General features: G+C 35.0%; 1 protein-coding gene across 1 annotated transcript; it reads left to right on the top strand.

Annotated features, from left to right (window-relative positions):
• The first annotated feature begins 33,014 nt into the window (after positions 1-33,014).
• On the top strand, positions 33,015-67,927 carry LOC145690918 (uncharacterized). Its single transcript, XM_081766357.1, has 2 exons — positions 33,015-33,720; positions 63,714-67,927. Exons 1-2 carry the CDS (start codon positions 33,356-33,358, stop codon positions 64,768-64,770), a joined length of 1,422 nt encoding a protein of 473 aa, XP_081622483.1. The 5' UTR covers positions 33,015-33,355; the 3' UTR covers positions 64,771-67,927.
• The last annotated feature ends 4,162 nt before the right edge of the window (positions 67,928-72,089 follow it).

The raw sequence follows: 72,089 nt of genomic DNA, 5'->3' as shown, positions 1-72,089 counted from the left end.
AAGACTTTGCATTTGGTTATTATTATATTTATAGTATATACAATGAAGTTTTAAGAATGCAACATGTTGTGGTACATAAGGAGGAAGGCCATAGCTGTCAAAATATTCTCCAACACCGCGATGATCAATATAAATTGCAATCCAATGACTTCCTAGTTTTGTGGATGGATCTGTATTTACAATCATTGCCAGAGGAAGAGAAATCCGTGAGGGTAACTCATCGCTTGCAAATACCCCGGTAAAATGATTTCTGAATAATGGACTCCCGTTTAAAGCACTAGCTAATTGTAATGTATTCAACATCGTGAATGGAAATGATACATAACGTATACGTACCTTGTAATTTAAAAGTCCAGGATAATGTTGCGCTGGTGGTCTATCTCTAGGAGTGATGAAAACTCTCCATACACAATACAGTTTGCAGGTGCTGCTAATTTCTCTTGGAAATGAACTTCCAATCGGATGGCTCCATGTCGTTGTAAGTTCCAATAGTGACAATCTCCAGCAGAAGAATCGGGAGTTAGGTCAAATACAAACAGTGTATATCCATTCTTGTAGTCGGCTCTTGAAATTGTATTTCCAGTATTGGTAAAATGTATGCCAGAGCCTGAGAACAATGTGTGGTACGATGAAATGTAGAGATTTTCTTCAAAGTTGGGTTGCAATGGTTTTGAAGGTACAGCTTTTCCATCCACGTACAATGTAAAGAAATTAATGTTTAGATGTTGAAATTCAAATGGATTGGTGGTAATAGTTCCACTGGATGCTTCATTCGATGTAAATCCTACAATAATACGATTTGGCAATGTTCCCATAAACAGGTTATCAATAGTTTTGGATTGTATATCCTTCGGGATGGTAAATGATTTCATTTGAACCCTTGTCAGAGGATACTTTGCCAGTGTAGATTGTAAAATTTTATTGTGTGCCAATTTGACACTAGGGCTGATGCTGACTTTTTTCACCTGTAACGATGCATCTAGAATATTGATTTTTGCATTGACACCACTTTCACCGGCCATGAGACAAAAGTTTGGTTTTGCAGGAATAAGTTTCACACGTAATTCCACTCCATGAATTAAAAATTTATCTTGATTAAAAATGTCACAATGAAGATGTCCAATCATATCGAATTTCATACTTTGTTTTGTCAGTTCATAGCGTTGTTGAAATCCTTTGTTCTCACTTGTGGTTGCGTTCATATGACCAGCCGTATCTTGAAACCACATTGCTGTTTGTAAATGTGTATTTTTAGCTCCATCACTATAATTGAGCAGTTTTTCCATGTACGAACGATATGGATGATTATGTGACGGAAATGAAATCAGTTTATTGTTCAAGTAGATTTGTACTTCACTGAACATAGCATTTAGAAAATCATTGACAGGTGCAATTGCTTTATCCGTATTGATGAAGGAGGAACCATCTGGTTTCACAATTTGTGCTTGGATGTACAATAAGGTTTGTGGTAAATCAATGTATTCATCACTGCTACCACTCACTACAAATTCTATTGGTGAATTTTCAGCTATTGAACTAATTGGTTTGTAGCCAATAATACGATTGTCCAGAACACTGGTTTGCGTGGGCAACGTTGAAAAAATGTCCAATTCACTTTTTACACATTCACAGGATTGATGATGTAAGAAAGCCATCGTTGAATTAATCAAAAATATCTGGTGACGATGCCAATGATCTCTTCTTCTTCTTATGTGATAATTTACGTCTCTTTGTAGGATTGATGGTGTTGTTGATCGTTGGAAGGTCAACCTCAAACTGAGAGCAGTCATCCCATTTTCGTTTATGATATCCACTTCCCAGCATAGTTTTCAACTTGTTTTTAGCTTTTTCTTGTAAATTTGATTTTGCCTCTTGCATCCGTTGATGAAACGATTCTTCCAGCGGTTGATTCGAGATCACAACATCATTAATCATATTGGCACCTGATTTTAATAATTCTTTTCCCACAGTTTTAGCTCCTTGCTTCACAAGTGGTAACACTGAACGAAATAAGCCACCAAGGAAACTTCCAATGCCATGTCCTGCTTGATAGGGACTTCCCACATAGACGTTGCCGATACCGGATAACGCTTGTTTTTGGTAGTATTGCAAATACGGATCAGTCATGACGACGACGACGGAAATGTAGTTTTGTACACACCGTTCCAAAGGTGAATGGCATACGATGACCTGTGCTATCCCTTATATCGATTTGTATTTGCTCAAAATTCATTTTTTCCACCGGAACATAATGTGCAGGATTAAAGATTTGTACTGCATGACTTCCAAAAGTATGATTCACAGGATCCATGTTGACAATTCGTAGCAAGGGTACCATTGTATCTCCAACAATGACAGATTCAATAATGTCACAGTAGACGTACATTTGTGATGGTAAGCCTAATCGTACATCCGGTGTATATTGTCCCTTTTCCATATCTTTTAAATCACTTTTCGGGTCAAATCCAAGCATTAAACTAACACTTGGTGACAATTGTACAGAAGTATGGATTTCCTTTTTGGGATGTCTTATGAGGCATATATTATTAGCTGCGTCATGAGATATAAATAAATTGGTTTCTTTATGATGTATATTAATTGCATGAATAAGATCCCGTATATTGTTATAATAGCGTACAGGGATCGTTACAACCTTCCACGGTTCCTGATCATTACTACTTGATATATTTTATTGTTTTTACTGTTAATGTTCAGCAAAGAATGTGGATAATGAATCTCTACAATTGCCACATCCCACTTCTGGCGAAACTCTACACGTCGTTGTAATTTCGTAACATATGAAGTCAATGTATTTTCTGGAAAATAATCCATGGAACTATTACTGGGAAGTGTAACGTAAAAATCTTGATCAGGTTCCATTCTTCTTCTTCTTCTTCAATGAAGTTGCAGGGATCCACGAATTGAATGAGGAAGGATATCCTTTCCACTGGACGAGATACTCCTTTCTGCGACCTTTTGTTCTTGTACGTAATATTTTATCGATGAGGAACGTCGAAGGGAGCGGTACTGGTTGTAATTCTTCTCTGTAGAAAACACCATCGATAAGTTGATGATTTAAATCCTCTAGTCGATACACTGGTGGGTTTCTTGGTACAATGGCTTTTACTCTGAATATTTCCCAAGTCCAGTTCTCGAGGTAACCCTTGTCAAAGATACGTTTTGTTTTACTTATACGAACAGTATCACCAACAGATAAATCCGTATCTTGTTTTGAACGTTGTAGCTTTTTGTCGTATAAGTTATGCCACACCTCCAGTAAATTGTCCTGAGAAACGTTTGCAGGTGCCATTTTAATACTGGAATGCCGACTTTCATTGTATGCTTTTACAAGTAAAGGCAATACTTTGATGTAATTGTATGTTTGATATTTGGTAAAGTATTTCCACATACGATGTTTCAATGTCTGATTAAATCTTTCTGCGATGCTGGCTTTAATATCTGGATCCGTTGTTGTAACATGTTGCACGTTGTGTTTTCTGAAAAACTTTTGTACTGTCTTGTTGGTAAATTCAGTTCCTTGATCACTACGTAGTACAATTGGTTTCCTGTCCTGGAAAATCATTTCAAATGCATTCACTATATCCTCGGCACTTTTTGATTTTAGTGGTACAGCCCACCCGTACCGACTAAACACATCAATCACTGTAAGAATATAGCGGTAATTGTCATTATAGTTTTGAAGTGCTTGTAAATCATTTAAATCACATTCCCATTGATCATCAATATTGTTGACAAGATAAAAATCTCTACGGAAACGACGACGTACAGGACGATGTAACGTGTAGGTAGGTTGTTTGTTTAACCAAAGTTTTATTTTGGTTAGAGGTATAGATTTTCCTGTGGCTTGCCATAATTTCTTTGCAGTAGAAAACGATGCAGGATGTGCTGGATTGTAATAAATGGATTTCAACTTTTTGTTCATGGTTTGTACGTTGACCATTGTGGAATGATACGTTTTCTTTTTGGTCGGACTTCTAAAACATCATCATCTTCTTCTTCTTCTTCTTCTTCTCCGGAAGAAAATAATTCAGGTGCCGGTTTTGGTGGTGCAGATCCTTCAGATGCTGATGTACTATTATGCTTGACAATATAGTTTAATCTTCGTGGATTACCAATCAATTCTTGAGGTGTGTTTGACGATGCAAGGTAGTTGCAAAACAATTCCCAGCCTTGAGGATTAGAATGTTTCCTCGGTCGAGTCACATCGCACATTAAATCTACAATATTGGGTCCATGTAGTTTATTATCGTTGATGTACACTGTTCCTTTATGATCCCACGTAATTGCGTCATCTTGTTTTAAACGACGGAATAGTAGTTCGGCTTTCTTACGATACATTTGTGGTATTGCGGCTAAAATTTCTTGTTTCGTGCTATCGTCAACATTCGGGACGTCACCATTAGGTTTCATTGATGTAATTGTAAGTGGTATTGGTTCTTCTTGTTTACGTATCACATAAAGATATTTCTGTAATATTCTATTGTACTGATTCCATTTTTCTTCATCACTTGGATACGATGTATTCAATATAGATTGCATTTCACGATCGAGATTAGATTCTCGATTTTCACTCACACGGGATGATGATGCATGCATTCGTTGAAGCATTTCTGGTGGGACTAAAACCATCTTCTTGCTATGTTCCATGATGTTTATTGTTTAAACAAAATACTGGATAACACACTTCCTACAATAGGTGCAAGTAATGCAGGTAAGAATCCTCCTTGTTGTACGGCTAAATGTTTCTTCTTTTTATCCAATGATTTTGTATTGTCTACGAGATAGCGGAGCGTGTTCTTGTAACGCTTTAATCTTGACTTCTGCGCACTTGTCAGTGGAACATTGCCTTTTAAGACATTATAACAACATTCACAAATACTATGAATTAATGAAGCGGCTGCATTGGCAATAATAGCTTTACGCAATCTTGGTTTAGCTTTGTGCAGAGCACGTAGCAGATCAGCGTGTTTCACTGTAGGAGACATCGTGACAGACTAAGTCATTCTTTTCACATGCACAATAATTTAAACATGTTTTGTTGGTACGTAAACATAATGATGCAAATCGTCGGGAAAAATATTTGTACGAAATCGCATTTCATCGGGTGTATCTTGTTTAAGATCCAGCAGTAAATAGCCATGTGGATTTCTTGTTGCGTCTGCATAACTTTCTTGTAGAAACAGTGGATGCTCAGGCATGATTTGATAACTCATATGCTTGATTTGTGACTTGTCACGTGGATTTTTAAACAACACCAAATACGAACAATTTAAACTCATATTTCTATTTGCTTTACTTTGATGAAATACATTTTGTGTTATAAAAATCACACTAATATTTCGATGATGTGATCCTTTTGTGAGCATATCAACAATATCACTATTCACTTCTCGCATATGGTCATCAATAATAATCAAATGTGGTCCATCTTGAGGCTGAAAATCTTTCATTCGTGGAAGTCCTTCGTGAAATTCTACTGGAACTGGCATTGTTGCATACACGTCTTGCCATTCTGCATAATACCAATATATCTTACGAAATTTTGCATTGATCATGGTTGGGAGATGTGACAGTAATCGCTTCACAAAATACGTTTTTCCACACCCACTAGGCCCTGCGAGAATACAGGTAAATGGATGTTTCCACTGTGTATCCATGATGAACACTAACACCTTGTTTCAAAAATGATGCGTATTTAAAGCGAGTACAACAATTCTTGCACTCACTGGTGTGAAAAGGAAAGAAACAGTTCATCTGTTTATCGAGTAGTTGAAAACCGTTTATTTGTTAATCGAATAGTTGAAAACCGTTTATTTGTTAATCGAATAGTTGAAAACCGTTTATTTGTTAATCGAATAGTTAAAAACCGGATAAAGTTTAACGGTTAACCGTGAAAGCTGATCACTGTTTGATTTAAATTCTATTTACAAAATTTTGTTTGAAAATTGTTTGTTTAAAATTTTTTGTTCGAAATTTTTGTTTTGAAGTTTTTCGTTTCCAAATATTTTTTGTTTAAAATTTGTTTTGAAATTTTTGTTTGTAAATTTATTGTTACAAAATTTTTTGTTTGAAAATTTTTCGTTTCAAATTTTTTTGGGTTGAAAATTTTTTGTTTCAAAATTTTTGTTTCAACTTTTTTCGTTTCAAAATTTTTCGTTTCAAATTTTTGTTTTGAAAAATTTTTTAGTTTCAAGATTTTTGTTTAAAAGTTTTCGTTTCAATTTTTGTTTTGATTTTTTTAGTTTGAAAAGTTGAAAAAAAAAGTTTTAAATGCCAAGAATCATGTACAAAGTTTCCACCTAATTCCTAGAGAACATTGACCAGGGACCTCGTCGCACATTAAAACCAAATCATCGATCACGTGACTGTACTACACCCGAATGGTCCTACCAAATTGAAAGGGGATACCCGTCCATACCTTATCAAATAGGATACATTGAGTCAATAACCGAACACGTGGTTGTACTTAAAAATTTAACAATAGAAACACCGAAACATATTGAGGTCCTGTACTATAATACCAAATGTTTAAATTGGGCAATTTCCAAAATTTAAGGGGTGGGCCAAGGTACCCCTCCTGGGGTGCACCAATGTACCTATGTCTTATGATAGATAATGAACCCCTATACATGACCATATAACCATATAAGGTAATAGGACCTCATCAAAGGGGGATAAAATGTACCAAATACCAAACACGTGGTTGTACTAAAATTTTGGCAATTTTGTACCCCTAAAAGGGAACAAGGTGGACCACCCAAATTTATCATAATACATGTTAGGGTCCAGTACTATAATACCAAATATATAAAATGAGCAATTTCTAAAATTTAAGGGGTGGGCCAAAGTACCCCTCCGAAATTTTTAAAGGAGTGCACAAATGTACCTATGTCTTATGGTAGGAAATAGACCCCTATAATAACCATATAACCATATAAGGTAATAGAACCTCATCCAAGAGGATAAATTGGGTCAAAAGACCAAACACGTGGTACAACGTATTGCTTACGTTTATATTTTGGCAATTTGTACCCCTAAAAGGGAACGAGGTGGACCACCCAAATTTATCATAATACATGTTAGGGTCCAGTACTATAATACCAAATATATAAAATGAGCAATTTCCAAAATTTAAGGGGTGGGCCAAAGTACCCCTCCCGGGGTGCACAAATATACCCATGTCTTATGAAAGGAAATGGACCTCTGTATACGCCCATATAACCATATAGGGTAATAATACCTCATCAAAGGGGATAAATTGAGCCAAAAACCAAACACGTGGTATAACGTATTGCTTACGTTTATATTTTTGGCAATTTTGTACCCCTAGAAGGAAATGAGGTGGACCACCCAAATTTATTATAATACATATTAGGGTCCTGTACTATAATACCCAATGTTGAAATTGGTCAATTTCCAAAATTAAAGGGGTGGGCCATGGTACCCCTCCCAAATTTTTGAATGGGTGCATTAATATACCCATGTCTTATGAAAGGGAATGGACCCCTGTATACGCCCATATAACTATATAAGGTAATAATACCTCATCAAAGGGGATAAATTAGGTCAAAAACCTCCGAAATTTGAATTTTTGGCAATTTTTTACCCATGAAAGGGAACGACATAGACCCCGAATACTGCTAGAGGTACATACTATGGTCCTAGGCTACCATACCCAATTTTTAGATTTGGCAATTTCCAAAATTTAAGGGGGGTGGTCCTAGGTACCCCTGCCAAAATTTAGGGGGTGGGCCAAGGTACCCCTGCCAAAATTTAGAGGGGGTGGTCCTAGGTACCCCTAGGTCATTGACCCTGGGCCAAGGTCATTGACCTTTGACCTATGACGTCACAAAGGTCGGGGTCAAAGTCCAAAGTGAGACCAAGTGGGGCAATTACTACTCTAGCTCTTAGACAGCTCCCCTTTGTTTTCGTTCTGTCGACGTCACTCATAGCGTAGAAACAAAACTTTCGCCTGCGCATTACTGTACAAACGATTTACAAACGATTGAGTTATATTTTTTTTTCAATCGGACGTGGGAAGGGTCTACCAATTAAGCAGGCTATACTTCGTTATCGTTTCGGCGCGCCCCTAATTGTGTACTAACGAAAATTTCGCCTGCACATTTCTGTACAAAAATGTACAAACAAGCGCGACAGTTTGTGGTTGAATTCAATATTGTGCGAGTACTACCATTTAGACATCCCCCATTTTTTTTCTGGCGGCGCCCCTAATTGTGTACAAAGGAACATTTCGCCTGCACATTTTTGTACAAATGATGTACAAAACATTGCGACAATTTGTGATTGAATTGCACATGGTGAGGGCTATCACTTAGACAGCCCCCACTTTGTTTTCGGTCTGGCGGCGTCCTTAATTGTGTACAAACAAAAATTTCGCCTGCACATTTATGTACAAACGATGTACAAACAATTGAGGCCATTTCCGAATGAGTCTGAAAAGGTGGGGGGTTGTCTAAATGGACGTGTCCATCTCCTGAATTCACCTCCGCCTCCTCAAAAGAAGTGTACGAACTCTGATTCCAATCAGCTAGTGCGGACTTGTTGACTGTACTAAACTACAACTGCAGCTACAATATCTCTTGCCCTTCAGCTCGTCACATGTATTTCCTTTTTCCTTTCATTATTTTGTTCATAACGATAAAGTTCAATGATTAATAAAGAATTACTTTCAACAATTAAAAGGTCAATTTATATCATTAATATACTAGTTTACACTATGCTTTATGCTCATTGTATATCAGATTCCACTACATGGTCTAAATTATTAATGCCGATATACTGTTCAGTTCATTTACTGCATCCACTACAGCAAGCCTTATCAAAAAAATGGAGACTTTTCGAAACCTGCCCTGCAGGTTAGCATAGTATTTGACATCGTGTTTCTCTATCTGACATTGAAGGCCGTCTTCGTTATCTTCAAGCAAATCCGTAGTTGTCGTAACTACATAATAAAACCTATAAACGTAAGTGGGATGGGGTCACTTGGATCTGTTTTTTTCCTACTGCGCATGCGCAAACCCTTGACGCTGATTGGCTGGCGCAGGTCACGTGACCCCGCCCCCTTGACCACACCCCTTAACATTGATTGGCTGGCCACGCCCCCGACCACGCTGACGGTCATGCCCCCTGCCACGCCCACGGTGTTTTATGACCTCCATTTTAGGAGTATCTACTGCGCTGATTGGCTGGCACCGCACCCCGCCACGCCCCTTCATGCTGATTGGCTGGCCCCGGATTACGCCCCCTTGACGCTGATTGACTGGCCCCGCCCCCGGCTATGCCCACTGTCACACCCCCGGCCAACCACGGTCTTTTACGACCTCCGTTTTAGAAGTATCTACTGCGCTGATTGGCTGGCGCCAGACCCGTCCCCTTTACGCCGATTGGCTGGCGCCGGACCCTGGTTTTCGGGATGCGGCGCTGATTGGCCGGCGCGGGACCCGTCCCTTAACGCTGATTGACCGGCCATGCCCCCCGGCCCCGCTTACCGTCAAGCCGCGCTCTTTTAGGAGTGCCGCCCTGATTGGCTGGCGTCGGACCCCCGCCCGCGCACCTTGGGATATGGGAGTTTTCGAACAGGCCACATAAGATTTGTTGACTTTTATTAGCACTTTACGAACACATAGCAGATCTATACCACGTTCTCCATCCGCCTATTTAACATAGCATATATTACATAAGACTATATAGCATAGAAGGGGTGCACTCATTCCCTCTTATGAGCACTTTTAACGTAGCAGATATTATACAGAGACTCATTCCCTTTTATGAGCATAGTTTCAACCCCTTATTTAAACATAGCAGGAATTACATATGACTATGTAACATAGCAGAGCTAATAAAAGACTGTGGCTTATTTAACATAACAGCAAAGATTCGTTCCCTTTTATGAGCACTTTTCTCAACATAGCAGAGAATATTGGCGGTGTATTCGCAATCCATTTTGTATTCAAGATGGAGACCAATTTTTGACCTACTGCGCATATGCGCAAGACTGTTCCGATTCTCTTTTACGAGACTATGGCAACATAATAGAGCAGAGATTTAAAAATAACAAATCCCACAGATTCACACACACACACCTACACAAACTTGATGCACAGTTCCAACGCAGAAAAAGTACAGTAGACTACAGACTAAGAAATATAACAGACTGTTCCAGTTGCTGTACCAGTTCCGGTTCAGGAGCCGATTACGCAAACTGTTCCGGTTCCCTCGGAGCAGACTACGTGCAACAAGTAGGTCGTAAAAGACTATGGACTATTTTTCATTCCCTAAATAACATAGTATTCCGGTTCTGATTAAACTCTCACACACTCACACACACACTTGGTTGCGTATGCCAAATCCAATTCGTAGAAATAACACGCATGCGCAGAAACATTTACATTTCCGATTCGATACGCCCTTTGTACCGATTTGGATAAATTTCGGCATATGGGGGGTTTTCGGACATGCTGATTACGAAAACCATCTCTATTTCTACCTGGGGCTTATAGTTTATGTGGGATATGCCCTTTGTATGACACTTAAAACCCAATCACTCGTAAAAGGCACCACATATTGAGATGGTGTTTCCACATTTAGCAATTGGTCATCAACTACTACAAGTTCCAAATAATGATCATCGAGGTCAAAGGTCAATATAGTTAAAACCTAATAATTCGAAAACTGAGCCAAATATTGAGGTGCTGTTTCCACATTTAGTAATTGGTCATCAACTACTACAAGTTCCAAATAATGATCATCGAGGTCAAAGGTCAATATACTTAAAACCTAATAATTCGAAAACTGAGCCAAATATTGAGGTGCTGTTTCCACATTTAGTAATCGGCCACCAACTACTACAAGTTCCAAAATAATGACCATCGAAGTCAAAAGTCAAAATACTTAAAACCTAATAACTCGATAACGGATCCTCATATTGAGGTGCTGTTTCCAAATCTAGTAATTGGTCATCAACCACTGCAAGTTCCAAAATAATGTTCATCGAGGTCAAAGGTCAACATACTTACAACCTAACAACTCGGAAACGGATCCTCATATTGCGGTGCTGTTTGCAAATCTAGTAATTGGTCGTCAACCACTGCAAGTTCCAAAATAATGACCATCGTGGTCAAATGTCAACATACTTAAACGCGAATAACTCTTAAACAGTGGAACGTTTTGAGGTGGTTTCCAAATCTAGTAATACGTCATCAACTACTACATGTTCCAAAAGTCCTGACTATCGAGCACAAAAGTCAAATATTTAAGCTTTAATAACTTTAAACAAAGCCTGTGTGACCTATTCAGTTTTGTACCAAGCAGAGAGAAGTGAAGAATGAATAAATATGACTGGCTTACTTCGGAAAAGAAAGATGTAAAATTTTAACTAGCTGAGAATTTTAAATCATCTTGTAGTATTTAAACAAACGAAAGGATAAATTTGAATGACCTATTCAATTTTGAACCAATAAGAAATGCCTCTTCTATAGCTCAGAATTTTTTGTACTACGCCAATAAACGAAGGAATAGAATATTTAGTTTTGTACCAACTAGAAAGAAGTGAAGAATGAATAAAATTTAGGTGGATAATTTTCTTTTGTACCAACTGGAAAAGAGAAGAAGAGCTACTTTGACTAGCTCATTATGTACTGTTTAATGAAACGAAAATTGACTATTTTAACTAGCTCAGAATTTATGTAACTTTTGAACTACTGGAATGTTTTATTTTTGTATCAATCAGAAAAAAGCGAAGAAGGGCCATTTTAACAAGTTCATAATTTCTGTAACGAAAGAATAATTTCGATGTTCTACTTTTTATACCAACGAAAAAATGTACTAGCTGATTATTTTATATAATCTTGTGGTATTTAAATATACGAAATAATAAATTTAAGGGACCTATTCAATTTTGTACCAATGAGAAATGCCATTTTAACTGGCTCAGAATTTAAGTAGTCTAAAATGGCGAAAAGGACTATTTTATATAATTTTACTATTCAAATAAGCAATGGATTATTTAGTTTTGTACCACCGAGAAAAAAGAAATTGCACCATTTTGGAGTATTCAAATAAACAAAGCACTTATAATTTGAGTCAATTCAGAATCAATTAAACGAAGTAATGCATTTGAGTGAGCTATTTAATTTTGTAACAACCAGAGAAAAACCGAAGCTGAGTATTTTATACCATTTTGTATTATTTCAACAAACAAAGGAATAAATTTATATTAACCAGAAAAAAGCTAAAAGGACCATTTTAAACTAGGCTAATAAACGAAGGCATAAATATGAGTGAGTTATTTAATTTTGTAGCAACCAGAGAAAAACCGATAGCCCTTTTTAACTAGTTCAATATTTCTGTACAATTTTGTACTACCCAAATTTTATTTTTGAACCAATCAGAAGAAAATCAAAGAAAAGCAATTTTATACCTTTTGTACCATTAAAAACCGAGGATAATTTGAGTAGTCTAAGTTTTTGTACTCATTCGAAGAACCATTTTAAGTAGCTCAGCTTTTTCATAACTAAGGTTGCCATGCCTATAAGGAAAGGAATAATTAAATATGGGTGTCCTAACCATTTATATCAGGCTTAGATTTTTATGCTTTTATTGTAATATTTGTACCAAACAGAAAAAAGCTACACAGATAAACAAAGGAATAAATTTGTAATAACAACAAAAATCTCAGCTCAGCTTGATATATCATTTGAGTGGCCTATTGACTTTTGTACCAACGAGAAATCTCATTTTCAGACCATGTTTTACTATTTAAACAAACGAAGGGATAAATTTGAGAAAGCGAACGTGGACTCAGAATTTATATTATTTTGTAATACTCAAATAAACGAAGAAATATATTTGGATGGATTATTTGGTTTTGTACCAAGCAGAAAAAGGAAACAAAGCTATAAATTTGTACTGACCGGAAAAGTGAAGAAGGATCAGCATTTTATACTTTTTTGCCATTTAAAAGCGGGTGTCCTATTTCCTTTTGTACCAACGAGAAAAAAGCCGAGAAGGATCGTTTTAACCGGCTTAGAATTTTATACCAAACCGAAAAAAGCAAGGAAATACCATTTAACCAACTAATAATTTTTGTGCTAAACATAAAGCTAAGAAAAATCATTTTAACTAGGTCAGCATGTTATAACTTTTTGTGCTATACATTTCAGTGGTGTGCCCAATTTCTTGACCATGTTGTACTATTTAAAAAACAAAGGAATAAATTTGTACTAACCAGACTCAAAATTTTATATCATTTTGTAATTCTCAAATGGACGAAGGAATAAATTTGTATGGGTTAAGCAAAGAAGGTCAATTTGTACCTTTTTGTGCTATTAAAATTAACGAAGGGTTAAATTTGAGTGACCTATTCAATTTTGTACCAAGTAGAAAAAATTGAAGAATGAATAAATTTTGTTTGCAATTTTAAAAAGCGGAGAAGGTCTATTTTTAAATAGTTCGGTATTTATGTACATTTTGTACTACTCAAATTCTACTTTCTGTACCAACCAGAGAAAAACAAAGAAAGACCATATTCTGCTACTCGAAGAAACGAAGGAATAAGCTCAGAATTTCTATACATTTTTTGTTATTCAAATAAACGAAGGAACGAAGAATAATAATTTTATATTATTTCGTACTAATCAAATAAACGAAGGAATAAACCTATTCACTTTTATAGCCTTTTTAGTTTTGTACCAACCACAAAGAAGGGAAGAAGGCCCATTATAACAAGCTCAGTATTTTTATACCATTTTGTATTACTTAATAAATTTGGGTGGTCTATTTCATTTTTGTAACAATCAGAAGAAAAGTGAAGATGATACATTTTATAACTTTGTGAAGTATTAAAAAAACGAGTGGTTCATTTTCTTGTGCTGCTACATTTTGTATATTTTTGGGCCATACAGATCAATTTATTTATTTCTTTTAAAGAAAACAATACATTACTCTCATTGACAATTCAGTTGCCGGTAATTCAGTATTTTACCTCTAACTACTATTTACATGTGTTAGTCCAATGTTTGAAATCTATTAAATTCTTAATATTACAATAATACAAATTGATCGATTTATAAAATAATACAGTTAACAGTTCAATTCTCTGTAACCCTTTGTAATTTTATTCCTAATATGTTCGTCTATTCACACACAATCAAATGCATATGCTACAGTGTCTCAGTGTTAGTTTACGGAATTAAATAATTGTTTATCTTTTTCTAAAAACATTTCTACTATTTCTTTTATATAATAATCACACTCTCTAATGTATTCATATACCAGATTAAATTTTTTCTCCAAAGTATGTGTTCCTAATATTACAACCTTTAAAATGCTTTTTAAATAAAGTTTATAGATTTTCTCTCTCATTTCACGTTTAATTAAATACCGTCCACACCTTTTGTAATAATTCGTAATCATACTGCAGCAAACAGTTGTGATTTTTTTCATTTTTATTGTGTTCAGAACATGCTTCACATAATAATACTGAATTTGGTGTATGCTCATTAAATAATTGTATAACACATGCATCACTAATACTTACACTAGTACACCCGCACTCATTAGCTTCCACTTGGAAACGGGTAATATTTGAAACAGTCATCATCACTTTCCGGGAGTATTTCATTATATCTATTATAGCGTCTAAAATAATACAATTATTCTATTACTTGTGTTGGATATATGATTCTCACTTTATCACGTAATTCATCTGGCAAATCCGGGTCAGACGGGTGAATTAACAGTATAGGTTTTCCGTTTTCACGCTGAATTTCTTTTTCCCTAGGTAAAACATAAGCAAGCTCCATGCTAGTCATTTTTCTGCTCTTCAGCAAAAACAAATCAAATAAATAGTTTTTTCAAGCGTGATACATCTATTTATATACCTACAATAAAAGCATTTTATGCATTCTCCGTGTTTAATAATATGTTTCAAGGCAATACAAAATAAATCTTCTCCAAGAAGCAATTCGTTAATATAACGTCATGATGTATGTTCTATTATTTTCCAAACATACTCCATAAACTTATATTCCATTAGAGTAAAATACATAAATGCAAAAATATATATTTGTCTTTTTGGACTTAATAAGTTTCATATAATTTACCTTAGGAGAGGAAAGAAAGCTTAAAAAATAATTCCATTAAGCAAATATAATTGAAACGTTGAGCAATAGGCAGTACCTTAGGACCCTCACTATACTAGCAGTACAAATGTTAGGTAACGCATTCGTAACGTTGCTTAAATATCTGCAGCAACAGAATGAATAATTCAGCACTCTTTATAGATGGTGTGCAACATGGAAAATGGAAAAATTTTCTTTTCCTTGGCGAGCTGATGTTTACTGTGATATGATTCCTTCTGCTGTGATCAAAAATAGCCAATCATGCTGTCATGACTTCTCGTCTTTCATCAGTTTTCTTTAGAACGCTAATTGCTATGGAGTCTGTTCTACACAATTAAGTTAACATTGAATTATGACGCAACTCTGGTTTGTTAAATCTCACGTTCAAATATTTAGTTAGTGACCGGAAAACTTTGGACTTTATCGTCGCCGTCAGTATTTTGTAAACCTAATTCGCTAAACACACATCAATACCCATATAGTGACGGGAGGAGCAATTTAAATTGTTCTCTGGATGACACAAAAATATACAAAATGTAGCACAGCAGCTAAATGAACCACTCGTTAATTTTAATCCGTCACAAAGGTATAAAATTCTGAGCTAGTGAAAATGTAACATCTTTACTTTTCTTCTGATTGTTACAAAATGAAATAGACCACCAAAATTTATTAGAGTAATACAAAATGGTGTAAAAATACCGAGCTTGTTATAATGGAGCCTTCTTCCCTTTTTTGTGGTTAGTACAAATCTAAAAGGGGCTTTTTCTGCCAGCTATAAAAGTGAATAGGTCACACAAATTTATTCCTTCGTTTATTTGAATAGCACAAAAAGAAATTATGAGTTTATTCCTTCTTTTGTGTGAGTAGCAGAATATGGTCTTTCTTTGTTTTTTTCTGGTTGATACAGAAACTACATAAATACTGAACTATTTAAAAATAGATCTTCTCCGTTTTTTTGATTGCAAACAAAATTTATTCATTCTTCAATTTTTTCTACTTGGTTCAAAATTGAATAGGTCACTCAAATTTAACCCTTCGTTTATTTTAATAGCACAAAAATGTACAAATTGACCTTCTTTGCTTAACCCACACAAATTTATTCCTTCGTCCATTTGAGTATTACAAAATGATATAAAATTTTGAGTCTGGTTAGTACAAATTTATTCCTTTGTTTGTTTAAATAGTACAACATACTCAAGAAATTGGTTAGACCAAAAGCACAAAAAGTTATAACATGCTTAGCTAGTTTTTGGTTAGCACAAAAATTATTAGTTAGTTAAATGGTATTTCCTTGCTTTTTTGGTTTGGTATAAATTTTACAAAAAGGTATAAAATTCTAAGCCAGTTAAAAATGAATCTTCTTCGCTTTTCCGGTCAGTACAAATTTATAGCTTTGTTTCCTTTTTCTACTTGGTACAAAACTAAATAATCCATCCAAATTTGAGTATTACAAAATGATATAAATTCTGGGTCCATGTTCGCTTTCTCAAATTTAGCACTTCGTTTGTTTAAATAGTAAAACATGACATGGAAATGAGATGTCTCGTTGGTACAAAAGTCAATAGACCACTCAAATGGTATATCAAGCTGAGCTTCGCTTTTTTGTGGTTATTACAAATTTATTCCTTTGTTTATCTGTGTAGCTTTTTCAGTTTGGTACAAATATTACAAAAAAGACATAAAAATCTAAGCCTGATATAAATGGTTAGGACGCCCATATTTATTTATTCCTTTCCATATAGTCATGGCACCATTACGTATGGGAAAGCTGAGCTACTTAAAATGGTTCTTCGAATGAGTACAAAAACTTATACTACCCAAGTTATCCTCAGTTTTTTTAATGGTACAAAAAGTATAAAATTGCTTTTCTTTGATTTTCTTCTGATTGGAACAAAAATAAAATAGATTATCCAAAATATGGGTAGCACAAAGATGTACAGAAATATTGAGCTACTTAAGATAGGCCTTCTTCGTTTTTTTCTCTGGTTGTTACAAAATTAAATAGCTCACTCATATTTATGCCTTCGTTTAATAGACTAGCTTAAAATGATATAAAATTCGCAGCCAGTTAAAATGGTCCTTTTTTGCTTTTTCTGGTTATTATAAATTTATTCCTTTGTTGAAATAATACAAAATGGTATAAAATACTCAGCTAGTTAAGATGATCCTGCTTCGGTGTTTCAAATTGAATGGCTAACTCAAATGCATTTCTTCGTTTAATTGGTTTTGAGTAGACACAAATTATAAGTCCTTTGTTTACTTGAATAATCCAAACTGGTGCAATTTCTTTGTTTTTCTCGGTGGTACGAAACTAAATAGACCAGTCAAATTCTGAGCCAGTTAAAATGGCATTTCTCATTGGTACAAAAATTGAATAGGTCGCTTAAATTTATTCTTTCATATATTTAAATAGTACAAGATGATATAAAATATTCAGCTAGTTCATTTTTTCTCGTTGGTATAAAAAGTAGAACATCGAAATTATTCTTTCGTTACAGAAATTATGAACTTGTTAAAATGATCCTTCTTCGGTTTCCGATCGATACAGAAAATATAATATTTCAGTAGTTGAAAAGTTACATAAATTCTGAGCTAGTTAAAATGGTCAATTTTCGTTTGTTTAAACAGTACATAATGATATAATATTCTAAGCTTGTTAAAGTAGCTCTTCTTCTCTTTTCCAGTTGGCACAAAAGAAAATAACCCACCTAAATTTTATTCATTCTTCACTTCATTTTTTCTAGTTGGTACAAAACTAAATATTCCATTCCTTCGTTTATTTGAGTAGTACAAAATGATATAAAATTGTGAGCTAGATAAAAGGGCATTTCTCGTTGGTACAAAATTGAATAGGTCATTCAAATTTATCATTTCGTCTGTTTAAATAGTACAAGATGATTTAAAATTCTCAGCTAGTTAAAACAGACCTTAGCACAAAAGGCACATAAATTCTGAGCTAGTTGAAATGGCATTTCTCGTTGATAGAAAATTGAGTAGGTTCCCTTTGTTTCTTTAAATTCTCAGCTAGTTAAAATGGCATATCTTTGTTTTCTTTTTCGTTAGTCCACCCAAATTAATTTTTTTTCGTTTATTGTGAATTACCCAAACAGGTACAGAAATTCTGAGCTAGTTACGATTGACATTTCTCGTTGGTACAAAATTCAATAGGCCACTCAAATTTATTCCTCCTTCACTTTTTCTGCTTGGTACAAAATTTTTCGTCGCTCCGTTTACGAGTTATGCGGGTTTGAATATTTGACATTTTTGGGGCATGAAGTTGCTGGTGACCAATTACTAAATGTGGAAACACCACCTCAATATGTTGCTTCGTTTACAAGTCTGATTTTTTACCTCCATGGTAAGTACTTTTAGGACCCGTAGTAGTTAACCTGTCACTAAAGTGTGGAAACCGCCCCTCAATATGTTGCTTCGGTTTCGAGTTTAACCTTTGAGCTCGATGATCAGTATTTTTGGAACATGTAGTTTCTGGTGACCAATTACTAAATGTGGAAACACCACCTCAATATTTGGCTACGTTTTCGAGTTATTAGGTTTTAAGTATGTTGACCTTTGACCTCGATGGTCATTATTTTGGAACATGTAGTACCTGATGACCAATTACTAAATGTGGAAAAACCGTCTCGATAGCTAGTGGAAGCTAGTTGTTAAAAATCACGATGGTGTCCGTGAAAAATTTAAAAATCAGGTGAAAAAACCGCGTAGTACCAAAGCGTTGAAAATTCAAATCAAATGCAAAAAAGCAAAAGTTTGGTTAGTTAAACGAACTTGTGCTAGGTGGCCCGAACATTCGGTAACAGTACCTACGCGTAATCAAACAGGGAAAATGAAAAACCAGTTCGATCACAAAAGTAAATTCAATGTTTCATACAAAATCAGGCAGAAAATTTCCCGTAACAAAAATTTGAAAGGAAATATGTGCAGTAAACTTAATTACAAAATACGTGGAAATCGTAAGTTAGAGAAGCAATGTGGTAGGTCAAAAGTTAAAATTTCTGCCTTTATGCAAATTGATGTCATTGCTGACAGTGAAAAATTGTACGCCTATGGAAAGCCAGTGTTTATTACAGTGAATATTTGTCGCAGAAACTACACAGGTAATTACGAAAGTATGTTTATTAAATGTTTTGAAATAAAATTCAAAATTCTTGTTGTACTCGAGAAACCAAGAGTAGGAATAGGATAAAAATATATGTTTACAAAAACCGGATTGTGTACATTTTGGAAATTTGACCGTAGCAATGTCTAAAATTCCTAAATATTACAAAAAAAAGAATACATAATATTGAAAATAAATAAAATTAAAATTTCCTTTTTGAACCGTATAAAAATTAGAAATCGAGAAGATTGGTAAATTGTTAAATCCTTTAACTGGTAAATCAATTGGATCACATTCTGTAGATAGACTTAAGGTGTGGAAACCTACGAAACAAACTCGTAAGATTTGGTTAGATTTAGCTGTAAAACATAGTTCTCAAAAGTACCATGATGTGATTTCATGCGAATTTAAAAATTCAAATTTAGAAAGTAGTGTTGAAACAGTTCTTTGCAACGCGTTGACTACAATACCAGTATGTTTGTCACGAAGTATTCAATCTAGAAGTAATAACCAAAAATATACAAAATTTTGGAAAAATTGTTGGAAGTTGACAAATATTTGAATTTTTTTGCAGTGTAAAATCTGTGTTCATCCGATGTGTTAAAATTAGCATTGGTAAATTTACAAAATTCTTGTGAGTTGTTAAATGAAAGAGTTCAAGGAATGTAAAAAAAAGTTGTTTCATACAAAATAAGCAGGCATCTGTGATCAGCTATGCGACTTGCAGATGGCCGTTAAAGTTTTCTTTCCAAAGTAATGGAAAAACTAGCAAAAATATATGCCAAGTCATTGAGATGAATTTCCCCCTATATTTTTGGGTAATGTAATATTTCTTTAACGCTCGGAGTAAACAATTTTGGTAAATCCCATTCTTTATTATTTTGAATGTTTAACCTTGTGTTCTATATTCCGGCCTCATTTCGGGGTGGGAAACAAATAAGTCATTGTGGGAAGGTATCTTCGTAATTTAGCCAGGGAGACCTTGTCGAGTGGTCAGAGAGAATCATAACTGAATTATTACGTTGTAAAAATTTAGCTGTGAATTTTAAAGGCGCCGATAAATTTAATTAAACCTCGACAAAAACGTACGTTAGTCAATATTGTGTGAAAATAAAGTTTTAATATGTAATATGTTTTGAAAAATTATTTACTAATGAGAGAATTCATTTCATATATTCGTGATATCGTATTATTGCATTATGTTTGAAAGTTACCTCGTAAGTTGATATAGTGTCGTTTAAATGTCGTATTTTGAATGTATGAATAATGAAAATATTACATTATTAAAAGTTATTATGAAAATTAGTCATAAGTAAGTGCGTACACGTATAAAAATAGTTATCTTTGCATTTTATATTTCATTCTGTTTAAAATATTGAAAATTTCATAGGTTTAGTATAATAAGGATATTTAGTGTAAGATGTAACAACACGAGTCAGGTACTTACAAAAAAAGAAAGGTTGAAATTTTATAATTCATATGTAATGGTGTATAAATTATATAGGTCATTTAATATGAATAAAGAAAATATGAAAGCTATATATAGGTGATATAAAATGAAAATATAATAAGTAATCAAAGTGTTATTCAATTTGCATTAAAGTATTGTGTTATGAGCAAATATATAATTTTATACTTGTACCAAAAAAGCCCATTTAAAGTGAATAGCCCATAAAAATAAAATAGCCCATCTACGTTTGTGTAAAGTATTAGTGAACCATCGTAAATCAAATATTAATAGTGCAAGAATGAAGAGGAATAATAACCGGAAAAATAAATTTAAGAAGAGGAAAATTCCAAGATTCCAGGATTCTGATAATCTTCAAAGAAGATCATCGTCCCTTCCGCGCGCCATATGTGAGCGTGTGGCCCCTCCTCACTCCCATTTCATTTTAATTTTCCCAGTTACTCTTAGCTTAAGTGGAATTAGGCTCCATGGATTATACGTCGACGCAAACTTTGTTAGTTTTATCTTTTTCAATGAGTTGGCAGTACTGTGAATGGTGACTTGTATCTTTTGTTCATCGCACAAAGGTATGAGACGTGGTTGTGACGTTATAAAAAATAGTCCCTTAGAATCTAATTTAATCGAAGAATTTGTTTACTATTTTTAATACTTTAAATATATAATTATAATGGTAAATACTTATAACACCTTTTGACATATATATTCTTTGTAAAGAACACTTCGTATAGATATTATTACAATTTCTCTCTGTCATAACAAGCGTAACCATACATACGCTAGAAAGAGAAGGCGCGAGAACTTTTGTACGAATGGACGCCATCGAAAAGAAAAGATGTGAACAACTTACCACGAAAATCCATTGATAATTTGGTCATCGTTTATGTTATTGTGCTAAAATATGTATAAGTGAATTGTGGAACTTATGTTATTTCGTTACCTACGTAAGTTAAAGTGAATTTGAACGAAAATGTATTAAAACAACTTAACTTATCTGAGTATAAGGAAAACCACGTTGTCTCAGTTCCTTGCAAATGTTGCTATACAAGAACAAATACCAAATCTATTATTGAATTTTACTTATATTCGTGATAAAGTAATGTAGGTAAGACAAGGGATAAATTTACTTCTTAAATAGTTAATCAGTGGCACCATAAGTAAGTTCACGGTCGACTACCCAGCCGTACTGTGAAAATTGGAGCTAATCAAGAAAATATAAAATCCATTCAAAAATGGGAAGAAGAATCTAAAAGGATTGCCCTCCAAAAAATCCACTGACCCCCCCTCTTTTCTTCTGAAATCTCCAAAATCGAAGTGTTGTGTGAATTAGTGTTCAGTGAGCAATATGTGCAAAGTAATCATGTCTCTTCTTACGCAATGAGCCAGCTTCGTCGACATAACATATAATTCTGAATTAATTCTTCGAAATTCTTTTTATTTTTTTATTCTCCAATGAAAATTCGTGGGCTTGAATTTGATATGGTAAAATGATAAAAGGGAAAATCTAAAATACAAAACTTCAAAAGGTATCAATAATATTCATATTAATCAAAATACAGAAGTAAGTATGTATGCTACATGTATATTGTTTGTGCTTAAGTAAATTAGTTTCATATATGTATTTTGTTTCAGTTGTTCGATACCAGTTTCATACGCAAATCACTACTGGGACGGTAAGAATATTTTACTTGATATTATAGAAATTGTGTGGATGCGAAGTGGGCGTGTCACCGAGGGTGGGTACGCGCATATATCGGTTTGGATCGAACCCATCTTAACTGGTGATCTGGTGCAATTCTTCCCACAATCTCTAACTACTATACAGAAAAGAGTTTCACATTCGGTTCCATCAGTCAGACCCACTATAAATGAAAACCTTTAGCGTCCGAATGAAAGAATCATACCCAGTGGGGTCACCAGATAGGCGTACAAGACAAGACGCGAACCCTACCAGTCATAAGAATGGCTTGCCCAAACAGGAACACGAACCAGTCGTGTCATAAGGATGGCTTTCCCTCACAGAGACAAACGAGAATCGAACCCGTCAGGTCATACATTTTCATGATTTTTCTATCTAAATAGCTTTCTTATAGTATATTCTATAGTTAGTTAAGAATTCCATGACCTGAATGCGATATTTCGCTCTGAAATTCACCATCAAGATGGATGGAGCACATGTTTTACGAATTAAAGCAAACATGAAGAATGTAGTATTTGAGGGCAATTTTAGAGGCTATTTAACTTTATTTTAACTTTTGAGTTATCGACATCTTTTTTCTTCTCTAGATCATTTTACTTTGTCATCCATGTTTCATTTCTGAGAGCTTAGTACTCTAGCTTCTAGCACAAAAGTTAAACTTGCCCGTTTTTCTATTTATCCGTCAAAGCATACGTTTTTGAATATACTCGTCAAACCGTACTCCCACATTTCTGTTAAACTGTAGCTGTGAAGTGATTTAGCAATAATTTTCCGAACACAATCTTGAATACCAATTTATACAAATAATCAGTAGCAAATTTAGAAAAGTACTTTAGGAGGGGTTTTTCTGTTGTTTCGTTTTCTAAAAAGTCCTAATTTTATTTGGGAGGAGCTTGAAGTTTATGAGTACAGGCATAACTAATATTTCGTTTCGTTTATATGTTTAGCAATAATCTTCCGGATACAACCTTAAAGATAATTTTATACTGAGAATCAGTGGCGGACTTAGAAAAGTATTTTGGGAAGGGTTTTTCTTACTAATGTTTAGTTTTCTAAACATTCGTAATTTTTATTTGACGAGAGCTTAAAGTTTATGACTAAAAGCATAACTAATAGATATTTTGTTTGTCGCACACATTCCGTAACTTTGGGGAACGGGCTTCGGTCCGAAACACCGCCCTTAACCTTCGCAAAACCGTCATTGCTGATAATTAGTAATAATAACTATTTATAAACAATAAGAAAGGAAGTCGGCCAACTCACGGTACACGCACTATTTCTACATTCACAGATGGAATGAAGAAAAGCTTAGTCAGAATGGTCGAATGCTGGTTGAATCCCGGACTTCCCGATAGAAGCGTAAAAGCTAATCACTCAGTCATGTTTGTCGTGCAGTTGTATTTAGCTTAACTTAAATATATTCCGTAGTCCTTTTTGAGGGGGGGGGGGATTCCGTAATGATATGTTGAATCCCTCTTGTTAAAAATTCAGAAAACTTGAGGATTGGGTAAACCGTGATGCTGGTTATATAAAACTTAACTGTAGAATTGCAAGAATATACAAAACCAAAAGCTCTAGATGTACAGCCTTTAAGTGTATCATATAAAACTAAGTATTTCTCTTATGTTTTATTCTAATTTTTTTTTTGTTTCAAAAAGAGGGTTTGGAATATTTTGAAGTAAAAATACTACATACTATTTTGCTAGTTATTTGTGTATATTTTTTTTTTAAAAAAGAAGTGTTTACTTTTAGGGTGGCCAGGTTTAAACCAACTTTTTTTTTTAATAACTGGTTTAAACCATAAAAATAAAAAGAATGAAAAATGCGAATCGTGTGAACTTCATGGTGACCCTTCCAGATATCAAACCACCTGCAATAGTTTTATTTCCTTTTCACCTTTTAATCAAGGTGTCTCATGTGCAATTCTCGGTCGAACAAACCAAGTAGCGGTTTGGATGTCATTTTAAGCGAAAGTCTTCTCCTTGATAACCTCGGTATTACGTAAGGATGTTCAGCCTAAACGTACGAAACGACACCAAATTGTATATTTCTCCTTGCCTGAATGCCTGTTGTTTTATAAAGAAGTCAGGGTTGCTTAAATATATTGATAGAAATTGGCAAAATTTATCGATTGCCTACGTATCTTCCAGCATTAGATTGGATTGCACTTTCAATTATATCTACGTATTAAATTTATAATTTAATATCTCAGTTTTAGCGTACTGATTACGATACGTTGACCTTTAAATTGTACATGCAAAGCAATAACAGAGATTTCCCGTTATTGTCTTACATTTCAGGTAATGACGGGATTTTCCCGAAAGCTAGGGCGGGAGATTCTCAATTTAAGAAATTTACTGACCGGTCTTCTTTAAGCGTATGGGAGTTCTTCCGGCAAAATTCCGCTGTTGCATAATAACACAAAGACGAAGCAAACTTATTTCTGTGAATATGTAATATAAATACATAAAGCAAAAAATCTAAATAAAAACTGGTTTAAACCAAAAAAGCCTGGTTTAAACATCCCCCCAAAAACGGGTTTTTGGCATTTTCAAAAACAACCATGGTTCTTGTCAACTCTGCTTAGCTTTGTATATAGGAGGTTAAAAAATTCTTATTATATACATTGGTTAATCCTGTGGAATTCATAATGTAAATATGTTGAAGAAAAATTGTTTGAAATATCTTTTCGAAATTCATAATTTAGTTTCGAGGTTTTATATTATTATCAGCACCAACCACTAATTAAATGACTTTTTGTGTTATAGAGAAGCGAAACAAAGACTCCTTTATCAATTTAAAGCAGAATTTTGAGAAAAAGCCCAAAATTTCCCAGGAAAAAAGAGAAGCAGAAAAAACCGAGTTTTTTCTAAAAACGCCGGTTTTTTTCCGAGCTCTTGCATCTCTAGCGTTATATCGAGGACTACATGAAAATACAAAAAAGTACCAAATTGTACTACATTTGGTTAGATTACATTACGTTACTTGAGGCTAGGTTAAGTCAGTTACCTTCAAAACAGAGCCATGTAAGCTTTTACAATTTGGCATAAAAAATTACTATTGCGTATAAACACGGCGTCCGGATGTATGCTACAGTGCTAGGTGCGTCCGGAGGAAGCAGGCGTGTCAGCGATGGTGGGTTTGCGAGTTGGTAGTGAAACAGATGTTTTTTGATAATAGCTTGAATAGCACTTCATATTAGTAAAGCTCCACTTGTAAATAGTATACTGTGTCTTTCACACAATTTCAACAACTGACATTCGTTATTTTCGTGTAATTCTATAAAACGCAAATAAGGTATGTCACAATCTTGACATATACGCGCTATTACCACACTGTCTTTCCCACCACTAAATCATAGCAAGTGTACTTCTCCGCCAAACAGTCACTTCCGCCGCCACATACAGTATCCCTTACAATATCAAACACAGCCTACAGAAATCACTATTTCCTTCACCTGACTTTCACTTACTCTTCCTGTCAAACCAAAATAAATTCTCCAATTCACCCTGTAAATTTCCAAAAATTGGTCCGGCGATACAACACTTACACGGTTAAGTCCTTGCACAAGCACAAGGTACAGGGATTTAGTAAACGTTCTCTTGAAAGTAAGCACCAGAAGAAATAAACACAACCTATACAAACCAGTGAAGTGCAAGGTGCACGTAACCATGTATATGGAATACTTACCCTTGCACTTTCAATTCCATACTCTTGATTTTCCTACATACGTTAATGGCACCCACGGAACAGTCGGAATATTATTCAGATAAGGTCACGAAAATTAGCATGTTGTGCATGTTTTTTTCTTAAAAAAAAACTAGATTTAAAATTTACGTTTTGTAATCAGCTTAACCATGAAAAATTGTTTTAAAGGAACTATGGCTTAAATTACTGTTTGACTACTGAAATATAATATACATTTTAGACAAGTTAATTCATTTAAAATATCCAGATACAATTATAAATACAAAATATTCCATTTACTTTTATATGTGAATCGTTTGATTGGTTGATGGAATCTTTCCAATCTTCATTCAAATAATGCACAAACAACACATCAACCGATAACACACAATATGGCGTATGTTCATGTTACCTTATTGTCATGGGTATATTCTTCGGTACGAATTTACTGTACCCATAAATCTTCCATGTACCCACTAATTCATGGGTAAGAGGGTGAGTTGCGGTGTGTACCCACTAAAGTCTTCGGTACATTGAATTCTCATAGGTACATCAGCGAAGTACCTTCTATTTCATGGGTACTTGTGCAAAATCATGGGTACTGTTTTTAGAGTGTATCAGCAGTGGAACAACTGACCGGTCGAAGATTTATCGTGAGTAAGTGAAACATTAATTATTCGAGCCACCTAGCCACTTTTTTATTGAAGGAAAGCAAACAGAAATGAAAGGAAAAGTTGAAACAATCAAATAAAATTGAACAAAGGCTACTTGACCGCTTGTAATCTCTTAATGTTCTCTTAATTTGTTTAATTCAGATTCAGCAACACATTCTTTGCACAGTTTAATTAGTTTTTTTTTATTTGTATCGTAGAGTGGTTTCTATTTTATTCGTTAATATTTGTGTTGAAATTAACCATCTTCACATATTTCTATTTTACGGTCAACCGTATGTGCCCAACTTCGGGTTTTCGATAAGATATAAGTTCGGATGTAATTGTGATTTGCCGTAGTAAAGCTTAGGTGAATGCTTAGGTTTATAGAATTTTAACAAGGGCAAAAAAACACGATTAGAAACACATGACGACCATGACAGGAAAAAATCATCAATATTCGGATGTAATTGCGCCCAAAGATACTACTAATTTACTTGGTAAACACGACAGTATTTAGAACAGGTATTGTAGTGTTTGCGTATGAAATCCAGAGTTTGAGTCTCGTAGGATACGTAGCAGACTAGTTAAATTTAATTTCCTTGGAAATTGTTGAAACTTGTGAAAAAGGAAAGAGAAAATAAAAGCAGGCTTTAAATAACATAAAGTAAATTTAATTAGTATAGAAATATTACTAGTATAAGTTTTTCGTAAGACATTAAAATATAACATTTTTATCTTTGTTCGCAAAATTTTTCTCCCCTCAACTTCCAATATTACGCACAGATGAATACACACCAATCAGCTGATCACAGCCGAACACACACCAATATAGACATAACCTTCTGTTTGCACCTTTATTTATACTTATGCTAAGAATATTGTGAGAAAATAATAGAATACGTGTTAAGATATGTTAAAATAAATTAATAAGTTTTGAGAAGTGTCAAAAAAGAGAAGGTTTTGTGCAATTGAAATAATGACACATTAGTTTCAGAAAGTTGTTTGTTTACACTTTGTTGTTGAAGTTAGGCGTTCGTATTTTTCACTTTTATATTGTGAATTAGTTGTTTGTAACATAAATAAATATAGAGAGTAGAATTAGCCTACATTAGAAAACATTCAAGCATTGTTAGAGAAACAGTCTATTAAATTAGAGCAGAAACTAGATAATAACAGTGAACGTTTAGAACATAAAATTGAAAGCAATAGAGAATGAGTAGATGAATTAATAGGCGAATGCAAACAGTCAATAACAGAATCAGCAAATGAATGTAAACAGTGCATAACCAAATTAGCGAAAGAGTAGACGTAGAATTGAGTTGAATTAGAAAGTAGACTTGAAGGTTTGAGTAGTACGATTACTGATTACTGAATTCAATAATACGATTACTGAAATATGTTTGGAATGAGCTAGCCTAACGAAACGCGATGAATCACTTAGCGAAGAATATAGGAAAAGTGTTGGGCAATTACAGACATCCATACAAGTGGTAGAGATTGAGAGTAGAGAAACCACCGAGGCCCAACAGCGTGATATTGATACTTTGAAAGAGGAAGTGCAAGGGGTAAAAGGCCAAGTAGAGAAAATAGAAGAACACCAGGTGTTCACAGACAGAAAATGCGAGATTGTTATTTTTTGTATGAATAGACAGGAAAGTGCCGTACACGAATTAGACGGATATGTAAAGGAACTCGCGGAAAAGACAGGTGAGATAGGTGAAGAAGTACAAGCGCAACGGCAAATTCTAAAACTTAACAGCGAACGGTCAGATGGAACCGAACAAACTTTAGAAAATTTCAGGGAACACCATAAAGCTACTGTTGAAATGATAATGGAGCATTTTGAGAAATTGCCCGCTGTTATCGTAAAATCCGAACATGATGAAGATATTACTCAAGAAATGCATAGATCAGAGAGAGTAAATCGTAAATTATTAGTACGAGAGGAACAAATTGATATTTTACGACAATTGCATATTGATACACGTACGTCACCACGTAAAGAGAATCAGTTCGATCATGAGTACCACGGCTAACATTATCAAAGTGAAGGATTTGAATCGGTCGGCCACCTCGTGTATTTATGAATATGTAATATTTGGCATAATTTGAATGAAATTTGTCGTAACATCCTCATATATATATATATATATATATATATATATATATATATATATATATATATATATATATATATATATATATATATATATATATATATACCTTCTGCGTGTGAGTGCCCCCTCCAAATATACAGACAAATGGGCGCCCTTGCGTAGTGCTATATACCTTGGTACTTGCTAGAAATTACAGAATTATTAGTTTTATACCCACCCATTTTCGATTCGGTGCTGCCACCTGGCGTATCATACTGCAATTATGGTCTCCTTACAAGGGCAGTGTTTGTCTGACCTGGTATACTAGCAGACACAGTTAAAGATGCTTTTATCATGGAATCTGGAAAGTCCTCAAAACCTTCCCTTCTGTTCTTTGAGATATTTGTTAGAGATTTATAACCCCGTTACCTGAAAATCAACGTTACTACTTCCCTCTATTGTCATTTCTTTCTTCTTCCATTCATTGTGTTTTTTAATGCTGAATTTTGTTGTTTATGAATGGTTACGGAAGTACGGCAACATTGAAGAGAATATCAGCGCACGTGCTACTTAAGATCAGCCCTGGGTTGTGTGGGGGGAAATGTGTAGTGTTTGGAGCAAGAGATCTCTAAGTTTGTCTCCAATAGTTACAGTAGGTGCGTGAGTGATGGTAGTGACTGTTATCAAATGGCACCCAAACTCAACGTCTTATTCCACGAGACGCTTACACATACACACAAAAGCAATGACCAGTTATTGTTCTCAAGTGGAAAAATTGTGTTAAAATATTAAATTGTTCGCACTAACTATCTTAAGTCGCGGCACAAGTCACAATCAAAAGTAGCACTTGAAGCAATAATAGCACGTATATTAAATAAAATTAGTATACGCAACGGGAGTTCGACAGTCAACCAAACCGCAATGGCATACAGAAATACAGGGTTTGCTATTCCCGCTAAAATGATAAAGATGGATGGATACCTTCCGAAACACGAGAATAGCGGTATGTGAGAGTGAGCTACACTAGCGACAAAAGATCTCACTTGAACGAAATCTGAACTAAAACAGTATATATTAGTGATGGGCAAAATGGTTCATTTCGGAGAATTGATTCATTTAGTTTGATTCACTGAAATGATTCGATCATTTAATTCGTTCATATGAATTGGTTGTCAGCGTATTCCCTTCGCGCAAGTGAATTGGTTGGGAATGATTCGCTCATTGAATCAGTTGGGTTTCCGCGCATCTATTTTGCGCAGATGAATTATTCGATCATATGAATTGGTTGGGAATGATTCGCTCATTGAATCAGTTAGGTTTCCGCGCATCTACTTTGCGCAGATGAATTATTCGATCATATGAATTGAGTGGGAATTATTCGATCATATGAATCGCTTGGGCTACGCATTGCTTTTCTGCGCAACTTAATAAATTCCTTGTGAGGAGAGGCAGTACACCAGATGACACGGCCAGCGTTGCATTGGGGTGAGTGGTGGCTCAGTGCTATTATGAAGTTTCAACAATATGGTGTTGCTCTGCTCCCATTGTTGTTATTTTTGCATCTTGTTTTGATTATACGGCTTGAGGCAAAAACTAACACTGTTGCAATCTCCACGTTTTTTCTGCCAATTTCAGTTCTTGAGGAAGTACTTTGTTGAAATATACTCCATAAAACTTTCACGGGATACTAGCAGTTTTAAGAATTTATTTGTAACTTCTTATTGTCGTACATATTAATATGGGGAAAATATAAAGTCCTAAGTGCAATGTATAGGCTACATTCATGTTTTTGGTTTTAAATACAAAAGTACTATGCAATGAGTCCGTAGTAGTATATTCATTTCTGGTGCGTATTATTTCCCCAGGTTATGTACACTTTGTAAAGTACACATCATGTTAATGAATTTTATTCTGTTGTTACGTCTTACAGTTTTGCACTATGGGCTAAAGAAGAGGCGGATGATTAATTAAAGTAAATTGTTATCTCGCAATCCATTCTATTCTATCCTGGGGTCACCGTGGCTCACTGATAAAGCTGTTACCTCCGGTGTGTGGTGTTCTTGGTTTGATCCACTGCTAAATAAGTTTGTGGTGTACATCATGATGTCGGTGGGTTTTTTTGGGTACTCCCGTTTCCTCCCACACTCTCATTCCACCTATTCTTCCATAATCATTTACTTGCCTTAATCATTCGTTTTCCTTAGATTAATGGACATAAACGTGGAATGTTAAACTGCAAAATTGCTATTTTATCCTATTACATTCTAAAATATGTTCTATTTTATTCTTGACTGGCAAAAAATATTCATCTTTTTTAATTCTTTTGAGCTAGAGAAGAAAGGGAGTTAACACATCAACATATACTTAATATTATTGTGATCATTTTATAAGGTTTCCCTCTGGGAGACATTGAGTAAACGCGGAATGAGATGAAATGTTAAAAACTTTTACGTTCCATGGTTATCTTCGTCGAGACTAAAGGAAACGATGATGATGAGGATGAATGAAATGGTGAAATGAAGGAAGTGAGCGAAAACGAGAGAACTCAGAAAAAACCCACACATATGGTGTTTGTCCATCATAAAGCCCATTTGGCGTAAACAGGAGAAAATCAGGGACCGCATCCACCAGAGGTGAACGCTTTAAGATTGAGCCAATACAACTTCAATAAGCTAGAGGTGAACTTATATTTGCGAAAATACTGGTAACCCCAATTGAACCCAATCTGAGAAATGCCCCAGGGAATAGGGGGCCGCGGTGGCTCAGTGGTAGAGCGTTCATCTCTGGTGCTTGGGGTCCCGGGTTCGATCCCAGCCCCCACCAAGTGAACTTTGTGGTGGACAAACACTGTGTGCGTGGGTTTTCTCGGGGTTCTCCCACTTTCTTCATTCCACCATTTCATTCATTACTCATCATTACCGTCTCCTTTAGCCTAACCGGCATAATAGTGAGACGTAAAATTCAAAGATTTCATTTTCATTTTTTTTGCCCCAGGGGAGAATTCTTAGCCTAGCGGTGTTTTCTCCTCGCCTACCCCTGAAATCATCACTGTTCTTCTATATTCTTAAGAGAAAACCATTAGCTAGTTAAATTTGAGTTGAGTTGATTTTGAGCTTAACGTCCCATTCAGCAGCGAGGTTATATGAGACGAGGACCTACTGGTTAACATAGAATCCGAACCACATGAGCTCTTGCCGGGAATCGATCCCGGGTCACCCACATCCTCGTGTTTACATGGAAGCTCAGAAAATCATTTGTATCTCTACGTCCATTTCAACAGTAGTAAATCAAAAAATATGTGCCACTAAACAAGGGCACCGATTTCTCTGTAACTTGGGGGGGGGGGGCGCATTAACGTGTGTTTGGTTGCAGACAATGGTCTAAAGGATTTTAAGACTAATTCAAGTTATGCTAAATATTGAATATTCATAAAAATACATTTAAGCATTCAGGGGTCCGGTCTCCCCAGAATCGGCGCCCTTGCCACTAACTTGTTTGCATGTGGATAAGTGTTTCTACTGAAAGATGCAATACATTATCTTCCCAGAAAGAATCTGCGTTCTTCTTTCTATACATGTATATACATTTGTGAAATCCATTATGTACAGTACAAATAGTTTACAGTGCACTTTTTCTGTGTAGGGCCTAAATATTGTATTTAGATTGAATATAATATAGTACTTTGAGCTCATTATAAAACATTAAAATTGACTTTTTTGGCTAGTGCAGTTGAAAGTGATGGTAATATCTTTATCCAATGTACGTTTAGTATCTTGATAAAATAGATAAGCGATTATCAAGGGTATGTTGAAACTAACTACGAAATCGTATTATATCAAATTTAGCAACACTGTCAGTAGGCCTACTTCACGACGAGAAGCAAGCAACAGAGAAGATTATTTTGAAAGTAATCTGCTTCTAACAACGCAAGAAGCAACCCTACCACGAAGGATAAAAAAAAAAAGAACGCACGCCATCTACGAAAGCAGGAAGAAAAAACGCGCGTACGGTTTTCTTTCTTTTACCATTCGCCGTGAACTGCAAGTGCATTTGCAGAAGCAACCCTACCAATTCTTTCACACAAGCTGGCACTTTGTGATTCTCAATTCATTTCGATCACGGCAAGCAATTCAGTGGAAAATACAAATGATTCATTAGAAGAATCGATTCATTTCTAGCAAGAATCATAATTCATTTGATTCACGCCATGATTCGTTCATAATGATCGAATCGTTCATGATCGACACAACACTAGTATATATCCGGGTACCAATTGACTTTCCTCCGGCTGCTACAAACAAACAATTGCCGAGAGAGTGATCGTGGCTAAGGAAATAAGAAACTGCAGAAGAAGATGATTTTAAATATAAAGTTGCTTTTGTGAACGTTCTTGTACATCATTTCATCAACACTGGCAACATAAAATATAAGGAAAGTATAAGAACAGTGTTAAATTCTTATTATACTTCAATTCACAATGACTGGTGAGGCGTCTGTTAAGTTGGAATTGATGTGCAAAGAAGAAATTGCTTTCGACTTACCTCAGGAAGATCCACTCGAAGGGAAAGGGTGGACATACGAACTGATGACTGACAAGAAAGAGTTAATATTATCCACAACGGAAAGAGAGGAAACAATGGACAAGGATACAACTATGTGTTCTTTGGATGTTAAACTAAACGTTGATAGGGTGAAATCAGAATTAGCAGTAGAAGAAGATCCTGAATTTGAAAGGAATATAGAAACGCCTAGAAAAATAGTGGTTCAGGAGACATGCGCGTCGTACTCTAATGACTCCCAACAATTAACCACAAAAAGTTTAAATTCACTTCGCCCAGAAAGGTAATGTTCAAATTTTCATATACTAATTAACTCAGATTGATAATACGGTTCATGCGTTCAGAAATATTGTTGGTTAAAAGCAATACTACATGAGAAATATTTATATATGGGAGATATCTCGAACGTAAGTTAGTAACCTACAACTTGGAAATTGCATGGTACAGATAGACAAGCTGTATACCAAATAAAAATAAGATCGATACGACTCATACAAATCTTATGTAGTTCATATCTTGATAAACTAATTATTTCTTTATTATTGATTACACACTTCTCATTAATTGTTGCACATAATTAAAATATGGGTGCTCGACAATATTGTTTTATTTATATAGAGACTTATGTAAAATAAGAAATCGTGGGAATAATTTTTCCGGGGGTAGGGTATAATCAGCAACGAAACATATACAATCTATATATTAATCGATTCAGCTTGACAAAACAAATCGATCGATAACAAATTTAGCTACTTTCGGTTAACCACTTCCGGTTTACTGATCCTAATTTAGTTTCCGGGTATGAAATACAATCAGCAACGAAACATATACCATCTATATATCACTCTATTCAGCTTGACAGAACAAATCGATCGATACCAAATTTAACTACTTCCGGGTAACCACTTCCGGCTTACCGAACCTAATTTAGTTTCCGGGGTGGGGTATAATCAGCAACGAAACATATACAATCTATATATCACTCGATTCAGCTTGACAAGACAAATCGACCGATACCAAATTTAACTACTTCCGGTTTACTGAGCCTAATTTAGTTTCCGGGGATGGGGTATAATCAGCAACCAAACATATACAATCTATATATCAATCAATTCAGCTTGCCAAAACAAATCGATCGATACTAAATTTAGTTACTTCCGGTTAACCACTTTCGGTTTACTGAGCCTAATTTATTTTCCTGGGATGGAGTATAATCAGCAACGAAACATATACAATCTATATATCAATCGATTCAGCTTGACAAAACAAATCGATCCATATTAAATTTCACTACTTCCGGTTAACCACTTCCGGTTTACTGAGCCTAATTAATTTTCCGGGAGTGGGGTATAATCAGGAACGAAACATATACAATCTATATATCAATCGATTCAGCTTGACAAAACAAATCGATCGATTTCAAACTTCTCTACTTCCGGTTAACCACTTCCGGTTTACTGAACCTAATTTAGTTTCCGGAGATGGGGTATAATCAGGAACGAAACATATGCAATCTATATATCAATCGATTCAGCTTGACAAGACAAATCGATCGATACCAAATTTAACTACTTCCGGTTAACCACTTCCGGTTTACTGAGTCTAATTTAGTTTCCGGAGGTGGGGTACAATCAACAACGCAACATATACAATCTATATATCAATCGATTCAGCTTGACAAGACAAATCGATCGATACCAAACCTAACCACTTCCGGTTTACTGAGCCTAATTAATTTTCCGGGAGTGGGGTATAATCAGGAACGAAACATATACAATCTATATATCAATCGATTCAGCTTGACAAAACAAATCGATCGATTTCAAACTTCTCTACTTCCGGTTAACCACTTCCGGTTTACTGAACCTAATTTAGTTTCCGGAGATGGGGTATAATCAGGAACGAAACATATGCAATCTATATATCAATCGATTCAGCTTGACAAAACAAATCGATCGATACCAAATTTAACTATTTCCGGTTAACCACCTCCGGTTTACTGAGTCTAATTTAGTTTCCGGGGATGGGGTATAATCAGCAACGAAACATATACAATCTGTATATCAATTGATTCAGCTGTACTAAGCAAATCGATCGATAGAGAGTTTAACTTCTTCTGGTTAGCTTTATTTCTTTCGCCCTTTTCTTTTTGTGTTTTATCTCATTTTTACTTTTTGTCAGAAATGTTTTTAAATAAGTATAAATCTCGTAAACTTAACTAAGAATGTCGTTCGGCTTCAAAGAGACATATGTTTTGGGGACAACTGTTAAACAAGAATATGAGCACGTTCTTGGCAACGTCAACATTTAAGAATTATTTTATCCATTGTTTTTATTAAAATTAAAAAGAAATTGAAACGTCGGTGTGAATGGCTCGACCAACTTTTAATTTTACATAACCTTTAAGATTTTTTCGAAATAGAATATTCTCTTTTGAAGCCACTCAATAACAAAGGAAAAGTAAACAATTTGGTTGAGTTTTGAATCGAAATCTAAAAGCAGAAAAAGTAGTGAGAAGACCAGTGTGATGTTGACGACCAGATATATCTTCAAACGTATTTTTTTTTTTTTGTGTGTGTGTGTGTGTTTTGAAAAAGGGATTTTTATCTTCAAAACAATCAACAACAGATAAGTCTCTCTTTCTATATTTCCAAACAAACAAAAAAAATCTCTTCAAAATAACCAATAACAAATAATTACCTTTTGCTTTGATTCGAAATATGACGGTGTTGTCAGTGTGCACAGTAAAAAATGGGTGTGTTAATTCAACTCAATTTTAACACAGGGCAGTGGTTTCAGCGTGACTACCACTATGCAGTGTTAATTCAACACATGCACCGCAGTGTCGGCGTTTAAGACAGGGGGTGTGTTACGTCTTTAACACCCAACCGTTGTTGAGCCGTGCCGTAAGTCTTAATGAACCACAAAATTACGCCCTCAAAATATGTTAAATTGCCTATATGCGTAATGTGTTTACATTATGCTGAGTCTAGAAAAACAATTTAAACAAGTAAAAAAATGTACTCCAGGGTCGGAGGGGGGCTCAAACCATCTACCTTTCAATTACTAGTCGCTGGTAGAGGAAGGCAATGAAGAAAACGTCGCTTGTAGAGGGATAAATTGTTGAGGTCTTTTGAATTTGGCTAATCAGATTGCTCCCTTAAGCCGCGTATATTCGACGATAACCGTTCGGGATAAGATAAAATCTGCTCGCCATGTAGACCTAATTCTATAACAATATGATGACTGTCTATTTACTTTATTTTATAGTTGTTCCATATTAACTTTCAAATGATCTGCGCCAGTTGCCATCTAATAAAGTTGATGCATTTGTTGCTTCTAGTACACAATCGCTTAGAAAAAGAAACAATAAATGCATCAAATGTGGGAGATGAATTTAGAACACCTAAATGGCACATGTCTAGCACATCTTGTGCTGTTAGGGTTTTGCCAGAAACATTACGTAACACAATTGAAAACACATCGCGTGGTTTCCATTTTGAAATTTTGCATATACGTGGATTTGTTTAAGTATTCCTTTCTACTGTTTTTGTCTGTAGCTTCAATTCATAAACCTTTATAATTACATGCCCAACATATTTGACAATAACGCAGAAAACAACAACGAAGATTCTACACTTTTGTTAATTTAACACATAGGCTGTGTGTCATTTCAACTAGCGGCATTTGCCACACAACTCCAAATGGAGAGTGAGTTGTTCTAACCATTTGTTTGTGTTATATTTTAACGCAATCGTGTTAACACATAGGCATGTCGTTGAAATAACACAACAATTTTTTACAGTGTGAAGTTTCATCACCCATTTCTTTTGTAAACACTTTTTATGTTTTTCGAAAACTGTTTTTTCTTCAAAATAATCAACAATCGAACATCAAACAATTGATTTTGGTTTTCAATCGAAATTTGTAAGTATAGGGACCTGGTTAAATTTGGCCACATCTCAACTTTATTTTGTAAATATCGTCTTACTATTTTCGAAACAGGCTATTTTTTTTCTTCAAATCAATTAATGCAAAACCTAAAACAAATGATTGGCTTTACTTTTAAAGCAAAATTTGAAAGTATTGGAGAGGCCAGTGTGAAGTTGCCTCGGAACTCCCTTGATTATTAGATAAATATATCATAACGTTTTTCGAAACAAACGATTTTTTCTTCAAAACAATCAATATCAAACGAAACGCAAATGATTGGCTTCGATTTCGAATCGATATTTGAAAGTACAGGGCCAGTGTAAAGTTATCCTTCCCCCTCAAGTTTATTTTGTAAATATCTCTTTATTTTTTTCGAAACAAACGAGTTTTTCTTTAAAACAATCAATAACAAAAGATTTTGTTATCGAATCGAAATTTGAAAGCAAGGGCTAACTTCATGTAGATGCAACTACATAACCGAAATAAAAACATCGAAATTCTTAATGTTCTCTGTTCATGTAAAGCTTTTTCATGTTTCTGTTTTGTTCTTAAGCAAAAAGGCCTGCTAACTAACTCTATGGACTATAGAGGCTGAAAGTTGAATGCCGCATTCACAAAAACTCTCCATTCACTTCTCTCTTTAGGCAACAGAATCCAGTTTCTACTTTATACTCCAATTTTGCGAGATCCATCTTAATATTGTCCTCCTATCTTCACCTAAGATCTTCCTATTGGTCTTTCTCCAATTGGATTTCCAGTTAAAACTTTCAAAGCACTCCTACAAGACCTGCCCACTTGAGCTACCTATAGTTCATAACCTTAACAATGTTTGGTGAACAATATAAGTTATGCAGTTCCTCGTTATGAAATTTCCGCCATTTCCCATTCCTGTCGTTCTTGGGACCGAATATTCACCTAGGGATTTTATTCTCCAATGCTCTCAGTCTGTGTTCTTCTCTCAGAGTAACCGACCAGTTTCAAAACCATACAGTACAACAGGGATGATTATCGTTTTGTAGATGTTAAGCTTCAAAATCTACGACAGAATTCTTGGAAATAAAAGATTCTGATCTGAATAATAACACAAATTCCCTGCTTTCAGTCGAGATTTTATTTCTTCGTAGATATCATTTTGGTCTGTTAATATTGATCCTACCCTAACAGCACAATTATATAGCAAGCATATGCCTATCATGTTCCCTGAGGTACATGGAAATGTGCCCAGTATGTGCCTTATGTACCTGTGAGAGAGAAACCACATGGATGGCAACTGATAGTCACAGTCTACATCCGCCCCTAGGCACATGCCTCATGTGTACCTAGGAAACTTACCTAGTATGTTCCAAGTAGGTTCCCCATGCCGCAATCATCAATGAACCACATAATTAATCACACAAAATATGTTAAATCGCCTATTTGCGTAATATGTTTACATTAAGGTGAATCTTAAAAACACTTTAACCAAGTAAAAAAAATGTGCCTCAGGGTGGGTGCGAACCACCAACCCTTTGATTAATAGTCACGTGCTCTTCCGACATGGCCACGGACGTGATGAATAAAATGTTGCTTGTAGAGGGATAAATCCTTGAGATCATTTTAATTTGGCTAATCAGAGTGCTGTTGTAACCCTGTATATTCGACTATAACCATTTGGGATCAGATAAAATCCACTCGCCATGTAATTTTATAACAAAATTACGCACTTCTCTTTACTTTATTTCATGGTTCTTCCATTTTCACTTTCAAATGATCGGCGACAGTTGGCATCTACAAAATACAATTCTTTATCCCAAACTACGTAAATAATTAACTGTTCACATCTGTATGAAAGATTCATCTTAATTTTTATTCGTCAGTTATGTCATTTCTTTCTTCTACATTTATCTCCCAAATTTCATGCATTTGTTGCTACTTTTTTCTAAGCGATTGTGTGCTAGGACAGAGAGTGGAACAAAAAGCGCGAGAAACCGTTCCATGTTACTGCGCATTAGCAAATGCAAAGAGCTGACTGTCATTCGTGTGTCGCTGCAGATATCAATTATGTCATAAGTATCTGAACAAGTATGCGCCTAAAGTAAGTACCTCAAACATGAAACATATATATGTCCCAAGTGACGATATAAAAATAAATGATTATCAGAGTGCTAAACTGAGCCAGGTATATAAATGCTACATTTGAGGTACATAGTCGCAAATATCAATTAGGTGTAACAAGCACCTAAAACTTTAGCTAGCTTAAGTACATACTTAACACATGAATACCATATATACCAAGTGTCGGGTACCTAAAAAGTAGCTGACACACCTAAATGGCACATGCCTAGCACATCTTGTGCAGTTATGGTAGATATTTGAAAGTATCAACTTTATTGAAAGAATTCTTTGAATTTTGACATTTCCATAACCCGACCCCGGAAACTAAATTAGGCTAAGTAAACGGGAACAGGTTAACCGGAAGTAGTTAAATTTGTACAGATCGATTTGTTTTGTCAAGCTGAATCGATTGATATATAGATTGTATATGTTTCGTTCCTGATTATACCCCGCCTCCGAAAACTAAATTAGGTTCAGTAAACCGGAAGTGGTTAAATTTGCTATCGATCGATTTGTTTTGTCAAGCTGAATCGACTGATATATAGATTGTATATGTTTCGTTGCAAATTATACCCCGCCCCAAAAACTAAATAAGGTTCTGTACACCGGAAGTGGTTAAATTTGCTATAGATCGATTTGTTTTGTCAAGCTGAATCGAGTGATATATAGATTGTATATGTTTCGTTGATGATTATACCCCACCCCTGGAAAATAAATTAGGCTCAGTAAACCGGAAGTGGTTAACCGGAAGTATTTAAATTCGGTATCAATCTATTTGTTTTGTCAAGCTGAATCGATTGATATATAGGTTGCATATGTTTCGTTGATGATTATACCCCACCTCTGGAAAATAAATTAGGCTCAGTAAACCAAAAGTGGTTAACCGGAAGTAGTTAAATTTGTTACCGATCGATTGGTTTTGTGAAGCTGAATCGATTGATATATAGGTTGCATATGTTTCGTTGATGATGATACCCCACCCCTGGAAAATAAATTAGGCTCAGTAAACCAAAAGTGGTGAACAGGAAGTAGTTAAATTTGGTATCGATCGATTTGTTATGTCAAGCTGAATCGAGTGATATATAGATTATGTATGTTTCGTGGCTGATTATACCCCAGCCCCAGAAAATAAATTAGGTTCAGTAAATCGGAAGTGGTTAACCGGAAGTAATTAAATTTGCTATCGATCGATTTGTTTTGTCAAGCTGAATCGATTGATATATAGATTGTATTCCTATATGTTTCGTTGCTGATTATACCCCGCCCCCGGAAACTAAATTAGGATCCGTAAACCGGAAGTGGTTAAATTTGCTATCGATCAATTTGTTTTGTCAAGCTGAATCGATTGATATATAGATTGTATGTTTCGTTGCTGATTATACCCCGCCTTCTGAAACTAAATGAAGTTGAGTAAACCGGAAGTAGTTAAATTCGGTATCAATCGATTTGTTTTGTCAAGCTGAAACGATTGATATATAGACTGTATATGTTTCGTTGCTGATTATACCCCACCCACGGAAACTAAATTAGGTTCAGTTAACCGAAAGTGGTTAACCGGAAGTAGTTAAATTTGGTATCGATCGATTTGTTTTGTCAAGCTGAATCGATTATTGATATATAGATTGTATATGTTTCGTTTCTGATTCTACCCCACGCCCGGAAACTAAATTAGGCTCAGTAAACCTGAAGTGGTTAAGCGGAAGTAAGTTAATTTGGTATCGATCGATTTGTCTTGTCAAGCTGAATCGATTATTGATATATAGATTGTAAATGTTTCGTTGCTGATTATACCCCACCCCCGGAAACTAAATTAGGTTCAGTTAACCGAAAGTGGTTAACCGGAAGTAGTTAAATATGCTATCGATCGATTTGTTTTGTCAAGCTGAATCGAGTGATATAGAGATTATATATGTTTCGTTGCTGATTATACCCCACCCCCGGGAAATAAATTAGGCTCAGTAAATCGGAAGTAGTTAAATTTGGTATCGATCGATTTGTTTTGTCAAGCTGAATCGATTGATATATAGATTGAGTATGTTTCGTTCCTGACTATACCCCGCCCCCGGAAACTAAATTAGGTTCAGTAAACCGGAAGTGGTTAAATTTGCTATCGATCAATTTGTTTTGTCAAACTGAATCGATTGGTATATAGATTGTATATGTTTCGTTGCTGATTATACCCCGCCCCCGGAAACCAAATTAGGTTTAGTGAACTGGAAGTGGTTAATCGGAAGTAGTTAAACTTGGTATCAATCATTTTGTTTTGTCAAGCTGAATCGATTGACATATAGATTGTATATGTTTCGTTGCTGATTATACCCCACCCGCGGAAACTAAATTAGGCTGAGTAAACCGGAATTGGTTAACCGAAATACTTAAATTTAGTATCGACCGATTTGCTTTTTCAAGCTGAATCGAGTGATATATAGATTATATATGTTTCGTTGCTGATTACACCCACCCCCGGAAACTAAATTCGGCTCAGTAAATCGGAAGTGGTTTACCGGAAGTAGTTAAATCTGATATCGATCGATTTGTTTTGTCAAGCTGAATCGATTGATTTATAGATTGTATGGGCCTTATGCAGAGTCGTTTTGAAGCGCGATTAGTGCCATACTAAAGAGTTCGACTAACATACGTCTCCTGCAGTAGTCAGGAGTTTAGTATGACGCTAATCAATCGTCGAAACGACTCTGCATAAAGCGGTGTATGTTTCGTTCCTTATTATACCCCACCCCCGGAAACAAAAATTAGGTTCAGTAAACCGGAAGTGGTTAAATTTGGTATTGATCGATTTGATTTGTCAAGCTGAATCAATTGATATATAGATTGTATATGTTTCGTTGCTGATTGTACCCAACCCCCGGAAACTATATTAGGCTCAGTAAACCGGAAGTGGTTAACCAGAAGTAGTTAAATTTGGTATCGATCGATTTGCTTGTCAAGCTGAATCGATTATTGATATATAGATTGTATATGTTTCGTTTCTGATTCTCCCCCACCCCCGGAAGCTAAATTAGGCTCAGTAAACCTGAAGTGGTTAAGCGGAAGTAGGTTAATTTGGTATCGATCGATTTGTCTTGTCAAGCTGAATCGATTATTGATATATAGATTGTATATGCTTCGTTGCTGATTGTACCCCACCCCCGGAAACTAAATTAGGCTCAGTAAACCTGAAGTGGTTAAGCGGAAGTAGTTAAATTTGGTATCGATCGATTTGTCTTGTCAAGCTGAATCGATTATTGATATATAGATTGGTTATGTTTCGTTGCTGATTGTACCCCACCCCCGGAAAGTAAATTAGGCTCAGTAAACCTGAAGTGGTTAACCGGAAGTAGTTAAATTTGGTATCGGTCGATTTGTTTTGTCAAGCTGAATCGATTGTATATGCTTTCTTCCTGATTATAGCCCGCCCCCGGAAACTAAATTAGGTTCAATAAACCGGAAGTGGTTAAATTTGCCATCGATCGATTTGTTTTGTCAAGCTGAATCGATTGATATATAGATTATATATGTTTGGTTGCTGATTATACTGCACCCTCGGAAACTAAATTAGACTCAGTAAATCGGAAGTGGTTAACCGGAAGTAGTTAAATTTGATATCGATCGATTTGCTTTGTCAAGCTGAATCGATTGATATATAGATTGTATATGTTTCGTTCCTGGTTATACCCCGCCCCCGGAAACGAAAATTAGGTTCAGTAAACCGGAAGTGGTTAAATTTGGTATCGATCGATTTGTCTTGTCAAGCTGAATCGATTGATATGTAGATTGTATATTTTTCGTTCCTGATTATACTCCGCCCCCGGAAACTAAATTAGGTTCAGTAAACCGGAAGTGGTTAGGTTTGGTATCGATCGATTTGTCTTGTCAAGCTGAATCGATTGATATATAGATTGTATATGTTGCGTTGTTGATTGTACCCCACCTCCGGAAACTAAATTAGACTCAGTAAACCGGAAGTGGTTAACCGGAAGTAGTTAAATTTGGTATCGATCGATTTGTCTTGTCAAGCTGAATCGATTGATATATAGATTGTATTTGTTTCATTGCTGATTGTACCCCACCCCCGGAAACTAAATTATTCCCTGCATATTTGTGTTTCGAAGTACCACAATACATTAGGGATGTAATTTCTTAATTATATGGATCTCTTCATTCCCAAACATTTTTCTAGTTCCGTGTCATGATTTGGCACATTCAATTTTGATACTCCATTTTGTTTACAGTGGTTATTAGATAACGTAACACGGAGTCATTTTGCACATCGGTCGTTAGTTTGCACGAAATTTGAAAAGAGTTTCATAGTCCTCTGTCGGTACAACCATGAACTGTAAACAGGAAGTTTCAACTACGCAGTAAGATATATATATATATATATATATATATATATATATATATATATATATATATATATATATATATATATATAATGTTGGGGGTTAGCATCAGTTCTAATTACCGGGAAAGTTTGTTATTGTAGTATGGACAGCAGTTACTGTAAAAACAGCCTAAATCTAAAAGAATTTCCGTCAAAGTTAAGTCAGTTTCGTAGAACTCTAGCGCGTATAATTGGACTGTGATGCAATTGTTGAAGTTGAAATGTTTCATAGGTAGGGTTACTTTCAACAACATACAAAAAAGTATGTTGAACATACGTTTCCATGCAATGTTTTCATTCAGCATTTAAACATTTTACACTCTACATAAAACTGCATGCATTTTAGTAACATTGATATTATAATGATGGTACCGGTATCAGTACTTAGTTTGAATTATCGATATTTGTAAAGGAAATTATGTATTTTCTGGTACCGATTATGGAACCACATTCTAATAGTTTAACATATGCCCCACAAAAGTGCCAGCTGACGAAAAGAAAAAATCATTTTCGTAAACTGATTTGGTTTGGTTATTCCCTTTGTCCAAGAATATGATCGGGACTTTTTTTTTTTTTTTTTTAACGGCAAGTCTGTAATTAAACTCAAAAGCAGTGACTTCAATCGGTTCTTACAGGTTTAGTCACTTCCTGGAACTGTTGTGCGTGAGTCACTTTTAATTGTTCTTGTTTTTGGTGTAACGTCTTAGTTCCGTGATTGATGGTAGTTCATATTTTTCCCATTAAGTGTCTCTGTACAGTCATATGGCAGTTTGGTACTGTGAGGTCACATGTTCTGTCTGCTTGTATGTGTGTGCTGTTGCTGGTGGAATGCGGTGAGCGGGTACTTGAATTTTCGTTTCATGGCGACGATCGAGTTAGCAAGTGCGATTGAGACACCGTAACATGAATTTAATACAAAGAATTTGAACTTGTCGTTTTTAAATAAGTTTGTATTAGATTGGGATATTAACTCATATCGCCTTTCAGCACTGTGGTTCAATTGAGTTAGAGAAAACCTGTGATGGTTGTGGTCGAACGCTGAAGATATTCCCGACGTATGGTAAAAGTGAGCGTTTATTGGTTAGTCTTATTTGTCATAATAACAAGTTTGCTCGTTTTAATAAATCGCCGTCTGTGCAGAAAGGAACATTTTCAGTAATGTGTAGTTGAGTATTGCGCATGTGTTGCTGCTATCTTAGGTTTCCGGGAATCAGAAACTATGAGTTCATTATTCATGAGTGTTCTGGTATGGCGAAACGGCGAGTGCTTTCATTTTTTAATTGATATTATTTTTATTTTTGATTTGCTTTGCATTTGAGTATTTGGCGAAGTATTTGCTTTGCTGGTGGTTTTTCCATCATCTTGGTGAAATGTAATTTATTTTTCCTTGTCATGCTTCACTGATTTATAATTAGCGATGAATGTTTTTTTTTTAATTTTTTTTCTTCTTACGTTAGCTTTATAGTAGTGGTTTGACTAAATATGACTTTTTTTTGGATGTTTTTATTGTACTTGAGTAGGGTGTAGATGGGTTGGTAGTCCCCATATATATATATATATATATTGATAGTCACCACTTCACCTGGATTGATTAAGAATGGTGTTTAGTAACATTTTGGCCCTTGTCTTTATAGTATAATTCTTAACATTGTACATTATTTTGACTTGGACAGTAACTATAACCGATTCAACTGATCCGGTTCTGGGAGCAAATTGGAGTAATTGGGAATCATTCCTAAACTGCTCCCAACACCGGATCAGATAAATCGTTGCAGTCACTGCTTGAGTCAAAATGAAGATTCGCCTTAAAATCTATTACTAGTGATTCCTACGTGTATAAGTTGCAAGCCCAGTCCCCAAAGGTCTAGTGATTTCTTTAAAAAAAAAAAAGTCTTTTTAAATGAAGCCTCTCTCATACTACTTTTCTGGATCTGCCACTGTTCATAATTTGTTTTCTAACAAACAATCCAATCCAACATCTACCTAAATAGGAAATTCACCAAAATTTAAAACACAGGAGGCTCCAGTGGTAATAGTTTCCTATCTAAGCTGTATTTTGCACTTTGTATGTTTTATATTGTATCATATTGCAACAAATTTGTTTCTCTCAGTTATTGCCGATAAGACAATTTCAAATTATATCTTTTGTGTTGAGAAGCGGAAAAACTGTTACTACCAATAACAAGTTTGATAATATTTCAAGAATAAGGATTGGAAATATTTTCCTAACTTGTTTCGGATTTGTACCTTTTACTTGCAACTATTCTACAACCAACTCTACTGAATAAATAATTTATTTATTTTCATATTTGGTGTTAAGTGTAACAAATTAGGAGTTTGTGCTTTCTACAATTTAGAAAGTTGTAAGAATATCTTTAGCTGGAAACTGTACAGAAAGTTGTATTTTTTGTAATGTATTGTATTGTATTGTTGAAAGTTGTATTGTATATTTATTTACAGCAATTGGAGGTTTAATTATGCAGTTGTGCTTTGAAAGTTTTCCAGAGAGAACTGTCCAATAAATGTCGTTGTAAAGCATATTTACAAAGTTAGGCCCGAGAAGTATGGTTGTATATTTAAAAATTTACTACTCAGGCCAAATGTGATTTATGCTTTTTAAGCCCCAGTCCGGCCAGTGGGCTAATCATTTTATATATTAAGAAGAAGGGGTTCTAGTTTTTATTACTTCTACTTTAATGTTACTTAATTATGCACCGAGGCAGACGGTGATGACAGCAATGAATGAATGGTAGAGTGAGAAAAGTGGAAGGAAACGGCAGAATACCGCGAAAACCCACGTACACGTTTTTGTTCTTCAACTACAAAACCCGCTTGATGGAAGCTAAACGAACAAGCAGAGCTATACCACTCAGACACCGTGTCTCAAATAAAACTAGAATAGTACCACTTTGCAGCTCACCTACAATACATATTCTATACTGATATTAATTTATTTTGCAATTCGGAATTTAAGTACAATATCATATAATTAATAACATGCTACTCGAAACTATTGGCATAATAGATTTTGTCTCTTTTTTCCCTCTAACTTCTGCGCTGATGACGGGTAATTAATTAAAATAACTGATTGTAAAATTAATTTTTAGCACTTTTACGTCGGGAGTCGAACTCGGGACCACGTGCACAAATGGCACGCGCTAGCAATTTGAACAACGGCGAAGGTTTTATCCACATTTACAAACTGTCCTATGACGAGAAAATGACAAGACTAGTGGTGGGTAAATTCCCAGGAAGATATTTTTCGGGAAGATTCCCAAAAATGGGAATTTTCTATGAATTTATGAACAATCACGCATACAAATGCATTCTGTTTCTATATATAAGTTCAAAGTTAAATTCGTTTTTATATCAGTATATTATTACAGTTGTCCTCAGAGGAGTCTTTAAAATGTATATTCTGAACGATGTTATGGTATTTTATTATTATTTTATTATATTTAAAGAGTACGCATAAATGGATATTTATTTAAAGTATGTTCTACGAAAGAAAATATGTTGCAAAAATGGTATAGTAAGTCCGCATACTTTTAAACCGCTAAAAAGTTTAAGTTTACATGTAAGTGGATTTTCGAAACTTGACTCTACCACTGATATAAACATATCAAATTTTTACAAGTTATAAACAAATTAAGTTGGGTAACTGCCAGAAGACACTGTCCCACAATTTTTTCAACATTTGGGCATAAATATGCATGTTCGCAATACTTGCAAGAAAAAATCTTATCTTTATAATTTTGCATGTAATATTGCCACACCACCTCTCTTCCTGCCCATTTCTCGAAATGTCATGCTTTATATTACATCTAAGTGAAGTCCGAGTACCTCTTCAAAAATTCAAGCCAGAAACAGAAGACAGACTGACCTCTATTACTAACACTGTTTCAGGATTTTTTAATAGTGCTACATCTCTATTTCTACGTAATTCTAAATTACTTATAAAATGGTTCCTTTTCATCATTTGTAATTTAGTACTTTGCTATTTTGGCTATTGTTTATATTTGGTGGACCAGCATATGCGCCTACTTTTTGCGATATTCTATTCTGATGCGGTTTTTTAATGGTTTCATATGTTAAATTACGTTAGCAACATTAAATCAGACAGCATTGCCGAGCGAGCGTAGCCAGTGAAGCCGTGATAGAGCCCCGCAGGGCACGTTGCTTTCTATCTTCGTTACCAGCAATTCACTTTCTTTTCTCATATAAATCACTTCCTCTTACTCTTACGGTTCGTGAAACTCCCCTACCCCCTAAAAAAGTTGTGTTCGGTACTTTCTTGAGTACTTGTACATCACTATCAACTCATTTGTTCCGTAAATTGTCCTACGTTTTGCTAATTTTTGGCCCCTATATTAAACAATTACCCTACTTTTAGTTCAAATGGAAATGGAATTTAAGAAAATCATATTGTTAGTTATATAAAGTACAGTCAAATAATTTTAAATTTTTTAACGTCCAAATTCTTTAAAATTTAGAAGTAACTCATATTATTTTAAAATAAAGTAATTAGTCATATTGTTCTTATAATTTGGAAGATAAAGTAAAGAAATGGAAATAAATTCCTTTCCGGGATTTTTTAGGCCAGGGAGAAAACAAGGGAATATTCCGGGTCTCAAATAAAAAAGTAAGAAATTGTTTGTGATTCATATCTAGGCCCATTCTTTCTGTAAGTCCCTCATAAATTTTAGTCATTTCACTTGTCTTTTAAATGGAGTGATTTCAAATTATAATCCCTGTGGTGAAAAGAAGAACGCTCGCCATGAATAGATCCAAATTCTAAACATGTTACAAATAAAATGATTGGGTGTAATTGTATAGCTCTTGCCTAGGATATTATTATCCCTTCGTAAATTGTAGAGTATGTTAACTAATTATTTCACTCATCGGGTAGCGATAACGTGATTTGAGTTGAAACACCTCCAACTTAGTCCCTCAGAGCGCGTAAATGAGAAGTGAAAATTTAGAGTAGATAAAAAAATAGAAAAGGATAATTTTTAGTTTATGTTACCTACGGACATAATTGTATGTTTTATGTTGTATCTTATAGCAACAAATGTGTTTCCCTCAGTTTTTACGGATAAGACACTTTCAAATTATATCCTTTGTGTTGAGAAGCGGAAAAAGTATTATTACCAACCGCACGTTTGATAATATTTCAAGAAGAAGGAATGGAAGTATTTTACTGACTTCGGATTTCCTTGTTTTGGATTTTACCTTTTACTTGCAGCTATTCTACAACCAACTTTACGGAATAAATAATTTATTTATTTTCATTTTTAGTAGTTATGTGTTACAAATTAGGAGTTTGTGCTTTCTACAATTTAGAAATTTTAAGAATATCTTATTTAGAAATTACAAAGAAAGTTTCAACTCGTTCAAATTCAAGCGCTTTCCAATTCGATTTTTTTTTTTTGGCGGTGCTCTGAGCCTATCGTAGAGGTATATATTTGACATACTGCTATTCCTAGTATAAGAGGCAAGAAACTCGTATTTCTTTTAGTGAAGAAGGAAGTATTAATCTCCGTACTGACAAAAAAATGAAAGAAATTTTGATCGTAGCTTTAAACTTCTTTTAAATTTGGGGCTCAGAACGGCTCCTACTCTGCTGATGGTATAATTTGAGACCGTTTCATTTCTTTTAGGCGAGTGAAATGAATTGAGATCTTATTTGAGAATATAGACAAATTTAAGAATATCCCAGGTACAAACTTTGAAAACTTTTCCAACCAATCTGTTTGAAACATCTTGCGAAATTTAACAGCTATTGCCAGTTATTTTGCTTCTAATTGCAGAGAATGTAATTTAAGATCAAGATTTTCTTATTATTTGAATGAAATAAATTTTGTTACTCTGCGTTTGATTTTGGACAAGTGAGAATGGCCCTAGATACAAGTCCCGCAGGATTTTGTGTTCTTTATTTAAGAAAAGCTTTGGAATAGAAGATTAAAAATAGATTTATCAATACAAAATAACTATGCAAAGTATGTTTTTTGACAAAATATAATCTTATTACCTTTAAAAATGTGCCCAACGTCGGCTTCTCCTTTTTAGTTTTCCTTTAAAGGGAGGTGTTCATTATGAATACTAATCGATTTCTGAGTAACGTTAGTTTCAATTTTTGTTAAGGGGCAGAAGCATTTTATCAGATAATGTTCTCGCAGTACATTTGAAAACTGTATTTTATAGTGGACTTTTCGTTCTTCTATATAGAATTCCTGTAGCCTGACATCATCGTTATTATTTAAATTGATTTCAGAACGATGTTAAGTCAAATTTCATTGTGGGTTAATGAGATGTACTCATAAAATGCCAGCGAAGCGTTACTTATTTATTTATAAATTAGCCCTGTACAGTCCAGATTAGGAATATAATCGTAAATACGAAATTACTAAGTACATCCCGCCTTTCGAACAAAATATTTTAGTAGCATAGAAAACTACACTGTCTAAGCTGAATTTCATTCTGGATTGCAGGTTTACATTAGGAAAGCACGATGATGTCTATGAACCCAAAGTTTTATGAGTGAAAGATGTAAACTGCTTTAAAAAAAACTTTTGTTCACTTTTATTATATTTCTTACACGGGGGATTATATTCCATTATCCAATCAAAAGTGCAGGAACGTGAGAATACGTGGAACCAAGAATGACGAGAAAGTTATGGAGCTAATGGTTTATTGTTTACTTGTGAATCAGTTTTTTGATATATTTTGTGTTTCCACGTATATTTCCCTTTCTTTAATTTGCACTTTTTCTCGATTTTTAAAAGTTTTTCACACAATTTTCGATTGAATTCCACCAAGATATGAGTTTTCTACCATTTTGTCAGTACTTGTGTGTATTGATAGCTTTTATCATACTTCATACTGCCTTTTTAAACAGTTCCATATTTTTGCACTTGAAGCTATAAACGCTGAGGTATTTCATACAAAATCAGGAAGTTCACGAGTGAAACCTTAAAAATTAGTTAAATTTTACATTTCAAGTAGTATTACCACTTGGCGAAAAAAACTGGAAGGCTGAGATTTCTTCGAAGTTTGTTTTGAAATTACAGGTTCTCAAAATACTGACAATTTACCAGCAAAGTATAGCATGCTTGACATTTGTTCGATTAGGACTTGCAGAGAGCTCAAATTTCATAGGATACTAGCAAGTAGCAACATAGCACTTGCACTTCCGGATATTTTCTATTTTGTATCCAAGTAGTATGAGAATCGTGAAGGTAACATAAATGATATTTTTATTACTTGTTTATGGTAATGAACAATTTGTTAAATGATTAATTTATATTTTAGCTGAGTGTGACGTAAAAAGTCACGAAATATCGAAAGTGTATGCAAGGTGGCAATAATATCATATGACAGCACATGATTTGGGTACTACTTTCCTAGTGTCATCATTAGCACACCTGCGGAACTATTTCCAAACAAGCAAACGGAGTGAAAATGAATAGTATATACCCCGTCAGGAATGTCCAGAGGAATAATAACTGTATTCGCATCAATAGTAATTCTATTTAAGCGCAGAACTCAACTTTAACAAACTTGAAACCAGAAACTTAATGAAACGACATAATGATCTTACCTTTCTCCAGTCATTATTATGTTTTCATCTTGAATTTACCATGAAACCATTGCCTTCAGGAATCTCAAAAAAACACAACTCTTGAGAGATAAGGTTGGTAACTACTCTTTACATCTTTTATACGGTACAGCTTCTATACACTATTCATACAGTATGCGGTACAGCTTCTACACAATATTCATCTTACCTTCTTCTTCCAAAGAAAAAAAAAAGAAAAAAACGCAGCGAAATGATAGCTATTTCACAATAAGTTACTAGGTTTGGAAACATACCTGCTCGAATCACAGGTACCGTAGTGAGTGATCAAAATTGGCAGAAGGCAATTTTATAACTTTTACGTTTGCATAGAAAATTTTAATCGAATATTTCTGATTCAGGCCTACACATCCAGGATAACAATACTACGAACTTAAAATGTGGAAAATATAGCTACAGAATCAAATATTTAAACATGTACAAATTTAAGCATGGATTCCAAATTGAAAAGTTGAATATAGTATAATTCAAAGATAGAGTAGTCACATAGATTGATTGTTTTATATCTGAGGGATCAAACTTCAGAAAAGCGATCATGTGGCATTTCATTATATTTGACACAAAAGTCGTTGCTTGTAGGGAGCGTAAACCCATGGCCGATAGGTTAGTCCGGCGTTTGGTCTACCATGCAGTAACATGTTTAATCATATTTGATGTTTAATCTTCTAGTATAAACATTACAGAAACCATGATTTGCAACATTTTCGATCGTTTCTTTGTGTAATTTTTCTCTTTCTCCTTTCCTAATTTTAATAGTTGGAATGTATTATTCCAATTTTTCCTTTTATGATTAATTTTCACCATGTTATGCATTATCTTTTGATGATTGCGTTTAGCTATTGTACTAATCGGAATTTTTACAATTATTTCTTAAATATTCACTTATTTCTTTCTAATCCAATTTTTTATTACTTGTCCTAGTCAGCTAACCACTAACATTTAAGGAGGTTGGCGTTCTAAGAAATAGTAGCTCCTTCATCCAGGTGAATTGTTTCAGTGTATAACTTATAGCTGGACACCGAACATGACACGCCAGCATATATCTCCAATTGGAGCAAGAAAGAATGGATATTTCGGTATCACTTAGAGAAGTTCTAGATAGATAGGATAAATTACATTCACGTTGAGTTCTAAGAGAGGAAAATTAATGCAAACAAAATGAATATAATAATGTGTATCATACTGAGACAGAGAAAGATGGACAGACCAACAAAGTTTTAACTCTTAAGCATGGACAGTCTGCATTTCTCTCCTGCCCCATCTTTCTGTTTCGATTTTTCTCTTCTCTTATGGAATAAGTTGCTTTTAGTATCAATAGCAAACATATTTTACAATGCTTAATTCATTGAAAAACAAACTGTAGGCGAATCGAACGGAGAATATTTAGAATGAGTCTCACACGCTATCGAAATAGGGGCACAATCTAAGGCGTATGTTCAAAACAGCCATATAACTGCACACTGCCATATAGTTGCCGCCTGTTCCATTTCAATTTTTATTTACGGTTTTTAGATGTGTGTGGCTAAACATGTACCTCCAGAAAAAAACCTTGGATCTGTAGATCAAGATCAGGCAAAAGTTATTAAACACAATCTTCAGAACTTGCTGTTGCGTCTACACATATGTAGGATTAATCGAGGATTTGCATTGAGAAAAGCTAAAATTTCCAAGTTAGAAGCACTTCAAATTTGGTATTGGCTCACAATGTTGCGTATAACATGGACAGAAAAAAAAGAAATGAACAAAGACTAAAAGACGCTAGTGAAGGACAACAGATCATGAAAATAGTAGGAAAAAAAAGAAAAAGCATGCTTGGCCATCTTATTCCGCACTCCGATAGTATCACCGTGCTGATAGCGGGAAATGCAATAGCAATACCAGGAAAACGAACATCAAGGACAGTTACGAAGAAGGGACGTTATCAAGTTTTAAAACTGGTCTTCCATCGTAGAGAAAAATTTTATAATTTCCATGTTGCCCACCTACCTATGGTTGGGGGGAACAGGAAGGAACCCGATGATTTAAAGAGTGATTTCCCAAATTTGCGATATTTACACTACTTCCTTAAGGATGATTAGAAAGTTGATTTCATAAATCTACGAATCCAGAAAGATGTGTCCTCACCAATAATCCATGCAGTGTAAATCTTACTTCGAAAATCATATGTGCAAGCTCTCGCAGGAATACATCGGAACTATGTCGTGTTATTTTTTGAAATAACCCGCGTTCAAATATCGCCTGATATAAGCTATATTTTACTCTCAAAACACATTGTTTTGTTATTAATAATTTGTTTTTGCATTTCTTCTAAATATCTTAAATTCTATTGACCAGTGGTTAGTGGAGGCTAGCTTTTGTCAAATACCTTACACTTCTATTTCTTTCTTTTGACTTCATGGGTTATTTCTGTGGCCATGAAATCGTGTTTCTTCTCGTTGTTAGAATTTTGTAAATATAATCATAACGCTCATATTGATTTTCATCTTTTTCCCAAAAGTTTACACATCCCTCTCTCTCATGTCACTAGTTTATTCCGTTTATCCCAGCTTTGCTACGGCAAATCAAGATTTCTTCCGTACCTACGTTTTATGATAAACCGAAACTAGGGAGAACGGTAGACAAAGCGTAGATATCGTAAAAATGGAAAAGTGAGCAAATTATCAAATTAAGCTCAGATATTAAAAAACTAAAATTATTTTGCGGTGCAAATCACAAAACCTGGTTAAACTGTATGCAAAATCTAATAATACTGAATGTAATTCATACAAAGTAAAAGAACATCAAAAGGTTACAAATGAACAAGTAGCTTTTACTGTATATGTTTACGGCCGCTTCGACTTCTTTATTTCCACCTATATCTTATTTTTTCTTTTAATACAGGTGGCTGTGTGGCACAATTGAAAAATTTAGATTTTACTTACAATAATCTTCGACCGGTCAACTCCTTCAGGGGCGTTGCAGTTATAATGATCTGAGACGTTCCACGTCGGTTAATCCCAAGAGTTCTCTGGAGTTTTCTGCTGATAGTAATAACCGATCGTTCAAACCGGCACAATTATTCCGACCCTTTCAATGATTTGGAGCCAAAAATTGTCACACAATACTGAAATTACAAACGAATGTTAAGGTGCTAAAACATTTCTACTAGTCACTTCACTGCTGATTTTTGCACAATATTAGAAAAAATATTTTACACGAAGGCGTATGAAAATAACGTACAATCACTGATGATAAACTAAAAAAAAATGGCTCTCTCGCATGCAAAGGGCGATTTAGCTTGCGAAGGTGAATCCGTACAAGTGGAGCACTCATAAGAGTATAACGTGTGTTTACTTTAGAACAATGCACCCCACTCGCCTTCGTGGGTGCCTTTCCCAGCGACGACCAGGCGTTCGTGCAAAGCACTGAAGGTTCTTTTAGCAAACCAAAGCTTGTATATGGTCAGCCTGGAAAATTCCCGATTTTCACTCCTAGCATCGGGACCGGAATTATCGTCCTATTGTCTTTTAGTTATAACAGTGCGTAGGTGCAGGGTGATTGTCCCGAAATTCAGATATAAGGAAACAGTCACCAGAAATGCAGCACTCACGTGATCAATGTCCCTGTTTGTTGAGCATATATGGCCGTAAGACCGGAGTTGGGCTTACTAACACAAGTGTACAAAATACCAAACTATTGAAAAATGTTTCAAGATTGCTCCTCCAAATACGAGGCTTGGTTAATAAAGTTCAAACTTAACACTGTCCTATTTCTTTTAAATTCCAAAAAATGAGCCTCAGGTCGTGATAGCCGAAACGTCTTTCTGGTGTTATGCTATGTATAGTACTAAATTTTTGTACGAAACAAATTACATCTTGATTTAATTTTGCATTTTTGCACAGTAAATAAAACGGAGAAACCAAAATTTCCTAGGTTGATTCTGTTGTCAGATGGTTAACGCGTTGCTGTCTGGAATAAATGGGCGTGGGTTCAAATCACGAAAGTTGAAACATTTTCATTCTAAATATGTATTTATATGTTCACATATATTATTAATATTTCTTTTCTTGCACTTCACATACGTTATCTTAAACCATGTGTTCAAGGTTTAGGGTTTGTTAAACCAGGTTTCGTTATATATACGTACAGTTTCCTATCTTTACTTCAAAATGGATTCCTATATGTTCACATTTGTTAATATTTATTTAATAAGTTAATAAGTTAATAATTATTTAACAAGTAAGGATATATTTGAAGAAAATATAGAACGATGCCAAAGCACAGTTTTTTGACACAGCAATGCATTATTTTTTCTTTATTCCGAAATTTACTGCCAGTGTGTGCTATGCGGCCAAAACTTTTACTCACTGTTAGTGCCGGTGGCATCAGTTTTCTGCACGTACACACATTGTCAAATCAGTTTTCTCTTCAAAAATGACCTACGGATCATTATTATGATAAAATGTAGAAAGTATCAGTGTTAAAACTAATCGTTTTATGTAGACACGAACACATTTTAACACTACTTTAGAACATACATTCCAAAACTGGTGTCGAATCTAGCGTAATATCAGGGCTAATTTTTTTTAAGTATATACATGTCAAATAGGAAAGTAGTTCAAATTCACTATTATATCCAATTTCATTACTTATTTTCTTAGAAGATGAGTGCTAAAAATCTATCACGTTGCAGTTTCTTGTAATCGATTCTGCACTCAAATAGTATGTTCATTTTTCCGTGTAAATTCAATTCAAACTGGACGTGGTTAAAATTATCCGTCTCCGGTTTCAGCATTTATCGCTATAAAACGAAAATGGTAACAGGTATGTAGCAGCTGTTGTTTTGTAAGTGATTAGTAATCCTGTTATCTGATTTTCATATAGAAAAACTGTATAAGCTTTCGAGCAGCTCTTCTGCGATCGAGTCAGCGTCCCAACGATACCTTCTGTCTTCTTCCTTAACTTTCTATTCAGATTAGAAGTGCTTCAAATTAACAAGTTTTTTCAACATTTATCTTTATAGAAGTGAAAGAGTAATGAATAACTAGTAATAAATATCTTAGATAGATCCAGCGTTCAAGGAACAGATTCCTTCTTCGATCTTCTTAATATATGGGGACAAATTGTTACAGATGTACTACCTCATGTTTGAATATTGAATTCGAATATTTTTTGGAAGTCGACTGTGAAACGATATTCACTTGTTATTTGGGTATTGTATAAAGTGTTTAATAAACCCCACCAGGTTGATACTTTTAGGCATGCATAAAAAAGTGGTAGCTATGTAACAGATATTTGTAGAAGATATGTGAATAGTTAATAACAATGTGCCACCTTCACATTTTTTTTTTCAGTGGCACGAATTTTAACCTTTATCCTGATTTGAAATATTTTTTTAGTACTAGGCAATGCTGTTATTTGTTCGTTTTCGAGCCAATGATGTATGTTTTAACCACTACAAGATTTTACCGTTGCGACATTTACGATGGTTATTCCACAGTTTCCACTAACACCGTATCAGTTGTTCATAAACGCAGATATTTTACGAATTTTGTAACTTTTTGAACTTGTTCATTATAGTTACCTTAGTGTAAACATAATGTTCGGCCGGTGTTCTATATGTTGGTGATTTTACCTACCTGCACAATTGTGTAGGTCAGGGCTGAAAGGGTTAGAGACGGTTATTAGCAATCAGGAAAAAAGACTTTAAATTATGAATAACTTACTTAGCGTGAGATGAACGAAAAGAAATTTTACGTGCTATATATTTAGTTTACATTTACAATAAGGAGACATCACTTTTTTACACAAATAATGAAATCGATATGTCTACGATAGGCGGGTCACGTCGCTTGCGTCACTATGCTTGTGAATTGTGAAACTTTTGTGACATTTTGTTGTGTCAAAAACGAAAAGATAATATTATAGGATACGATACTCTAAGAATGGGCTATAATGATCCAAGTTTGCATGGTAAGTGTAGGATGATACCCAATCGAGAAGTTAAATTTATGAGGTGTGGGACTTAGGGTTTGGTTATTCACTGGGTGAACGAGTTTCGTATATTCTTGAATGTATACTAAAATTTAAAGTGAAATATATATTTTATTTTTTAAGCTATTACTGCTAAAATTACACATTGAAAATTACTATGAAAACTTCAAATGAAGATCACGTTTTTTGCAATTAAGTTACTCTTTCAGCCTTCATTCACAATTTCACGAACGTATGTTCAGTATGTTGTACTTTATTGTAACCAGCGAAACAAACACCTGATCATGAGGGTGCTACCTCTGCAAAAAAGTGTACAGAAAGCCAATGCTTAACTTCAACTTTTAAATCTCACACATAGTACAGTAAATACAACCAGAACCAAGCATGTGCTTATTGTCCCTGCTTCAAGATTTGTACAGGAACTTGATCTTAACTCGTACTTTAATGAGATGTGGGCTAGTTTAAAGACGCATTTATGCGAAGAAAACATATTTTGATTGAAATAGTATAAATAAAATGTATACTTTTTTCGAAATGCGATGGCAAATTCGGGAAAAGATTTTCTTGAAAATTTATTTCAAACGTTATTTGATATTATTTTGTTGTTTTTACGTTGTGCTTATATATATGTCCAGTGTTCGTTACAACATTAGTCATATAGTATTACGTAATACCATTCCTCCAACTGTTTTTAAAGAAGGTATATATGTATGATGCCGTTAAAGGTATGTAGATATACTTAGTGAAGAATGTCCGTAAGTGTTCTTCCCTGAGTATTGTGTTGTAGTAACGCTTGAATGAAACAGGATATATTAATGTGAATTATCGAGGGAGAAGTAGTGATTCTTCGATATTTTTCCCAAAGAAGTAGGTAGATATATTTCTCCATATAAGTAAAGAAGATCGTTCGGAAATGTTAAAGGCGTTGTTTGAAAGAGAAATAATGAAAATACTTTGTTTCGCAGTAAATTTTTGTAAAGCCTTTTGCTGTTTTTGACGTTGCTATTGTTAAAACATCTAAAGAAGTCTATAAGTTGATTTGAAGTTTACAGCTTAATGTCACAAAATCCCTTTGAAAACGTAGTTTTCTGCATTTTTTATGCTAGTAACATTGTGATCACTTGAGTGCATCAGGCAATGCGTTACGAAGTTCTGTACATTGCATATTCATTTTATATCATATGGTAAATTAATGTATTATGAAATCTTCGCAAAATTGTCCGTTTTTATCCCGTAAGTCGTAGATAACTTGCTCACTGGTATAGAGTAAAGATTTTTCATGACAATTTTCACCTCCAAAGCATAATCCACTCATCAGGTACTCTGCTTTTAGTGTAACATTTATAGCTTTTCTCTTACTCGTAGGATGTTCATTCTAGAGACAGTAATGTAAAAAAAAATAAGTTTTCTAAATGAGATACATCATACATGTCTAGTTAATGACAGACATGTAAAATTTAATTTCAATGGATTCAGCCATTTCTGTAGTTAATACCAGATTAGGTTGATCTCAAATTTTTTGTACTGAGGTATAATATGCAGATTGTTCGTCTTCTCACTCTTGAACGTTGTAATTCCGAAAACACTGCTGCACGCGACACTTTTTTAAAACTGAAAAAGCTATTGTGCCAACTGTCCTTTCTCTAACAGGAGAGACCACTTAGATTATAAGAGTTGACGTACGAATTTAATCCCCGTTTGAGTGAACGTAACGTAATAAAATGCCACTTAAATGTAGACGCTCAACATATTCAATTATTTATTTTAAATAGTTCAGCTCCTTGTATTTTATAATGTGGTGCATAACATATTTCTTTAATATTTCGGTATTCAGAGTGTAGCATTTTTTCTTCGCACGCCCTATTTACTTTTAGCGTAAAAAAACAACAATGACTAGAGTGTTTCACGATGCTAATAATACTCGAGGGGATTGTTTGCAAAAGCCGTGTAATAGTAGCATTCCAAATCCAGTATATATTTCGATTTCTGCGAATGACATTACACCGTGTTATGATAAATTTAAATTCCATGTTTAGAGCACAAACATAAAAGCACTGGTAATAATTTAAGAGTAACGAAGGTTTTAATGGTTGTCCATATTACCTTATCGTGGAATTCTGGAATCGTTATATCATGTATCTCAAGTAAATAGATTGAAATTACAAGAAATTGAAAACATTATGCTTGTCAAAAGTATTTATTTAATAATAATGTATCAGATGTAACTACGTACCTACGTATCAATATACGCAAAATTTTACTATCTCAAGGTATCAGACTATATAAAATCGCAATTTGAAATTGGTATACATAAGGAAATCACGTATCTTCTGCAATATTTTAAAAGTTATTATATCGTTCCTTTGTTTCTTTGTAATCATAGTGACAGTTTTTTGTAGCTGCAATTGAAAAAATCTCTTCCGATTTTTAAATTCTCTGACACAAAAAGTAATGATATATAAATAAAGTTAGTGACACCCGTCTCTATTTTCACTTATAATAATGAAATATTTATTCCATACAGCACAAAATAAGTATTTTGGTATGTACCAGGTTAACTCTGATATCGTATATATCGTGACGGACTGAAGTCTTTGACCAGGTAATGGCGACTGCTTTGAAACAAATGCAGCTTATGAGAATTAAATCTTACATGTCTGTAGTTTCCTGTGCAGAAGAATTATACTTCTGGGTCATGATCGCAGTGGTTCATGGTGAGTGGTGGGTCGTAGTGTGTCATGGTGGTGGTGGTGGGTCGCATTGGGTCATATGCTGTTGACCCATGACCGACTGACCCACCGATTCAACGAACAACTCCAACAGTGGCACTTTCCGGAATATCCGTGCAGATTTTGGAAAAGTTCCAAAGGATATGTAATGGTTACATTTTAGGTTTAGGTATTACTAGTCTGCAGTTTCATTTTTGAATAGAATTACGATTCGCCGTGACTTTTTCTACATAATTTTTGTGAGAAAACGTTAATGACCAATAGAAAATTCAACTTTTTCGATTCGGATTGGTTTGAGTTAACAGTTCGAAAATTAAATCCTTTAATGTCCAACGATTATGCCTGTTAGGTTAAGGAAGACTATGATTAAAGCAAGTGAATTATGATGGACGAATTCTTGGAATGACAAAGTCGGAGTATCCCGAGATAACCCACAAGCACGATGTCCGTCTCAACCTTACTTGCCTTGGGAACGAACCAGGCACCCCACACATCAGATTGTTTATTATGTGGGGTCTCACTTTCGATTCCCGATTGGATATACTTTTAAATATTAAATGTCCTCGATGTATCTTTGTTCGTGTCCCTGTCGTTCAAGGTTATTGGAAACACCTTTAAATCAAGAATAACCGAATGTAATAGAGATAAAGTTACGGAGATACTTTGGGTCTTTTTAAAATTTAATGTTGAATTCTCTAAACTACACTATGTTATCTTGACCAAAATCAGTGATTCATGGTTAATAGCACGTTTGAAATTCGCTACATAGAAACTCTGATATAAAACAGCAATTCGCAATTCTTAATTAAAAGAGCGTTCTTTGGGTAGTGGCTTGAGCATTTGCTGTGTGTGTTAGGGGTCCGCGGTTCGATTCTCTCCGAGGATATTCAGAAAAAATTATAATTTAGAATGTTAATATTTCTGATGTATAATAAAATGAAAAATTGCCAATTTCTCTTGTTCTTACAAGTTAGAGTTGAAATGACGTTTTTCACAGGAAAAACTAATTACATTACGTCACAATCTCAATTCCTACTCTCTGAAAACTTCGCTTGTTTCAAAAACAATTCATGAATATAAATGGGTCATCCTTCAGACCTATGAGTCATAAAATTGCCTGAATTGTTACTAACTGTTCTACTCATATTAGAAACAATAATAATGTTTTCCTTCTCCATTTTCAACACGTTCCATATGTTTGTTCAAGAAAATTTATAAATAGTAACTATTTCAATTGTATATTTTGATGATATTTCAATATAACGCATCCATAATCCAACATTTTTTACCCAAATAAAGGGTGTTACTTAGAAAGAATATCGTGATGAAGACAAATCCTACTTAGCTTTTTAAGGCATCCGAAGTTTCGAATTTCTTATTGTCAAGTAGCTGACACCTTTTTCCTCTCTTATAACTCTCTTGTAGTATCTCTTATAACTCAATACCTCCTTATGGAGGGTCAAAAGAAATTATTTTCTTTTTCGTAATTTCAGTATGCTTATTTGCATTGCAGTAGGACGTAATATTGAGGTATCAAATATTCAGTCATAATAATAATAATAATGATAATAATAATAATAATAATATAGATAGGAAATTCCATACGAGGACACATATTATTAAAGCCTGTGAAATCGCCGGTAGCCTTAGCCAGAAGTTACAAAATAGTCGGGATTGGGGAGAAGTGTCAGGACCATCAGGACATACCCTCTCCATACGTCCCTGCAACTAGCCAAATGTTATAACGGAAGTTTCGAGACAAATTTCGTGTAGAAAGTAGGGATTCTGAATTCGCAAGAGCCTTAAGAAAATATTTTTAGTAATGGTTATGCCGGATAAGCTACAGAAGAAGTCGATGATGAAAATGAAAGAAATATTCCAAAAAGAAAGTGGAAGGAAGCGGAACACGGTGAAAACCAATACACACGGTGTTCATTCAGCACAATACTCACTAAACGGGAGTTGGGTGAAACAGGTTCAACCATTAAATTTACAACACTTCAGTAATAATGATAATGATAATAATAATAATAATAATAATAATGATAATGGTATTAAAAGTTTTAAAGTTGCCCTGAAATTTGGCAAAACTTACTTAAACTTAGGGGTTTCGGAGAAGAGGTTCCGTACCTTCCTGAGACATTTCTCCAGCTACTCAAATTTAATCGAAAGCTTTCCGCTAAAGTTTCCTGTAGAAAATATTGTATTGCTCGATTTCAGGATAATAACTGTAAAAAAAACAACTGAATATCATTGATCACTAAGGGTTATAATAAACTAACTTGTGGAGTTTGCAGATGTAACTATATAAGCTTTGCTAATATATATATATATATATATATATATATATATATATATATATATATATATATATATATATATATATATATACATATATATATATATATATATATACAGACCATAATACAAAGTAAGAAAATAATATATAAGATTCAGTTTACAGAGCAATTGTTACCTAAAGAGTGGCATATACCCTACCCTTTCGAGAATCGAGATGAGACGAGCAATGTTTACGATACTATTCATCTCGTCTCGATTCTCATCTTTAAAGCTTGAAGATATTGTGAGTTAGCCTTGTCCCATCTCGAATTAAAATGTTAAGCCTCATCCCGATTTTGTTCGGTTTGTTTTAGAATGGAGATAAGAAATTCGTCTTTTCATGTGCAGCATTACAGAAAACCGAAATAATTTTTTCTAATAACACGTTTCTGCTTGTAATGGTATGACCTGTGCGATAATAATTTTTTATTGTTTAAATATTTCACGAGATAATTATTATTATTACTAGTATTATTCCTGAAAATTGAATAGTTCAGGTATTGGATTTACGAGTATTCAAATATTTGAATGTAATAAAAGTCTGTCTGCCGATCAATCGCAATCAAAATTCCTAAATTAGAGAAAAAATGTTGCTCGACGTGTATTCGGTGGAAGAACCTCCAGTTTACCGCTCAAGCGTCTAGACCACTGAACCACGATCACTACGCTTAAACGATTCATCTTTAGTCTGGTTACGTTAAGTTTCTCTGCCTCAGCTTGGAAAGTTGTATGTTACTTTTTTGTTTTTTTCAAAACGACTTGCGTGTTCCTTTTATGATAATATAAGTGAATAATCTTCGATAGAGTTTTTATTAATAAGTTGAGTTGTTCTTAAACCCTGGGATCAAAAATTTGTTTTTTCTCCACACGAAGCTACAGTTATGACATTTACTTCTCATACTCTCCATTTGTTTCAAAGCAGTCACCGTTACATGGTTAGTGACCTATGACCGCCACGATACAAATGATTGTTCAATTTGATATATTGAAAAAGCTACAGGCTCTTATTTTGAAAGTAGAAAGATATGGAGACTTCTCAATGGTACTCCAGTTGTTATTTCTACAATATTTCATGTAATAAAACAAATTGAGGGTAATTTTATCATGTAATATAGCCAATGATGACATTTTTTTTTGCTACTTAATCATTATCTCCAATCACATTTCGTTGTTTGTTGTATATGTTACAGGTCCTGTAACGTATATGCTTCCCACAGAGAAGAGAATACGTTTATTATATTAAAGAAAGCCATTTCTCATTCAGATCAGGAATCTCATACTTCGATGCAGTTTGGCAAAGGTTTTCATCGATCGCGTTTGTCAAGACATATGCTTAGACAGGAAAGTGGAAAGCGTCATACGTACCAAGACACTGATGAACGCTTTAGTCAAAGCTCAAATACACCAAGGGGTAAGTTACTGCATACACGTGAGAAATCCCACATCTGCGGAGTATGTGGAAAGAAATTTCGTGTAAGTTTAAGTTTGGCTAAACACGTGTTAATCCATACAGGAGAAAAACGTCACACTTGCCAAGAGTGCGGAAAGTCATTTAATCGATGTTCAGATTTCACTAGACACACGTTAATCCACACAGGAGAAAAGCATCACACATGCCAAGAGTGTGGTAAATCATTTAACCGACGTTCAAATTTGACTAGACACACGTTAATCCACACAGGAGAAAAGCATCTTACATGCCGAGAGTGTGGTAAATCATTTAATCAGTGTTCACATTTGGCTACACACATGTTTGTCCACACAGGAGAAAAGCATCACACGTGCGAAGAGTGTTGTGCGGCATTTAATCAACGTTCACATTTGGCTACACACATGTTTGTCCATACAGGAGAAAAGCATCACACGTGCCAAGAGTGTGGTAAATCATTTAATCAGCGTTCAAAGTTGACTAGACACACGTTAATCCACACAGGAGAAAAGCATCACACATGCCGAGAGTGTGGTACGGCATTTAATCAACGCTCACATTTGGCTACACACATGTTTGTCCATACAGGAGAAAAGCATCACACATGCCAAGTGTGCAGCAAATCATTTAATCGACGGTCAGTTTTGTCTAGACACATATCAATCCACTCTGGAGAAAAGCATCACACATGCCAAGAGTGTGGTTGGTCATTTAATGAACGTACACATTTGGTTACTCACATGTTAATCCACACAGGGGAAAAATCACACTTGCCAAGTGTGCGGCAAATCATTTTATCGACGGTCAGTTTTGACTAGACACATATCAATCCACTCAGGAGAAAAGCATCACACCTGCCAAGAGTGTGGTAAGTCGTTCAGTGGACGTACAAATTTGGTTACGCACATGTTAATCCACACAGGGGAAAAAATCACACTTGCCAAGTGTGCGGCAAATCATTTTATCGACGTTCCGATTTGACAAGACACACGTTAATCCACACAGGAGAAAAGTATCACACACGCCGATAGTGTGGTGAGGCATTTAATCAACGTTCAAGTTTCGCTACACACATGTTAATCTACAAAGAAGAAAAGTATCAGACGTGCAAGGACGCTGGAATTGAATTTATTCAACGTTAATACGTTTTGACCCACAGGAAGAAAACGTCATACGCGAAAAAATGTGGAAAAGTGTAAAGTCTACGCTCAAACTTAGAAGACATTTTAGTAAGAAAGTAAAAGACCACAGAGCAAAGATTGTATTTACTAAAGGTTCGCACATAGTAAATCACATGTTAATTCGCACAGGACAATAACCACACGTACTGAGAGTGTAGAAAAATATTTACAGGCATTTCGCATTTGGCAAGTGGCAACATTAAAACATTTCAATAACCAAGCATGCAAACGGTGTTGAATAGGATATAGTTTGGTATCAGGTTTGGCAAGACATGTAACTATACATAGGATAGAGAAAGATTTGACGCACTCACAAGATGTTAAGTTCTGAAAAAATAATAAGTTCACGATCAATGTCCTACAAAAGAAGTTTACAATAATATTAGAAGAAATATTAAGTATTTCAAATGACATACCTCCACTTTGTAACTGAAAGTGTTTTGAAAGACGTTTTAAGTTCGTAATTTTGGCAGATATTACGGCAAATTGGTGCCGCATCTACTCTACGAGCTGCGCTTTTGCCTTGCCGTCACAGGGATTGTAGCATAGTGAAAAATGACTGGCTCCGAGGAAGATTCGAATGACGATTCCTCAAGTGAACGTTTATCTGAAAATAATGACTTCCAATATACCCCTTCTTGAGTCTACATTAATGTAATGGAGATAACGAAAATAAGTTTAAGCGACATCGATAATCAGGGTGCATCTTCCTCATCAGCTACAAGTGTAGATCCAGCGGAACAAACATGTTCCATGTCTATTTCAACACTAGGGCCTTCTGGATCATCTGCGATTTGGCTGCATCTTGCTGGTAGATACGTGGTTTCGCAGGCCCGTTTTTACCGCATATATTTATACAGGGTGCGGCACGTAGAACCGGCCCATAGAGTGAACACATAAAATGAAATGTATTGAATATGATTAACTACAACACATAAATGAAATGTAATGTATTGAATATGACTACTCACCTTCACAGCAAGTGCTGAAAATGTACTCCGCCCACTTCAACACACATGTGGGAACGATTGAGGAGATTCGTATATACGCTTGTCAGTTCTGGTGTTGTAATGCTATTGGTGACATCCTGGATCCTGGTCTTGAGTTCTTCAATTGTGTATGGATTTGTTTCGTATACTCTTCCCTTTAACAGTCCCCATAAGTAAAAGTCACACGTGGACAAGTCTGGTGACATTGCTCAACAGCCATGAACAGAAATGCACCCTCTTCTGCAGGTCAGGCTCCTTCAGTTCTTGCACAACACTTATCCGGCACGGTTTTAACTTCAGTCCCCTTAAAACACGTCTGCAACTTCTCTCACTCGTATGAACCTGTTAACTGAACCTCCTGGTTGACTTTGAGGACTTCTTGTCATTATCTCCTCCACCTGCATCTTTAATTCAGGTGTGCAGACAGATGGTTGTCTGTTCCTGGGGGAATTTTGAACCGACCCTGTACGCCGCCATTTTTCAATCAATTCCTGTATGGTGCTTTTTGCTGGCACAGAACGTACTGGAAATTTTTCCCGAAAGAAATTCTTTGTTTTCACAAAAGATCCAGTGAGAGTGAACCCTTCAACAATGGCAACACGCTCGGGTATCGAATACGGCATTATCACACACTGACACTCACCGGGCTTAACACAACGAGGCCTTTTTCTCAAGTGGTTTCGACAAGTTTTTCTGGCTGCGGCTGCACGTGACTGCTGCAGGTCACGTAAGTCGACCCGACCTCGACACGCCATCTCTTGGTAGGAAGGTAGATTATTTAAGTGATGGCAAAAACGCAATATACCAGAATATTACGACGGGCTTGTTTTACGTGCCGCACCCTATATTTCCCAAGACATTTTTTCATGCTGATTTGCGGAAACTATGGCAAATTGAAGAAAAGCGATCAAAAAATCAAGTCGTCCTTTCTTCCACATAGGTTAAACTGATCAGACGAACTTCACGCAAAAACCGTATTAAGGTTGTATGTGTCAAAAGAAGACTCACTAATAATAGTGAACATGATTTCACTGCAGTTGTTAACGTCTTCGATTTTAAAGCGACCTTAATGTCATTCCTATCTAAAGTGTTATTGACTTTAACGGAATTCGTGGTGTATGTTCGGAATGAGTTTGTGTACCAGAACTTCGTTATACAGTATTTTCTACTCTCTTTCGCTCACTGTCGTTTCTAAAGTGCGGGATGGTGATGTAAAGTGAATATGCATCTGGGTTGTTAAAAATAAAGTTCATAGCTATGTTTCGTATTCCTTACCTATTCTTTATTTTGTACTCAAAAGCTGTTGACTGACTTACCAACTCTTCACCCGTTTTATAAGAAAAGTTGTTAAATCAGGTTTTAAATTATATTCAAAAGCCTTCTGCTTACCTTGTGCGTATCTGGTATTGTAAGAAAACGTCACACGTGTCGAAACGAAACAGCATGCAAAATTTTATTCCATTTATTAATATAACTGTATGTCAACACATTTCTATAAGGTTTAAAGCTCGATCCTGTAAAATCGAGCAATAAAATCTAGCTAGTAGCTTCTGATTCTAGTGCCTCATTTTATTCTCGTTCAAGCTTGGCAAGACAAATTTTAATATACGTAAGTAGAAAGCCACACATATGACGAGTTTAGAAAAGTATTTTGTGTATTTTTAAGTTTGGCAGGACATTTTAATACACAGATGAAAATCTCTCACACATGAATACACACAGTTCAAAAGAAAATTTATATGGAGCTCACATTTTGCAATGCATATGTTAAAACACGCAGGAGAAAACATATTAAAAACTAAAGCGTTCTAAATGTGTAGAAACGACTTAATAAGTTTATATTTTGCAACGGATATATTAAGACACATGGGGACGAACTGCTCGTGTCAAGACTATGAAGATTGGTATAGTCGAAGTTCAATTTTGAGGAAACATGCTTTTTAATACAGGTAAAAGATGACTATGCATAATTGTGAAAACCGTTTACATGAAGTCCATAAGATATAGCAAGATATGTGAAACGATTTACTGAAAAAAAAAAGTTTGTATATAAAATGGTATAGCCAAATTACACACGTGATAAATATACAAATGCGAAACATCTTAGTTGTGAAAAGTTTGCGATAAAGTTAGTTAAATATCACGTTCTTTAACCTTCATCCGCTCACGTACTGCCAATTCACGTTTCCACTCGCGATGACGTCAATTCGGCCGCCATCGATTAATCACATATTTCAGCATTGTGCATGATGCAAAATGTATGTTTTGGAGCATTTAGGTTTAGTAAATTGAAACAAATCATTGTTGACCAAAAGTATACTTTTGCTTTAAATTAAATTACAACACAGTATGAGTGAACACACTGAACAAAACACAAAAGAACAGAATCTAACCTAATCAACATCCATGTCACTGAGCTAGCTGTGATAATGTTGATATTTATTGCAGGGAGCAGTAATCATTGAGTGCTTTTTGCACATGTTTTTCCACAATATGTAGATGCCAGGCGAGTTCAAAATTAATCAACCTCCATGTCGCTGCCCTCTTTCTAAGATTGCTGGCATGTATTGCAAGTAGTAGTAATTGTTGACTGCCTTCTGAACACATTTTTTCCACAATCATTACATTGAAGGCGAGTTCTGTTTTGTCTTGACCAGGAGATGTAGCAGATATCTCTTCGGATATGTTAGACTGGTTCATCATCGGTATTTTGCTTTCTATATTGTCCCAAGAACAGCAGCAATTTTTTTTTCAAAGTTCAGATTTCAGAACGGGCTTTCAGGTTTTCATTTATTAGTTCTAATGCTAACTGATACAGATGTGGTCTTCTTGTATTATTTTTTATGTTAGGGATGTTAAAAATAAAACAGCGACTGAAACGTAATGAAAGTTTTACTTACATTTTATGTAAATGCGAACCAAAAAAATCACGTTTTGGCTACTTCTGATGGCAGACGGGCCATCCACCCTCCAATACCAACTTTAGCATTGTACTGAACCGGAAGTAATGTTTTCGATAATTTTCTCGTAGAGGATTCATATGTTTCAGGGTAGCGAGATATTGCTTCAGGATGAGACATAACTTTCTAATCCAGATTTATGAATGGGAGAGAAACGGGCTGTTTTCCAAGAACAAGGGAAACAGGTTTCCCTGACGGATCTATGAAAAATGAGCGAAAGCGGAAAAGAAATAATAGATGACGTCGAACGCAGAAAGGTTTTGCTTATGTTGTCCTGGCCAGAGGCTCTCAGGCCGGAGAGAAAATAAAAGTGCAGGAGAGAAAATAAATGAGATAAAATGGACGAGCAAACGGATTGAACAGGGAAGTATGTTGATTATGCAGTTTAGAATTTATTACAAAATAACTCATTAAAATTTTCTGTTTTTCCCTCAACTTCTGCACCTGATGCATCATTGTACCTTACTAGAGGTATGCTAGAAGTTTTAGACCTAAGTCCAAAATTGTTTAGTGTTGATGCTGGTGTCTGATTTTTTTTTAAAAAATATAGTTTAGTACTAAAAAATATAGTATTCGCTGCATCTCAAGAGCTTTTTTCCTATATCAGAAATTCTTTTAAGAATATGTGTTCATTTGGAAATGCACGCCACAATTCCCAAAGCTTTTTTCTTATTTCGGAATGTGTGGCAACTCTGTTCGCCGTGCCTTGTTTGAAATTTCATTGTTTTTAGTTTTTTGAACAGTACAAAATATTTATTATTGTTGCATTAAAAACATCGGAGAAATAACCGAGTGTCTCGTCTATTGTTCCATCTAATATAAGTGTTCACTGTAACACCTGTAGTCTTTTTACAAATTTCACCCAAAAAGGCCTTCCTTCAGTCAGGCACAAACTTTCTTTTTGAGTTGGATTGCTGGCTTCTGGTTTCGGGAGTAACATATGGAACGGGAAACTCGCGGTCTGGGAGAAGCAACTCCGTATATGAGATGACACATTCTGTTGGAAATATACAGATGACATAACCTAAGCTGTTATTTTTACGCGCGTTATGAATATTGTACTATCCCAAATCGAGTCCTTGAATAGAATTGTCGACAAAGGGTCTGATGTTATCCCATGTTTACTGTCGATCCATATCTAAGCCCAAGTTATAGTCACAAAAATGAGCAACTTTGTCACCTTGTAACGGCAACTGGAAGTGATTCGTGGCATGTTTCAAGTAAATTTTGAGGACTGTTTCTGTATGGTCTGCAGAAACACCCGACGAAATTTGTGTTTTTGGACAAACTTACCTTAGCTCAAATAATTTCACACTCACGTACAAGATGATTCTGTGCTCTGCTGCGCCATTATTTTAATACTACGAACACTCCCCCGTATTATCTTGCGACCGTTTATCTATGTAGACAATTGTATGAGAAACGGCATTCCACTGCTCATTACCGATTCTTTCGATCACGTTTCACTCACCACTAAACAGCCATATTCCGGCAACAAACTAATATTCATACAGAGTCTAAAATTGTTTTTAATGCTTCGTGTATTTTGGTAGTATACCTTAAATGTGGTTTTCTGTTCCCTGCACTTTTGATCTGCATTCTTTTGTACATCACCATATTAAACAGAGAATATGGAGCACTTCTCTAGCGTGGGATCACGTTGTCCAAGTCACTCTCATTCTTTTCTTGCCATCTGTGTTGAACATTGTAAGTTATATTAATTGAGTGTTATGTAGCAATAAGAGATAACGGTATTTCAATGCATTTCCAGCTAAAGATACTGTCAAACGCAGACCCTAGCCGTAAGCCTACTACTGGGTTCACAATGGAAATGATAAAGCACAGATAAACCACAAATATTTTTCCCGAAACAGGAGCACGAACTTTAACTTTTCTACAGTTTGATGCCATCTTTTTGAACTTTATTCATAGACGATCCTAAGTACTTTGAAAGTTTTCTTAGTGCCACGGTGTGGAGGGGCATCATCCAAAATCTATCAAAAACTTTTGATCCTCTAATCATAAGTTTTCCACATAGGTTTCCTTGTCCGATTACCTAGTCCCACTCTGGAGCTATACCAACACATAACTTTCCCCATATTACAGTTATATATCGAAAAACTAAATTTCACCTATATCAACAAACGCTTCAAAACTCAGCATCCTTTATTCATGCAGTATCTTGTGTCTCACTTTAGACGCCACACCAAATCGCTATCAGCTGTTACCCCTAATGTTTACACTCTGCCAGTACACTTTGCCCGCGTGAAATTCACCGTTCTTAACCCGACAGTGGTAATGTGAAAAAAATTCATGAACGGTAACATTTTGCCTCCTGGACCCAAAAACAGTTTTGCCTGATAAGATATGTACTAGGATTTAAATTTTTATTATATTTACAATATTAAATACAAACACCAGACGGTGGACACAATTTAAGTGAAACTATACATTCATTTCATTGAAGCAATATTTTCCTTGTTATAATAAGCTCGATAACTATGTGACTATTTTTTTGCCTACATACCTGCACTCAAAATAAAATATTTTTAACTAGAAAGAAGTAAATCAGTATTTCTCCTAATAGCGGTGTATTACACATAGGGAAATTTACGTTTTAATTCTGCAGCAGTCTCCACACATTTCTTTTTTTTTCTTTTTTTTTGCGTGACTTAGGTAAATCCACTTACAGCACTTCTGGCAAAATTATCTGCTCTTGCTGTGTTTACACATGTAACATTGTCCTCGTTTTCCTAGTTGAGGAGGTACAGGAGAATCTTCTTCTAGAATCAATCCAGAACTCCTTGCCTCCGATTTTCGAAGCTCTGTGGCAATCACACTTTTCCCAGTTCCTTTAGGTATTTTCGCCCCTAGAATTTATTCGCTCTTTTCGCTGAGTATATAACATTACCATTCATTGCTTCTACATTTAAGAAGTGATAAAATAACGCCATCGGGCATCGTCTAGTGTTTCTCTCTTCGTCATATTCAGTACGTATCGGGTCTA

This window comes from Thermobia domestica, chromosome 7 (assembly GCF_964235325.1).
Source record: "Thermobia domestica chromosome 7, izTheDome1.hap1.1, whole genome shotgun sequence".
NCBI lineage: Eukaryota > Metazoa > Arthropoda > Insecta > Zygentoma > Lepismatidae > Thermobia > Thermobia domestica.
The sequence above is the reverse complement of the archived record's forward strand: the minus strand, read 5'-3'. Positions and strand labels throughout refer to the sequence as shown.

What these genes read in the sequence shown, in the direction of transcription:
- LOC145690918 (XM_081766357.1), top strand. Translation starts at nt 33,356, where the DNA reads ATGACTGGTGAGGCGTCTGTTAAGTTGGAATTGATGTGCAAAGAAGAA. An exon ending in AATTCACTTCGCCCAGAAAG is followed by an intron (nt 33,721 to 63,713) that starts GTAATGTTCAAA and finishes TATATGTTACAG; the next exon opens with GTCCTGTAACGTATATGCTT.